Here is a 72,089-nt window from a genome sequence, read left to right on the forward strand (position 1 = left end):
ATCCTTCCGACAGAGATATATTCTTTCAGATTCAGTTCAGACACAGTTCAGAATGCAATCATTAATAGTTAAAAACAAACACCACAAAATTCTCTTCAATAATGCTGACTTCTGATTAAAGTATATATCATTTAGCGCACAAGTTTGGTCATTTGTTGCCAAATATTCAGTTTGTTTAAAGTCTAAATTTAAATATTAAACTGTTATATCATGGGAAATGGATTTTTCTTAAACTTTAAAAACCCAACATTTCCCAAGTCTAAAAAGACAGTCAAGATTCAAGATTTATTTAAACTAAGCTGCAAGAACAGTCTCCGGTTTGCTCATTTAAATAATCTCTTTCTTCTCACCACATGTATACGCAGTTATAGTACTAACATTACATTGTATAATGAGTTCATTTTTATACAAATTTTTCCATTTAAAATAAATTATTATTTACCTATAAGTAGTATAGTACACCATTGCTTGAATAAAATGTGCATAAAATATGCATGTGAAAAAGAAAACGTAATGTAATGAGCAAACAACAGTTTAAGACCAGAAAACTGTTTAAATGTAATTAACTAAATAATTGTTGCAAAATATATGTAAAGCAGGGCTGTACATAAATATGAGCATCATGTCAGTTTCAAAAAGGCATATGTTTACATTCTATAAGTCTGTTTGAGCTACTTTTACCCAACGATTTATACTCAGTTTCAGCTCAAGAGAAAGTCTTCCATCCTGTTCCCTCCAGTGTTTATTAATGCAGACAGACCACATCTTTCTCACTTTCAATCTGCAAGAATCTCACAAAGCATTTTGTTGCAAAGATGATGATAAAGAATTCAACATTTAGAAAATGTAGAAAACGAGAACTTAAAGACAGATGAGACAGAAGCTTTTACATAAGGACACATCCTAAAAACATCTGTCAAAATTAGACTGCACTACTCAACATGTAGAAACAGGTAAAAAGTCTACATGATGAAATAAAACATCTATATAATGAAATATTAAAAAAAGAGAGAGAGAGAGAGAGAAAGAAAGAGAGAGATTTTTCTTTAATCACATGACAATTTATCATGTCAGATGTAAATAGATAAACTCTCTTTGAAGCAAGTACTACTATAGACCCAATGGTACATACTCTTTCATCAACTCTCTCTCTTAGCCATCCTGCTGGAGTGATGTCTTCACTGTATGTCCTCTTCAAATTCATACCCACACGCACATAAGTATACCCGAACGCATAAAGGGACTGTAAGTGTACTCAAATGAGGCAGGGCAAGAATATATAGTATTGCACATAGAATAAAACTAATGGTCCATTTATACATCCTTGAGGCACACCAGCAAAAAAGCACTGAAAGAGACACTCTTTGCATTAATTGTACAGGGAGATCAAGCTTTTATTCAATTAAATACTAGAAACTGGTGTCTTTAGAAGAGCTTAGCAAAAAAAAAAAATAATTATTTAACATCTGTTTCATCACATAATTCCCATTCTGCCTTATGAAATAACCAATATGTCTTCAGTGTTGATCATTTTACTGTTCTAAAATGTACCAAATAGGCATTATAAAACAGTCAATTTCATGTTTTTAAGAGCCCTCCAAAAATAATCTGTACTGGTAAATACATGTTAAAATATTATGAAATATTTGTGGTTTACATTGCTTGCAAAACGTTTAGTCAGAATGTACGGCTACTTCCGAACAGCCTTCGTTTTTTTGCCTGGGGAATGATGCAGTCAAATAGTTTAAAACAGCAGGGGCAGTGGTAGATCATGCCAACCAGCCAAACTCTGACCCCTTGCTTTGAATGATCAGTTTTAAAAAAAGAGAGACAGAGAGCATCAAAAGTAGAGCAGAGCAGAGATGCATCAAATATAAATCGCCTATAATATGCTAATATTTTAGGTGTGTATATATGTATATTTGAAGAAGTGAAATGGGAGGAATGAATGTGTGTTTGTGAGGGTATTACTACCTGTGTGTGTTTGTGTATGTGTGTGTATACGTTGAAGGAGGGAGGGAGGGGGGGGTGCCCAACTCACATCTTCTGCATCTTGATTAACTCTCGCTCTGGGGAAAACTGCAAGTGAACCATTTTATTTACAGATTTTATATTTTTGTTCTCTCCCAGCTAATACTTTCTCCAATCAGCACCTCAGAGGGCAATAACAAAATAGCAAAATAAATAAATAAAATACTAAGAACGCTTATGTGGTGAAAAAAGCCTTTGAGTAAATTTTAGTGAGCCACAAGGGAATATGGCCTCCAGAGAATTTCAAAAACTGTGTGAGCGTGTGTGTACGCGAGTTTGCCTTTTCAAAGCATCCAAGAAGCCCATAAAAGTAATTACTCTCTCTGCAGAACAGAATGAGAACAGAAACGGTGTGTGTGAATTTCTGCTTTTCAAAAACACTGCTCCTGTGCAGGCAGGCACACACACCCCCACACACTTAGACAGAACAGAGTGCTGATCTTTAAACTTTTAGAATACCTGAAGGTGATAAGGCTTCATAATAGCTATAAACTGCAAATGTGTGTGAGAGAGGGAATAAAAGGAGGTAGCACACAGGAGAAAAAGCGAAACAGTAACATTTTAAGTTGTTAATCTAACTGTTGTAAATCTAAATGTCACTGGAATTTAATGTGATTTGTTAAGTTGTTTACATTTGAGTGTATAGTGCCTTGGACTACTGCACTTCCAACACGGTACAGTAAAATAATATTACAAATCTTTATTTTAAAAAAAGTATGCTGCGGAGCAACATTCACCCTATTATTTTATTTTATCACCCTATCAGTATATTGTGCACAGTATAAAATTTTCTATACAAATTATGTAAGGTATACTATGTTGCCAGCATATGCTCAATAGAAAATTGTATCACAAAATACAACATGCTTGAATTTACCTTCCATTTCCAGTGTGATACGTTAGCATAACTAACTAACTAAAAAAAAAAAAAAAAGATTTTTCGAATTTCCTTTTAGACTCAAGTGATCAGACTACTGCCAAGACATTTTTGAGCATACTGCATATACAGCTCACACACAATTAGCAAAAAGTAAGAAATATAAAATAGTACAGTATGCAGTTGGCTGTATTATGCTACTCAAAATATTATATTATTATATATAAATATTATTTATTTATTTTTTGCAAATGTTTGCAAAGATAAAAACTTATTGGACATTGCTTTCAAAATCCAAAAATAAAATAAAGTAAAATAATATGAGGGGAATGTGCAGTTTTAACAGGCATAATGCTTTAATACTATGATAAAAAAAAAATCACTCTTCTTCAAAAAGCTCAAGCCAACAACCACTCACTAAATGTCACTCCCCCACCCTCTCTCATATAATCCTCTTCTCTTCCTCTCTTTCAATCACAGCTTTCTTCTGAGTGACACTGAGTCAGCCTTCTGCTCATGGCTCAAGTCTTAACATTAACCCTAACACACTATTAGCGCTAACACATGCAATTTTTAAGTATTCAAAAACAGCTCCTAAAATTTCTCAACATTAAGACAATTCCAAAAGCATATACAGTATGTGCACTCACACCAGTACAAATATTCTCTGGGGGAAGAAGAATGTGTTAAATTCTCCACATCGGATACCTCACAGGCAACCAGTTTGTGTGTGTGTGTGTGTGTGTGTGTGTGTGTGTGTGTGTGTGTGTGTGTGTGTGTGTGTGTGTGTGTGTGTGTGAGACAGAGAGATGCTTTGACAGCAATCCATCTCTGCCTCTGACATCAGCAAATTTACCAGCTAGACCCTTAGAGACAAGCTTTAAATATTCCTAGGATCATACATATACACTGTGACACGCATGCATAAACTCTGGTGGTTCCTGTGCTTATATGGCTGATTATACAGGAGAGATCAAAAGAACACTCCGAGTTTAATCTCTGTCAAAGAGTGAAGAGGGTGTCTGTCGCTGTCAATCTCTCTCCCTCTCTCAGGCACGTCCTGTATGCAGCCTCCCATTACTTTTACATCCAGAACATTTCCAAATGCATCATGTCAACAAGGATAAAAATCATTATTTCCTGCATTAAAAAGTATCTAACCTACCCAATGGCTAACTTTCTTTCTCCGAGTTTGAACTTTCATAGCCAATAAAGGTTAAAGTAAAAAATCATAAAGTTAAAAGACAACTTTGAAAACAAGCAGCCATGCAATATAACTACTACCAATGTGAGTAAAAACACATCTCCTGTGTGATCACACATGTTGTATGATGGTAAATATACAGGAAGTCAATGTTACTTTGAGTGATTTCACTGTTCTAAGATAGATCTCTGCACCCGTAGAGTGATAAAAATAAATACATTTAAAAGTCAGAAATTGTCGTCGTGATGGTGAGTTTGATTCATTTAGTGAAAATCGTTCTTCTTTTTCATATGTATTATGCACTGCAGCAATTTATTTTCAAAAGCTTTCCTATCCAGAATGTCAATTTTAGCATGCCAGAAAACGTATTCCTTGTCAAAACAGAACGACTTCTTTATAGCTCGATACACTTAAAACTGAAAAGTCATGCTTTAACTGTCATGAGGCATGTGCTTTCGCAGGATCTTTCTCCATCTTCCAAAGATCAAGTTTTTTTTCTGTACCTATCTATCAAGACACCAAATACTGTTTTCCAGGATGCCACTTATGTCCCCAAAAAAAAAAAAAAAAAAAAAAAAATGAGACCTATAAATTGAATGTGGATACAATATCACTGATTATCTAGATAATTTAGAGTTGAGCATGTTGACATTTTTGTTGGTAAATTCTCAGAGCAAAGGAGGGAAGAACAAAGGACAGGAAATATCAGAACAAAAGTTATTAGAATTATTTCAGTCTCTCATAAGCAAGAACCACCAAAGTGGTCTTGGAAAATGTTGTAGATGAAGTAAATTAATTTAAATTACTTTTACATTCCATCAAAAGTTATATATTTTAATATTATTTCACTGAACTTAAATTGATCGATTTATTTTGAAATATTATGGAATAAAAGCTCTGTTTAATTTCCTTCTTGCATGCAATACAAAGAACATCAACATTTCTTAAGAGTTGTGTCCACTTTTCACTAAGATGACTGCATTGTCTAGGCCATTTTATCATTATTTGCACATCCTCATGTCTTTCTATACCTGAATGACTTTCGATCTTTTGTGAGAGGGGGCAAAAACACCACCACCACCAACAACAAAAATTTAATTCTGAATAATATTCATGTGGCATTTTTTATCTGACAGTTCAAACAAACCAGTACTGACAAGCTTCGATGACAATAAGTAGTCTAAATGAGACAGTGAGTAAAATTTTGATTCATGAATAAATCAGTCAGATTTGTGGACAAACTGTTCTTCACAAATTATGAACCTAGGAATGACTGGGAAGAATGTTCTGTGGTGACAAATCAAGATTTTGCCGTCTAAAAACCAGTAACCTATGAAGAGTGGGGCACTGCGAAACTACAAGAAAAAACAACATTGGCAAAATGCCACAGTGTGTGTGTCATCACGGTATTTGCAGTCGCCAAGTCACTTCTTGTTAATACTCAGGTGCAAATGAACCACAAGAAAGGTTGTGTCACCACGGAAACACAGGTGTAATTGAGGTGACCGTTGGAGGTTAATTAGCCCAATAAAGAAGCTGGTGATTTAGTGGGTGGGTTGAGAGGAGAAGACCTGATGTCAACTTTCTGGTTAGCAAGTTGGAATTTACCGTGTAGATTAAAACACGCACAAGCGCACTTACACGGCCATCTAATTTCACACACTGGCTATATTAGGAATTGAATGCTAGCATCCTGCTTACTACAGATTGTGCAGTACACAGTAGTGCCTAATAGTATGTGAAACAGAATGCATTATGCAAAAATAAACATCTTAAACATTAGTATTCTACATTGTTGTCACATGACCTCATCACACTGCAGTTTTATTCAGCAAGATGCATCTGTCAGTTATCATAGAAATGAAAATTAACATTGTATTTTTTATTCTAATTTAATGACTTATTTCTTGGCAGTTAGGGTATGGTCGCATGCTATTCTGAATCATTTATTGTTCTCAAAACTATTATTTGAAACCTTATTTTTTTGTGCTGGGTGAAAGCTCACTGAAAGAACCATAAAAAGCTACTCAAGTAGCATTACAGAGATTCTCTTGTGGTGCATTTTAGTGGATTCTTCATTATGATATGGCCTTTTCTGTGGGCAGGTGTGTTGAGGAAAGTTGGATCTAATCTCTGCAGGACACTGGCCCTCCAGGACCGAGTATGGTGACCCCTGAGCTAGGCCTATTTGTATACTCACGTATCCTATACAGGGTCACAGGTAGTGGTACTGGTAAGTAACTAACCCAGCATATCTCAGCAACTTTTCTACATGACAGCACACATGCTCTATACTCAACTAACTAATTAACTAACTAACGGTCTGAGCATTTTAATTGTCTTTCCTACCTGCCTGTCAACGTATGTATTTGCATACTCTGCGCAGACAGGATACTTCATCAGAGAGTTCACATATGCTATTGCAGACAGAGCGAGCATGGCAGACAAACATCAACAACCCAATCTTCCTTCCTGGTACTGTAGTACTTTTACTAACTGTACTATAAAGTTTTCTCACCAGTGAATGACACATGGTGTAGCCCAGCAGTTCCCAATTCCAGTCCTCCAGTCCTTCAGTGTCATCAGGCTAAAGTTAGAATTTTCCAAGATCTCCTACCGCACCTTTAAGTTTATGGTAAAATTTAAAAGTCAATTAAAACAGTTAAAAGTCACAGTGCTGTTCGACTAATATAAAAACTCAGAACGTTGCACAAACAAATTCAATGACTGATACTGTAATTGAATTGAATTGCAAAATCACGTAAATGAACTGAACTGAAATCATGACTGTTTTCAAACAGATTTCTTAAACATTACCTCTTCCATCCACTGGTCAGTCATAAGATACTCCCGCAGAAATTCATGCCATTAGTTAAGCAAATGTTGCTGTGCCAGGATACTCAAACAAACAAATTTTCTATTGTTTTTATTTATTAAAAGAAAAATGTAGCTGCTTCTGCATATTAAACTGGGATAAGACAAAGTAGCTATTTAAAAATTACACACTTCCCCTTTAAAAAAATGTCTTACATTTTCTGAAAATATAAATGTCACTGGTTTTCTTGAGATCATCTGGTAAATGGTCCTTAGTCTTTTTTTTTTATTTATTTAATTCATTATTTGACAGGGACAATAGACAGTCAGAAAAGTGCCCCAGAATTAGCTACAGAGCTAAATTTCATCTGCTGTCCATGGGCAGGAAAATACAAAAAACATCAATATAATACCATTTACAGTAAAATCCCCCCAAAATTTAACACATAAAAAATATGATCCCCCACATAGAAACTACAATCCAAATTTCTACAAAATATCCCCTATAAATACTACAAAGCACCATCCTACAAACAATTATAAAATTTTTTACATCTGACCAGTTTCATTAAAAATACAGAAATACTCAATGGTCACACACCTGACTCGTCTTTAACCATAATTTCAAATGTAGCTAAAATTGTGCTAAGGTAGAACACTGTATAATAGTAATTGGTAAATTATTCCAGTTATTAACAGCCCTTACAGAGAAAGCTGAACGACCAAAATCAGTAACTCTAAAATTCACTACTCAATCACCTCTAGACAAAGGTGTAGTTCTGTGTAGTGAAGTGCAAGTGCAAGCCCTAGATTGTGTTCAAGCACATCCTATTCTCCCATTTTTTTCCTGCACCCAGCATGAAAAACAATGTTTAACCTTGACTCTGCGATTCAAGACCTGTGTATGTATGTACAGTATGTGCGCATCTGTCTGTTACAATATGACACACAGACACGTGCTATAGCTGAAGTACATAAAAATATGCTATATTTTTGTAGTGTTCTATTCAACCATGCTACCCAAATGATCAAATATTTAAAAAAAAGGGGTTCTTTTTTTTGTACCCTGTAGAAATTATATTTAGATTGACCCTTAATTCTTAAGTTTTAACATTTTGTGAAAATTAAGCTTCTCCTTTTTCCTTTCACTGACTAAAAATGCGTATTTTAGACTCTATATCTGGTCTCCTATTAATGGAAATCACCTGCTAGAGCTCCAGGAGATGGTGAGAGAAAAGAAAGAAATGTAGAAAAAGAGCAGGTTATCTTTACCATAAAGCAAGCACAAAGCCTGAGGGAAAGACAAATGTTTATTACTAATTAAATAAATTTTTATCAGCAACACAAGAAATGTAACAGAGGGAGGCAAAGTATTCAATAGTGATAATGCTGTGTGTGAGAGAAACTGAACAAAACATCCAATCACAATCAAGAATGTGTATAAAATGTCCTAATGGTGTCCTTCAGCAAGAGCCAACCATAAACTGAAGGTAGATAGTACATCTCTCCTTTATTTGTCTTTTAAAAACACTATTAAACTGATCGCCTTGATTGACTGAACTACACAAGCTAAAAAAACATTAGTAATTATACTTAAGAGTGTTTCCAGGAAGGATTTAAAAAGAGATTTTTGCAGGATTTCTTATTAAAATTAATGCAATTTCAGCGTAATATGTTTTTTATAGGATTAGCTCTAAAAAAAAGAAGGAACTAATCCTCCATCGATATTGTTCTGTACCTTTTCTCCCTTCTTCCAAGTCAGAGAAGTACATAAAACAGGGCAGGGGGAAGAGAATGGAAAAGAGTATGAGTTTTTTTTTTTTGTCAGTTGAAGAGGGTCCGGATTGAGAGAGTGAATGAAATAAAAGCAGGCTGAGAGAAAGAAAAGCTACATGCAGAACAAGGCCACCTCTCATGCGTGCAGCGTCCTTCATGCAGTTTAAATGGGCTGGCCACTCATCCATACCAACACCAGAGTGAGAGTGAGCGAGAGAAAAGTTGAGGTAGCCGCATTTTTACACCAAAAAAAGGATTGCATTTTTGGTGAAAAGCAGACAACCTCTTCTATAGTGCCATGTTCTTGTTTTTTTCACCCTGTCATTTCAAGGGAAGTAGAGAAGAGGGAGCGATAGCAATGAGAGAGAGAGAGATAGAGAGAGCTGAGCCAGTTTACTGTATATGCTCAAGATGAATCCTATGATCCACCCAGCATGCATCACTGGAAACGTCAGCTTCCTCTAAACCATCATCTAATGCACGATGCCTTCAGTTTATCATCTTTAGAAGCTGAACATTTAGGGTTCTGTAATGCTGCCATATCACTTTATGAAATTACATGTGTTGAGGAGCATTTACAATGGCGTGTGGGGTTTTAATCTATTCCTGAGAGCATAATTATCCCCGCGGTTCTCACTCACTCTTATTTTCTTCGATAGGTGTTGAGGACTGCTTCTGACCCGACATATGAAATTATATTTACAGTAGATGATCTGCAAAATCACTTTATTCTGATCCCTCAGCAAGAATCTTAAAATGGTCATCTGCAGTAGCATAAATAAGTGGTGTGCAAAAGAGAATGAAATGCATTCAGATTGCAGATTATGGGACTCTGAGGCAATGATGTTGAAAAAAACTCTGACAGAAGCATTGTACACCAGTCACACCAAGGAAATGTCCCTATGAAATTAAGTGGTTTTTATAAATTATTATGAATAAAATATGAATAAATACATATATTGGATTATGATTGTGTCATTGTTTATGTAGTTGCAAAATGTAAACAGTGTTGTCACTCATGTCCGCGAGCCCTCCTGATGACGAAAATGACGTAATGCAGACGCGGACGGCCGAAGTATACTTTGGCCTTAAAAGTCTACCAAAAATATAAATTAAAAAGTTGTAGTCTTTCATTGTTGTTTTTACCATTTGAATTTTGTATTAGTTAAAATATTTGTCTTACTGAAACATGAATCAATATGTAATGGGGAAGTCGTGGCCTAATGGTTAGAGAGTCGGACTTGTAATCCGAAGGTTGCGGGTTCGAGTCTCCGGCCGGCAGGAATTGTAGGTGGGGGGAGTGAATGTACAGCGCTCTCTCCACCCTCAATACCACGGCTGAGGTGCCCTTGAGCAAGGCACCAAACCCACAACAGCATAAATGGCTGCCCACTGCTCCGGGTGTGTGTTCACGGTGTGTGTGTGTGTGTGTGTGTGGATTTGTTCACTACTCACTGCTGTGTGTGTGCACTTGGATGGGTTAAACGCAGAGCACCAATTTCGAGTATGGGTCACCATACTTGACAATACGTCACAACTTAACTTAACTTAATATTATTATAGAAAAGTAAATTAAAAGTATATATATATATATAAAATTTAAGTCAGAATTATTAAATTCGCAAACTTCTCTCACGAAATCTAAAATTAACCACCTGTGAAAGCATCCGAAATTTTGAATTATTTCTCTTCTGGGAAAACGCTCCAAAATATTGATGACGCAACTTGTTGGCAAGAGCGTATACAAATAAAAAAATGCTCTTAGATATAATACTTCCAATTGCAACTCTGGAAAACTGTGGCTTGACCAGGCCATGACACAAACTGAAAAAAACAATAAGTAAGATTTACTTAATTTTTATTTTGCAAGTTTTTGCACACATTAATTTAAAATAAAATTTAGGTATTGAATGAAGTAAAATATGCTTAATTAAGAGAAGTAGGTTTTAACTAAGAAATAAGTAAATTTAACATGGTCAGTTAGAGTTTGAGGAGTAATTTTTATTTATTTTAAGTCAAATCTGCAATACTTAAGTACATTTCACTCAGTCACGGTTTCTAAAATTTACTCAGACAATGTAGCACTGGAAAACAACCACACTATTAAAGCATATGTTTCACTCACAAACTGTCTTTTTACATTAATATGTCCTCTCTATAGAATTGTTACCCAAATAAACACAGAGACCTCAATACTTGGTACACCATACACAATGACTGTAACAATCAGTGAATAGTGTTTGAGTATGAATGGGTCGTTTTGAGTAGGAAATCAACTCCAGATGTCACAAAACAGTAAGCTACTAAACCTAACAACAAAAGCAACCATAAAACAGTGTAAATACAACTCGAAAACAGTAAAACATTTGACCTTTTTTAATTATTCGTGCCCCAGTGCATGATGGGAAATATGGAATCGTAACTTTGACATTTACTTAAAGAATCCTTGTAAACATAAAACCAAAACTTCCAAGTAAAATATACTTATAAGTTCAAACTTTAATTTCTACAAGCTTAAATTTAGTACTAATACAGAATTTACTTTTTAATTCTTGCCTGAACTAAATTATTTAAAGTAGAAATTACATTTGTTTTTATGTAGTATTTACTTCACAAAATCATTTTTATCAAGCTACTGGCTATTCATATAAAGAACAAGCCTGCCAATCGGTCTCACCCTACAGCAACTTCCTGCTTCAATAGAACAAACATCAACAAAAGAAGGAAAAAAGGGTTCATTAAACTATTTCATGCAGTCTTCAACAATAAAATTCACACAAACTTAAAGTCAAACTTAAATAAGACTTTATAAAATGTCAAGGGTAAAATGAAGAAATTCTGAGGTGGAGTCTCTCCAATCTAAAGCTCCACAGAGCTGAGAAGTCAGAGGTGTAGTGGGGTTTGTCAGAGATGAAAAATGAAAAGAAAAAAAAAATGATGGTGATATTCAGGTGCTGCTGTTAATGTGTACTTGTGTATTCACTGTGTGGCATGACACGCAGAGAAACTCAACACTCCAACTGCTTAGTGAAGAAAAAGCAAAGTTCGGTCTCACACGTACTGTTCAAAACACACTCTTGAAGATAATACAGTATGCCTGAAGACATCCACATCAGGACAGAGTTTTCCTCTGAAATGCGGTTATCGATGTGGGATTTTAGAATACTTTCAAATAATCCACAAAAAGAGTATTTTGAGAAACCTCAGAGCACTGCGCCTTAACACATTAAAACACTTGAAATATGATTGCAGGTACTTTTCTGGTTGTCATTATACCCACATTTATATTCACTGCAATCTGCTGAGCCTGTCTAATTAATTTCTAATTCATTTCAAACATGCTGAACATTATATTTGCATTCTGCAATCTGTGTCTTGCACTTTACATAATGACTCGCCCTATTATGTGTGTTTGAATGGAGCACTTCACATTTGATGTGGCTGCTGTCTTGCACCTGAACTTCCCTTCAGAAATCAATGCGATATTGAACAGTTATAGAGTACATCTATCTATCATCTGTCTTGGTCAAACAGGTCTGCACGATCCCCACATGCATTAGTTAGTGTGCTCTTCTCTGATATTCTCTGTGTGAGAGTTAACTGGTCAGACCTTCAAGGAAGCCTGGGGTTAACTACATGTGATATGACCTCCTTTTATTCTTTTATTCTTAAACAGAGTTACTGCTACAATCAATACAGTGTGCTCTGCCTGCATTTGTTCACATTGGGTTTATTACTGTGCGTACTAACACTACGCTCTTTATACCACAGGCCACCTACACCACCTCTTCATACTGTGGGATGAAAGGACTTCCTCTCTTTTTTTTTTCGCTTTCACTCTTCCATATTCAGCATCAGATCTTCTGGGCTACCAAAAGAGGATCTTTTCTGACTACATAAGGCATTTCTTTTTTGGGTCTCTGCTAAAATAATAATTTGATAATTCTTCAGTAAACGTCTTTGCTCAAGTGATACATCTTTGCTCCTGTTGTAGCTAAGCACAGTCATGATTGAAAAGTTTAATCATACAGTGACACCTAACACTACATGTAAAATGTATGAATGTCATTGCATTTGAACCAAAATATCACCAAGTGCCATTTGTTCTAAGTAATAATACCACAAGAACATTTATCAAGAAAATCACTTTAAAAAAGAGGTTGTTGTAAATTATAGAGCAATAGGTACTTTGAGGCTGTCAAAAGTTAGTAGAACATTCCCTTAAATATTCACCGAAGCACCACTTTTTTGTCATCTTGCCTGCCTTAAAGGCATAGTTCACCAAAAAAACCAAAAAAAAAACCTTCATGATTCACTCAGCATGTTGTTCAAAAACTGTAGCCAGGTTTCCATTACAGATTTGCGCAAAACTTTTGTTATTTTATAAATGGTGATAAAAAACAATGCTAAATGGTATTTAAACATTTTTTTCCTCTCGTGACAAGTCATGGCGACAGATGTTCATAGGTTGACACATATCACAGCCACCACACTAACCATTATTTTTAATCATGTTCAAGCGTGTATCTTTAGCAAAGCAGTGTGGAGAGCCCCTTCTGGGATGCTTCTAAAATGTGCCATGGCGTGCCTGATATAAACACAAGCTCAAGTGCCCGGCGATCAGCTCCAGTGGCTGTGTCGGTAAATAAGAGATTATCCAATCATTAATGGCGAGGAAAGCCCCTTACACTTGAGAGCAGAGGTTTTTTGGAGGTTATAGTACCTTAAAGAATGATCATGTGACTTATGTAGGCTATGCCAGGTGACCTGTAAATGTGAAAAAAAACATTTCCATTGCAGTTTTGCAAAATGTTCCTTTTTCAAATTGCCGGAAAAACCACCTCATGCGAGCGTAAAAACTGTTTTTTTTTTTTTGTTGTTGTTTTTTAGATATAAGGGAATTTTTGCTAAACGTATGGGTTTCCATTGGGCGTATTTTCGATTTGCAATTTCAATTACCCCAAAAAGGGTAATGGAATTGTGGCTTTAATATTTTGAGAAATGCCTTAGTGGATCAATGGTTACCAAATCTGTTCGGTTACCAACATTCTTCAAAAAAAAAATTCCTTTGAATTCTACAGAAAAAAAAGAATAACATGATGGTAAGTAAATGGTTAAAGCATTTTGATTTTTGGGTTAACCATCCCTTTAAAAAGGACTTACTTTGGGGCCACTTAGGTTTTGGTTTTCCTTTACTTACAGTACAGTATACTGTATTAATTAATATATGACATTGAACTATTTTCATATTACATTTCTTTACACAACTCATTGATATCTACAATTAAATAATTTGTGCTGTGACTTTAATCGCTGCTCTCATGTTGTCGACGAAATACATTCAATTTACAATGCTTGTCATAACTGGATGCTTCATCCGTTTAATTCAGTTGTGTATTAGAGAGTATTTCACATTATGACTGTACTTAGCAATAGGAGTAAATAAGGATAGGCCGCATAGAACGATGATCTATGAGTAAATTAAAGAGCCAGTCTCCACGGGCCAAAGATAAGAATCGTATTTCCATTAGGTCGATTGCAAAGAGTTCCAATAGCATGAAAAATGTGTTTCACGCACTCTTCCTTCCTCTCCCTCGCTCTGTCTTCCCTGCAGCGCACAGGATCTGGACACAAAAAGTGCATTGTTTCATCATAATGGAGGTGTTAAACTCGATGAATATGTTTGTTTTATGCACATGCATTAAATCCACCTCTGTGCCTACATGGGATAATTAAATGGTGAGGCACCTGGAACAAATACCGGACACAAAAGGACTCAAACTTCTTAACGACTTCAGCCAAAAGCTCTGTGTCTCTGGGTCACGCATGCTCGAATCGATCCATCCCCCTGCTGCTCCTGCGGCGCACCCCTGATCTTGTCCTAAGTTAGTGTAATTAATTAAAATCTGGAGAGGCGTTGACACTTGATGGATTGTTCCTTCTTGTTTGTTACAGCTGCGGCTATATTCGCAGAGTAGCGTTTCCCCCCTGAAGCGCCCTGCCTCATTCTATATATATTTATTGTCATGTCAGCATAGAAGACTCTTCAAGAGTCACTTCATTACATAACATTAGAAAAATGGACCAACACACAAAGAAGCTATTTCAGTACTGACCTCTCATAAACACAATGATTTTTATACATCTACAACTACCCTTAAAGTGAAGTGAAGTGACATACTGCCAAGTATGGTGACCCATACTCGGAATTCATGCTCTGCATTTAACCCATCCAACGTGCACACAACGTGCAGTTGGGGGTTCGGTGCCTTGCTCAAGGGCACCTCAGTCGTGGTATTGAGGGTGAAGAGAGCGCTGGACATTCACTCCACCCACCTACAATCCCTGCTGGCCCGAGACTCGAACCCGCAACCTTTGGGTTACGAGTCCGACTCTCTAACCATTAGGCCACAGCTTCCCCCAAGGAATAGTTTGCTGAAAATTCACTCACTGTCAAGCCGTCCAACACGTAGATGGGTTTGCTTCTTCATCAGAATAGATTTGGAGAAATGTAACATTACATCACTTGTTCATCAATGAATCCTTTGAAGTGAATGGGTGCCAGAATGAGAGTTCAAACAACTGATAAGAACACGACAATAATCCACAAGAAGTGTCCATCATTAAGGCATTTAACTTTAAACCACTTTGAGCTGTTTTAAAACATTGTCACTTGTAAATAATGCTTGAGCTGTGCATGTTTCTCCCCTGATTCAGACAAAACTACTTTTTCACTGGAGAATGAAATGGACTTTTATTTTAGCCTGAAACAGTATTAAGGTAAAAACGTCTTAATGATGGATTTGTTTCTTGCAAACACGCAACTTTTCACTTCACAAGATATTTACTGATGGACTGGAGTCATGCAGATTACTTGTGGATCATTGTGATGCTTTTTATCAGCTGTTTGGACTCTTATTCTGACGGCACCCATTCACCGCAAAAGGATCCATTGGTGAGCAGGTGATGTAATGCTAAATTTCTCCAAATCTGTTCAGATGAAGAACAGATGAATTAATTTTCAACCAATTTTCATTTAAAAGTGACTTATTCCTTTAAACCTATACATCACAGACTTGCTACATTGTTAGATTCACAGAAAAAAAGACCTTTTTAAATAACGAAGACCACTTGAAAGGGAAAGCGTAAAATCACCTGGTATAAACACTTACCATCTTTATCTAAAAGTAATAGAAGCATGTTGTAAGACAACAGCTGACCTTGAAGTAAATGTTAAACATTGGTTTCATCAATTATTGATCCACACTAATTAAATAAATTGTTGGATGTTCAGGGTCGCTCAGTAGGAATCACAATGGTGCAACAGTCATATTCAGAATCAAGAACACCCACACCCTCACCTCAAATCTCAACCCTGAACAAGCATGCATCCAAAAGAGGATTCGCTATTCATCAACATCTCACTTATGCTAAGCGAATTCACAGAGAACCCACTCCAAAAGCCAATTAACCCGCACATTCATGCAATCAGTGACAGCTATACAGATCCTACACCTTGGGCGAGAATGAAATCTGTAATGAAGTCTTACCCGGTCAAACACTCACTGGCTGTTGTGAGTGTAATAGCCCATTTAACAGAGAATTGGTCCGGCTTAGTGTCAGTAAACTTTGACTTCAATCTCATTGTTCTCACATCATATTTGAACAACACCGTTATTCCACGCTGAGTAGTGTGAGGTGGGATTTGGGAGGGATGAGTGAGGTTTAAATCTTTTAAAGAGTTTGATAGTCACCGCACAAAATCAAACACGCCAAGGCCCATCTCATTCCAGACATCGTTTTGCAGAATGATGTTGCCTAGAAAGAGAAAGTGAGACACAGATGAAAAGAGAACAATTATTGGTTGGTTGCCGGCAGAATCGGCAGATGCTCATCATGTCATATCTTGGCAAACATCATTTCATTTCTCAAAATGGCACGATATCATTACCTCTGTCCTCCTCTCTGACACAAACGCATGAGCGCTGATTTTAAGTAATAGATGTGTTTGTTTAGTGCGTGAGATCAAGGAGGAAGCGAAAGAGTGGTATAGTCCCACACCCATCATCCTCCTGCCATGACGTGCTGATTGATGAATGAAACACAAATCACTCCATCTGAAAAAAAGAAAGACAGCGTGAGAGACAGAGACATGCTGTCAACCAAATACAACCTACAAATCTTCAATTTCTTGCATCTAAGATCTTAAAGGCATAGTACACTCAAAATACTCATTTTTTTCTTCTTCTTCTCTTTCTTTCAAACAATGAAAGTCAATGGTGTCCAGTGTTTTGGACCCCAATGCCTTTCACTGTTTTGTTGTACAAAAACAAGTATCCTCAGTTGTGTTACAGAAAGAAAGTAAGTTACACCGGTTTGACATGAGCCCGAGTAAAGGATAACAGAATATTAATTTTTAGGTGAATTATGGCGTTAAAGCTATATGTATGCCTACTATTTATTATTCTCTCTGAAATATTTGTTTCTTGTTAGTCAGTTTGTGTCATTCTGCCACAAAGTGAACCTTGGGGGCTTGCTTTGAGTAGTGTGAGGGTTCGTTTGTGGATAAAAAAAAAAAAAGGATTTAAAATATTTGCATTTATAATGACTTTTGTCCAGGGCGGTGATGTATATAAATCATTGCTCATCCAGGAAACCATGTTTTCCTCTTGTTCTGTCTCTCTGTGGTCCCTAAATGTAAGATAATAAAAACAATTCCAACTCGGATCAATATTTCATGTCCATTTATTTATTTATTTATTTGATAAATAGCAATGTAATAGGTGGTATAGTAATTAAGGCATAGGCTACACCCCCAAAAATCCTTTTGGGTTTATATCAGTCAGGGTTTATTTAATGACTATCTGACTGTTGATTATTCATTACATATTTTCAGCAGATCACAATCCTAGATGGATTACTTTTGAAAGAAAAATCTCATTATTTCCATCAATGAGTTCCTCTATCTGTGTCTCTCTTAAAACTGTAGCTAATCATCTCCACGCTGCAAGAGTTACAGTGTTAATCATAAATGCTTATTTTACAGCTCCTCAAAATTACTTTCGCATTATAGCTTCTTACACATCTCCTTATAGCCCGGATAATCATCTCCAGCAGCATGACGGGGGGACATCAGAAGATTTAACAGACCGCTTGGAGGCGCTGTTGTTTGTTGAAATTCATCTGATGTCGAGAAACCGATGCATGTGAGTTTTCTAATGTGAGGCCAATCTCGAATTATAAAGGGCAACAAACAAACACCTTTCAGGTAAATAGAAGCTTTTTTGTAATACTACAATCTTTGTTGAGAGTTTCCTCTCAAAATCACTGAGAGAAAAGCACTGTCGGTTGTTTAGAACTGTCAGGGAATTAGACCATAACGCAAATCAGTAGCCTACAATATTATAACATGCATTATTCATTAAATTTGCCCTTGAGATGACAATTAAAACACATAATAATAGGCTATCCGTCTTGTCCCTGAAATCTCTTCTCACACAGACCGGTAGGTCGCTGCGTTTCCGCTAGAGGGCGTATAGTGCACACAGAAGAGACGTACAGCGCGAGAGCTTTCAACTCGTTGCGACACGAAGAGAACTTGGTAACCGCGTGACAAGAGCTTAACAGCACCCACACATTACCGTCTTAATAACGGAGGAAAGGAAGGGAGAGCATTCCGAATGAGAGTTTGTTTCTTGATATCAAACAATCAGTTTAGCCTGTCGCAGGCATATACAGCAGGCTTGAAAAAGAGATAAAACGGAAGGAAAGACGGAGAGAGATAAATCTTGTTACTGTTATTGAGGCTCGCTGGTAAACAATCAGATGACAGAATCTCATTAGATGCAAACGGACCGGCGCAGAAGCCACACTGGAAAAATTTTACATTTTCGTTTAAAAGCCTGCCTTCTTTGCAGGAAAAGAAGTGATTACGGGATGGTGTTTTGTCATTAAATTGTGTAGTTAATTCCAGTATACCCACCAATTTGAGCTATTAAAATCTGTTTGTTACTACAAAGTGTACTGATGATAACCCTAGTGCTATAATGGAAGGCCACGTCACTCAAAGACGGCTTGTAACCAATAATAAAAAAGACAAAGCGCAACAGTGTTACAATAACACTAAACAGCATCTCAGGGCGCTTAAATAATGCAATAAACACTAACTATATAACAAAGGTAGCTTATAAAGATGGTATTTGGCCAACAGTTATAATGAGATTCATACTTTATACTTAAAAGCATTTAATTTAGTGTATATATATATATATACACACACACACACACACACACACTTATGTAAATATAATTCATATCCTATACCACCTAAAATATTTTACTATATTTTATTCTAATAACACATGTAGCCTATTTTACCTACAAGTTTTTCACTGAAGCATTTTTACCACCCCCCCCCCCCCACCCCCGCCGACACACACTGAAATTACTATTTATTTATTTTTTTTACAGATTCCTCCACATACACGCGCTCGTGAACTGCATACTAAAGAGTACACTTTCCGTGCTTCAGATTCAAAACATTCCAATGTCATCATTAAGAATTTGCTTCTTAAATAAGTATCACATTCATCATATTGCTAACTACAGCCATATATTACACACGCGCGCGCGCGCGCACTTACATTTCTTATAATGACAAATGAATTGGAAAGGACTAGAAACTGACAGATAAAAAGGATTTCTGTCCACTGTGAATCGCGTTCTCCAGTGCTAATATTTACCTTGAATGCGACTGTTTGACTTTATAAGACATGTAAATCAATTCTCATTCTCCGTTTAAAGAGAGCTGGAGTGGGGATGTGAGGGCGCGTTGAGGAGGGAGGGAGCGTCTGATTGACGCTCACTGGGTCGAATCGGCTGAAGCAGCGCTGGCAGTCCGGGCCGTCCATTGGCTGCTGGTGGCAAGAGCTCTGCGCAAAACAACGCACTGATGCTCACTCTCCTTGCAGAATTCGGGAAGAGGGGACCTACGGATTTCTAAGCATCCCGCAGATATTATGGACTATTAGACAACTATATGTAGAAAATTGTTATTTGTCTGCAATAGCTCGCGTTCAGGATTTAATTTGAATTTGATTTCCCCACTCACTAAGCAAAAGAGTTTTGGAAAGATTTTGTTTCTCAGTAATAAGGATCGGGGCATCTGTAGGTTCTGCAATGTCTTGCTGTGACGCACGGACTACTAAATTCTGCTCTCCTTGAGACAGCATTAGATCAAATGGCTATAGATCTTGCGCATATGGCGACATGGTTTCCGGCTGACACGGGAGCTTTCTTGTTCGTTTGGGAAGTTGCACAGCGCATATGTTTTCTTGGACCAAAGCGATGGGTAATTCCTAAGCTGTGACTGGAGAAGAAACGGTGTCAAGACAGAGAGAGGGGATAAAGAGGAGTGCACTTGTTGTTTGGAGATGATTTTGATATTTCTCTTTTTCTCTATCTTGGATGGAGGGTTATCGCAGCTGCACTTCTCGGTACCGGAGGAGCAGGAGCGCGGGACGGTTGTGGGAAATATCGCCGAAGATCTGGGGCTGGACATCACCAAACTTTCCGCGCGCCGTTTCCAGACCGTGCCTAGCTCGCGCACGCCGTACCTGGAGGTCAACTTGGAGAACGGAGCGCTGGTGGTGAACGAGCGCATCGACAGAGAGCAGATATGTCGTCAGACCGTCCCGTGCCTCCTGCACCTCGAAGTGTTTTTGGAGAACCCACTCGAGCTGTTCCGCGTCGAGATCGAGGTCATGGATATTAACGACAATCCGCCGAGTTTCCCAGAGACTGACATCACCGTGGAGATCACCGAGAGCGCCACACCGGGCACCCGCTTCCCGGTGGAGAACGCCTTCGACCCTGACGTGGGGACTAATGCCTTGAACACATACGCCATCACCACTAACAACTACTTTTATTTGGACGTACAGACGCAAGGCGACGGCAACCGCTTCGCGGAGCTCGTGCTGGATAAACCCTTGGACCGAGAGCAGCAGGCGGTGCACAGGTACGTGCTCACCGCCGTGGACGGAGGGCAGCCGCAGAAGACCGGCACCGCACTACTAGTGGTTAAAGTGCTGGACTCCAACGACAACGCGCCCACATTCGATCAATCCGTTTACTCTGTGAGCTTGCGCGAGAACTCCCCAGTTGGCACGCTCGTTATTCAGCTCAACGCCACTGATATGGACGAGGGCCAGAACGGAGAGATTGTTTACTCTCTAAGTAGTCACAATCCTCCGCGCATTCGGGATCTGTTTAACATCGACTCACGTACCGGGAGGATTGAAGTGACCGGAGAGGTGGATTACGAGGAGAGCAGCACGCATCAGATCTACGTGCAGGCTAAAGACATGGGACCGAACGCCGTGCCCGCGCACTGCAAAGTTCTGGTCAAACTCATCGACGTGAACGACAACACGCCTGAGATTAGTTTCAGCACGGTCACGGAGTCGGTAAGTGAGCAGGCTGTCCCGGGCACGGTGATCGCTCTGCTGAGCGTCACGGACCGTGACTCCGGCGAGAACGGACAGATGACCTGCGAGCTGCACGGCGAGGTACCGTTCAAACTCAAGTCGTCTTTCAAAAACTATTACACGATCGTCACGGACGGTCCGCTGGACCGCGAGAAAGCGGAGTCTTACACGCTCACGGTGGTCGCCAAAGACAAGGGGGTGCCGTCTCTCTCCACAAGCAAGTCCATCAAAGTGCACGTCTCGGATGAAAACGACAACGCGCCGAGATTCATGCAGTCGGTTTACGACGTGTACGTGACGGAGAATAACGTCCCGGGCGCTTACATATACGCGGTGAGCGCCGTGGACCCTGATGTTGGACAGAACGCCTATGTAACTTACTCCATATTGGAGTGCGATATACAGGGTATGTCCATCTTAACCTACGTGTCAATCAACTCTGAGAACGGCTACTTGTACGCGCTGCGCTCTTTTGATTACGAGCAAATAAAAGAGTTCAGTTTTATGGTGCACGCCAAAGACTCCGGCGCGCCCGAGTTAACGGCCAACGCCACCGTTAATGTCATCATAGTGGACCAGAACGACAACGCACCCTCTATAATCGCACCTCTGGGCAAAAACGGCACCGCGAGGGAACATTTGCCCCGCTCAGCCGAGCCGGGATACCTGGTGACCCGTATTGTGGCCACGGATGCGGATGACGGTGAGAACGCGCGCCTGTCGTACAGCATCCTCCGAGGAAACGAGTTCGGGATGTTCCGGATGGACTGGAGAACCGGTGAGCTACGCACCGCGCGCCGGGTATCCAGCAAACGGGACCCGCCGCACCCGTACGACCTGTTGATCGAGGTGCGCGACCACGGGCAGCCACCGCTCTCGTCCTCTGCGAGCATCAACGTAATGCTGGTGGACAGCATAGTGGAGGGCCGGAGCGGCGACCGGGGGTCGGTCAAGTCCAAAGAGGGCTCGCTGGACCTCACGCTCATCCTCATCATCGCCCTCGGCTCCGTGTCCTTCATCTTCCTCCTCGCAATGATCGTGCTGGCGGTGCGCTGTCAGAAGGACAAGAAACTGAACATCTACACGTGCATGGCCGGAGACTCGTGCTGTCAGTGCTGCAGTCGCCAAGCGCGCGGGCGAAAGAAGAAGCTCAGTAAATCGGACATCATGCTCGTCCAGAGCACTAACGTGGCCAGTACCGCACAGGTGCCGGTGGAGGAGTCAGGCAGCTTCGGCTCGCATCACCAGAACCAGAACTACTGCTACCAGGTGTGCCTGACTCCGGAGTCCGCCAAAACCGACCTGATGTTCCTTAAACCGTGCAGCCCATCCCGGAGCACAGACACAGAGCACAACCCTTGCGGGGCAATCGTTACCGGATATGCGGATCAGCAACCAGATATAATCTCAAACGGGAGCATTTTATCCAGCGAGGTAAAAACACATTTTATTACCTACCAGGGCAACACTTCATCTTAATTCAGTATGGAATGCTTACACCATTAGCAAGCAATTGCCACATTAACATTACCATATTAAATCTTAAGATTTGTTTTAATCACTTCATATAGCTTTGTACTTTAATATATTCATATAAAAATGAAAAAAAGACTGCTAAGGCGTTAAGCAGTATAAATCATGTATATATACACACACACACACACACACATACACAAATGCAGTTTGTTTTCAGCCTTAGTGTTTCAATTTATTGCTATATTGAGAGTGTTAAAGTTTTAAGTGAAATCAAAAACTCAAACTGAGAATCAAAATTGAGTAGAAATGACAGAAATTCTTATGAGAAGTTCAGTGGATGGAATCATCTTTCTGTACATACCCTATATGCACCTTAAGAGGCTATTCAGTGGTGATCTTTCAGCTTCCTGTGTTTGTAATGTCAGATTGTAATCATCTGCTTGCTTATGACTCACATAGTGCTTTTAAAGGTAGCTTGGGGCTGTGGTGCTATTTTCAGGCGCTTTAATTACACTAAAGCACTTCAGGGTCAGGATGCAACCACATATTCAAGATTGGATGAAAACCAAATTTAAACATTTCAGAATCAATCAATGAAAATCCTATATCAATTGACCAATAATAGGAATATATGGGGGATGTGAATGTTGAGGGTGGTTACAAGCTGGTATAACATTTCTGCTCTGATACTAGCATCTTCCTTTTTGCCTCCGAGGCAAGCCATGTTTTCTTAAGTGAGCCCCACATCTGACAAGGTCTGCCTTACTATCCCCTGGCACTCTCTGAAAGGGTGTAGCCCTGGAGTCAAGTCTGAGGAGGGAGGGGGGAGTGTATTGGACGAGGGTTTAAGTATGCTAAGCACACAGTCGCTGGGTATCAGTGGAACAAAGGCGGTTCTATGGTTGATGTGCTCTAGTGCATGGACAGAGCAGAACAGAGGCTTGACCAGTGTTTTAATGACAAATGCAGAATATCAAATGATCTCGCTCATCATCATCATTATTATTATTACTATTTATTATTGTTGTTGCTGTCTTTTAGACCAAGCACCAGAGAACTGAGCTCAGCTACCTGGTGGATAGGCCCCGTCGTGTTAACAGGTGAGATTACTGAGTAATACAATGTATACACACACATGCATTGCATTTTCATGTTTTATGGAGAATTTCCATAGACATAATGATTTTTATACTGTACAGACTTTATATTCTATCCTAAACCTAACCCTCACAGAAAATGTCTGCCTTTTTACATTATATACTTTTTAAAAACATTTATTAATTTATCTTTTTATAAATTATTTACATTATCTTTATAGTGTTTTTACAAATGGAGATTTTGGGAGATTTAGTTCACTTCTGGGTACAAACTGGTTAAGTAGGTACACACACATTTACTTACAGTAGCTATATAAATGTGAACATTCCATAGACTCTTATGTCTTATACACATCTTTCTGTATTTTTTACAATTAACCAAAAAAAAACTCCCAAAAAAACGTTATTGTTATATACCATTTTTACAAATGAGGACGTCGCCAAAAGGGGACAGATTTTTTGTCATATTTAGCTCACTTCTAGTTATAAAATTGTCTCCAAAATACGTTTAAATAGAATAAACTCCTCACTGAGACAAAGAAAGAGAAGTATAAATGATGTGGTGCCTAGCCAAAATTACTAAATCTGACTCAGCATTGCACGTCATCGTAATGTTTGATACTACACAGCACAAGTCTGATACAGAATTTGATATTGAATTTAATCAGCAGTCTAAACTATGCCAAAAGTGTTAAATAACCAAAACAATCAATATTTCTAATGGGAAAAAGCAGTACAAAGCTCCAATTACCAAATGAGTACTAAACCATAAAATGTCCCTTATAGTTCAGCGTTTCAAGAGGCAGATATCGTCAGCTCTAAAGACAGCGGACATGGAGATAGTGAGCAGGGAGACAGCGACCATGATGCCACCAACCGGGGCCACACAGCAGGTGAGTTGATTACGAGTTTCTCACCTACTGTCGACCTCATGCTAGACTTGAAAGAAGCATAGAGGGGTGAAAGGCCCCTGGGGAATGAACTCTGAGGAGAAACATAGGCAGCGATAGACACTGGGAAATTGTTCGTATCTTGGTTTTGAAAGCAACGCGACAAGCCTTCAACCGATTCCAGCAGTGGATCAATATAGGGACTGCGTGGAAATTATACATCTGTCAACAGAGCTAAATGGATTTCAGTCAATGCCGCGAAGGAGTCTGGCTTGTCTGATGGACAGGCTTTCTGAAGCATTTAATGAGTATTTGAAAGCTTCCACGGTAACGAATCCAAACAGCTGCCCACCACCCCACCTACACCCCCCAAACACAATTATTTTTCCATTCATATTAAATGCCAATAGCGTTTGAGTCAAGCACGACGAAATGGCAATCGTTCGTTGGAGACAAATTTTATTTTATTTTGTGTATTCTTTATTTATTTATATTCAATTTGATTAGCTTTTTTGACTTTCAAGTTCTATATTTCATTGCTCCCTGTTTATTGATCAAGGTGGAGCCTTACGGTTTCGACTGGATAAGGCTTTGACCTTTCTCTCCAAAGAATCATGACATTCAGCCTTCGGTTTGGCAAACAGTTAGATGACGGGTTGCCAGATATTACGTATGCGCCACGCACAATGGAATACAAATTCTTGAAAAGAGCACGGATTCACAGTTTAGGTAACTACAGTATGAAAAAACTTCACAAGGCCTTTCTGGGAGGGAAAAAAAATAGCAGAAGGAGAAAGGCTGGAATGCAGAGGGATTGAGATTTTTTTTGAAAACTTATTAGAGCATCAAAGAGGTAAAATGAGAAGATGTGTGTGTGTCCTTTCCTTCCCTGCTCTCCTCTGGGTGTGTGTTGGCAAGCTCGCAGTTCCTGCATTCCCATTTCAGTGCCTGTCTCCGCATAGCCAATTATCACAGCAAGGTTAAGATGAAGGCCTGGGACACTGACAGGGGTAGAACCACTGCATTAACAACCACTTACATACACACACACTTGCTATCTCCTTCACACATCCCTACCTCACCTCCTTTTGTTCTTACAGCATCAATTTGGAGATATCAGACTAAATTAAGAGAATCCCGGCCAAAGGATAGAAGATAAAGACAAAGCAGCGTTTTAACCCTCATGTTTTGTAATGCACTCTACTGCTATAATAGAGATCCCAGTGATGAAACTCTGGTTATTTTCACCTTTCAAAACACATGAAAATTAGAATAAAAGGTGTATGTTCTGATGTAAGTAATGTGACATTTTAATGAAACATTTTAAAATAGTTGAAATTTTCTTCATAATTTTTGTAAGATTAGAAAGCCTTATATTTTAAAGTAATGTCTGTTGAGCTATTAAATGGCCCTTGGGGTCTCTCAGATGAGCATGAGGGTCAAGCTAGAAGAGCTGGGGTCAGAGAAAGGCCATTTTCCATGATTTAGACTGTTACATCTGCATTTGTTTGCAAAGAGACAGAGGCGTGACAAATTGCACAATTAGATTAACACGAGTGAGCGATAGATTGATGATTATCTATAAACGAGGGATGTGTGGTGATGACGTTAATCAAATCACTCCTGTCGCTGTAATTTAATGCTTTCAGATCCCAATCAGGCAACTCCATTTGCTCTGAAAGCATACACTCACACACACATACACACAGTTTATAGCTATAGTGAAGGCTAATGCTGGGGGAATAATTTAAAATTATGAATGGCTTGTAGCTACAGTTTCTAAGTAGTTCAACTAGTCAAGCTATCCTCTGGAAAAGGTAAATAAATAATAAGGTATTATCAGGGTGCAATATCTTTTTAAGTGTATATCAGATGATATAATTTATTTAGCAATTTATACAATAAAGATCTCAAAGTACAATTAAAATACAAAACAGCATACATTATTTTCTCATACAGTCGAAAATATAGTCATAATACCATTTATCTGTATTGTGTACCATCTACACAAAATAGAAAATACCATGCAACAACTAAAATGAATCAGAGAATATTTTAACTGATTCATTTATCCATCTAAACAGCTGTTTGCTCTTTGGATTATTGCTTCAGCTCGCTCAGTATGAAGTTCTGTGTTCAATACAATGTGACAAAAGCAGTCATGCAGTGTTTTGTCACACTACACTACTACTCATTAGAAAAAAGAAAACTTGCTACCATAAAAGATACATAATTAAGTAATTTCACATTACTGAAAAATAGTAAAGTTAGTAGAGTCACTCCCCAAGACTGGCAAAAGCAGTGACAATGTAGGTGAGTTCAATGGCTAGAAGTTGATTTTGAATTAAAACCCACCCTGATTGTTCTTCAAAACAAATTTACCAAAGTTTCCTCCCAACCCTATAGCAAAAACTCTCATCCTCAGCATGTGAGCTCAGGTCTTTGGTCAGCCCGACGACAGGTGTTCTGAAGGGAAATTCTGCTGATCAGGGCTTTGGCAGTGTTTTTCCTTTTCGTTCTGATACTTTTGCACACCATTGATAAAAGATGTGATGAGGTCTCCAGAAGAGAAAATGCAAGAGAAGCGGAAAGACACAAAAATAACACGAACACAGTGGGATGCGGAGCACTTCCTGATGGAGAACAGCTTAGTTAGTCAGTGTGTTTGTACTCAACGCAGCATCTCTTTTTCTCTAGATATCTGCAGCCCCAGAGTCCAGCATCTAGTCAGATCATTAATGTTTTCAATAAAGCTCCCAGCCGCCCTGAGGATATCTAATATCTAATCGAATACAGGTCTGCAATTATAGGATTTCATTGGCAATTACGTAGATATTTTTATTTCTTTATTTACTTATTGGCCATGAAGTGCAGGTGTTAATCTATGGCATACAACCTGCTACACTAGTCTTTGCGAGGATGTATTGTATTGCAGAATAATGGAATGGACCGTGCAAATGCAGTTTGCTGAACCATATCGCTGTTAGATTTTAAACGCAATTATTCTGACAGCTCAAATTTGTCTTGACAGCTACAAAAATCATAAAATCCTTGAGGTGCACTGCTTGCAATGCATAATGGATGCTGCATTGTCATGTTCTTTTATCCAAAGAGCACTAATGCTGAACTATCATCCCAAATTTCAGCATTTAACTCAAATTGAACCATTTAATGCCTGCATTCAAACTTTGTTTTCTAGATAATTTCAACCTTAATCCTCATTCGAATAGGACTTGTTTTCCCCGAGGATGGTCATTTTGTGTTTCACAGACATACTTTGTGATTTAAATCCCATCCAAATTGAAAATGTCTGTTTTTCTTCCACAACCATTGCTGTTAACTTAGGGTCCTCTGAGAAATCTAATCCAGTTTGTATAGAAGCAGCTGTGATTGCAATATATTACTTTTTCAGAATGTTTCTCTTTATTTTGTACCTTTAGTAATGATTTAGATTCACAATTCCATCATAAATATGCTTTTAACAGGTTGTACAGTAAATGAGAGTAAAAGCTACAGAAATCTCAATCCTGTTCAAATCAATACATTAAATCAAAGATGATTTGGGCAAGTATTTGTAACAGTATTTAAAACTTAAAAATACCTTTCAATTTGTTGCTTCGGTGTGCCAACATTTGCATATATATTCGCCATCACCCTGCAGTCTCCAAGAATTTGGATTCCGTTCTGCTAACCAGGATTCAAATCTATGTCAGGATATTATTCTACCAGTCACTAGCATTTCCTTCAGAACATGCCAATCCGGTAGTTTTCTTTTTCACAAAGCCTACAAAAGCAGACCTCAGTCAGATGAAATTATCTAAGGTCCTACATGTTCTACATGAGTCTCTGCGTGTGACTGTGATATCGATGTGAACATCATGCTGTGAGCTTCTGTCTGCTCGCTCGGTGGGGATATTTAAAGAACGCTGCTCTAATTACATTGAGTTTGATTGTATGCAGTCAGGTTTATCTGTGTACTTAATATTGATGAAGTCACAAAGGCCTTGAATGTCTGCTTTAACGAGATTTACGCCACTGTGTATATCCACATATCTCTGTCCATATATATCACCCTGCTATAATGGTGAAATAACAAAGTGGACAGGTTGTGGAAGTGATCTATGGATTTAACAACACATCTGAGCAGAGATGTGAGCTAAATGTGGGTTCAGATGTTTCGTCTGTAAGATTAGAAGTACTGAGGTGCGCGAAGGAAAGAAGAATCACATAAGAAATCTCTTTAACTTTGCTTATCCCTGACAGCAATGATACAGAGAGCAAATGGAGACTTTTGCTTAAGCTTCTCAGATCTCTCCTGAGAAAAATACGCTAGTAATCTCACATATGCCTCCTCTAGAGTTTCATAAGAGATCTCAGCAATGTCAAAAACTGTACCAAGACACCAAAGTCAGCAATCAAAAAAACAGAGATTTCAAGATGAACTAAAGTATCTTCATTTTATAGCTCTTTGTTAACTGTTAAGTTTTGATACTTAAAAAAGAGCAACTTATTTGCAATGAAAGAGTAGGGTTGGTGTATCATGTCCTACGTTTAGTGTGCATTTATGCCTGGAGGGTAAATAACTTGATAGGCACAATCCGGAAGGACATCACCAATTATCTTGCATTTTCTGTGCTGTCCAGTAAATGAAAGAGCCATTGCAAACAAGCTGCTTACTTTTTGCACAACATAACCAGACACTTTGATCACTAAATAATACTTCATCATCTATTGAGAGTCCCCTATAGCAATACTAATAAGCTCCATACTATGGGTCAGAGTAGCACTTTATGCATATATCTGCAGGTCCCAAAGCCACGCTAATAACATGCTTCCTGGTCACCTATGCAAATCATTACAACAGTTCTGCAATAATAAATCATTATTCCCTTGTGTGTTCATTTTGGCATCAATACACACAAACACGCACACACTCATAATGTGGTCAGCTTTATCAGAAGGGCGGATTTGTCCTTTGATCTCACTCAGAAGAGCTTCTGCCACGAGGAATTAGAGATTAGAGATTGGCCTGACATGCATCCACCCCCTCCCTCTCCTCCTCTGTTGGCCTTTGTCTTTACCTTTGTATCAAATTTCCCATATCAGCCTACAGACTGTTTCATCCTCACCTCTTTTTTTTTTTAAATTCCCTTCAAATTTCCTCTTTTAAATTGGTCTTCCTCATTGTACCTGTTCTGACCTTGTGAATCACTGTGCTCCTACTTCTTATATGGGTCATTCCTTTTATGGAACTCTGTAAATAAAAAAAAAGAATATACTTGTATTTTTAGAAGGAATTTAAGAAGCATATAGAAGACATACACACTGGTCAGGCCTAGGCACTTTTGTCAGATATAATTTGATTATTTATTACACAGCAGGATTGAAAGTCAGCCCTATCAGTGAGGGACTGAGAGTATTTTAATAAAAGAATATAGGGTATTTTAAACTAAAATAAGCTGATTAAATGGCACAAAACATCACATAATTCATCAATTGATTTTCTAATACTTGAAGAAGTTTGTGCTGCTGCTATCCAAAAATGAAGATAATATTTGTAACATCCAGGGTCTTTGTAATGGACTTTATGAACAAGTGCTTCCACATATATCCTCAGTAGCCACCGCAACTTCCAGTGCAGTGCAGCATATGGAATGTGTAAGAAACATTAAGCACAAAATTAAATCTCGAGGAAGTGTCATGTGACAGGACGTAGCAACATTGATACAATCCAGGTGGTATTTAAAGCTGCTGGATCTCATAACTAAAATGGTATGTTTCAATATAAAATATCACATTTCAAAATATGAAAGTCATGTAGCACTACGATTTTAGCGCATGTCACTTAAAACTAAAAACCAAATTAGCAGGATAGAATGTGATATTGTGTAAACGGACAAAAACTACAAAATAATTGACAAGTGATTACCAGTTAAAACAATGTTCCTATTAAGCATTAGTGCAGAACACCTAATGACATAGTAATAACTTATTTAATTGTGGTATAATGATAAAAGAGCTAATATGATTTCTGTCATTAATAAAAAATTAGGAGTTTAATATTTCATGTAATATATTAAGACAGGGCTTGCAGGTGCTGAATAATAGATCATACCATACCATACCATATTATGCTGCTCACCTTGACTGTGATTTTGCCCTCGATCATGTTTGGTTGGTCCTGGAACTACAGTTTTGTCAAATAAACACAGCCCAAACCCCATCCAAATTCAAACCTATGTCCAGGTTTATGCTTGATGCATCTGCACACCATTAGTGATATCAATGAGTGCTTGAAATTTAATATGCAGCAAACCAAACTTGAGGGAAGGCTGGCTGAGCAGATAGACCAGTGTTGGACTTTTTCAGGCCTTTTTTTGACTTCAAATAATTTTAAAAGCACAATGTTTCTGACTACACTGTGAAATGTCCTGTTACAGTTTGTCTGTTCACTTGTTCATTATAAAGAGCATTTATATACATAGTTTACTGAATAAAAATAATACTCTTTAGCAGAGAATTGTGCAATGTAGTGCACATGAGGTATAAATGCTGTGACGTGCACATGCATCTGTGATGGTTAATGCCGGCTCAAATGCATCATCAAACAAGGCTCAACTCTGATCCCTACTCCTACCTTTTCTCCTAGTCCAAACTTCCAAATCCCTAACCTTTGTTTTGAAGCTTAGCACACATTTTACTAGTGCTGTTCCTAGTCAGTACATTAAGATCCACAGTTAAGATACCTAACCATTAACTACCCCAAAAATCAGAGGGAAATTATACAAAGTTGTTAACGATGCTGCTAGCACAGGTACATGGGGTGGACTCAAAACTGCATCTCCCTCATGAGCACCTAACGGGGGAAAAGGATTTTACAAGATGGCAGTTTTAATGTGAACTGTATGAAAAATGTAAGATTTTTTGAAAAAAAAAAAATATATATATAGCAGGTCAACTCTTTAACATAAACATTAGTGGGGCACAAGCAGACCATACGAAAAAGTACAAATTAACATATATAAAATTCATATGAATTAACCACCAATTTGCCAAAACGTAATTACAAATTTCTGTACAAACATTTATGATTTTCTTAAAAAAAGTAAGCATGAAGGTTCACCCCATTTATTATTGTAACTGGGACATAAGCAAAATGTACAAATGAGAGTGTATGAATTCATACGAATTAGCCACAAATTCACCAATTAGTTACGAATTGCTGTACAAAATTTTATGCTTTTTAAAAAAAAAAGGAAGCATGAAAGTCCACCTCTATTAATAATTGTAACTGAATGAGATTGTACGAATTCATAAGAATTAGGCTCAAACGTAAATAGTTATGAATTTCCATGGGATTGTGATGTCGAGCACATAACCACTGAGCCTTAACTGCTATTTCTGTATTAATGGGGTCATCTTCTCCATCCAAATTCTGAATCGGTCTTCAAGCTCCCTGTATCACTGAACCTCATGCTGGGGTTGAATCCAGAGGCCTTTATTAGAGTTCAGTGTGACGCCACGCTGCTCTCTGCCCCTCTCTTTCATTTATTTCCCTTTCAAGCTCCCCTCTCGTTCTCTTCCTCTGAAACCGGCTAATTATCATGCTCTGTGTAGTCATTAGTCAGAAAGCAAGAGCGTGTATGCGTGAGCCTGTGTGTTTGGAGGACGGTTTCTCCCAGTGTTGTTAGTTTTGGTTGCGTTGCCTAGTGTTTGTACGAAGGACTTGAGAGACCGGAGGATGAGACACGGTGAAATTAACAGCATGAAAACATCACAGCAAATTCGTTTAATATAATATCGGTAGGTGGGACGGACGGGGAGAGGCAGAGAGGGAGAAACAAAGGTCTGGAGAGTTCACTGCTTTGTGTATATAACTATCCGTCTTTCAATGGGCCGCCTTCCAGTCAATTACCATGTTTTGCTGAAGCCTGACAATGACTGCAGTTGATTATAAAACGAGTAAAAAGCTCGCAATCTGTCTGGTTAAATAATCATCTCCATTCAAATATGAATAATTTCAGACTCCGCGCTCTGGATAATTCATAGTAATTTTTCCTTTGTGTTACTGTTGACATCGGATTGTTATGCAGAAGAGCAGCAGATAAAGTGAAAGCAGAAGATCTCGGTGCGAGGAAGCATGTAGCCTCCATAAAACATATTTTTTGCTAAATAGATCTCGGAACATGGACAGACGGACGTTGACTCTCCCACGCACATGCTAATTTAATTCATTTTAGACCATTTTGCATGGTCTTTTTTGCTTTTATATCAAAGATATTCTGAAACATTACAAAAACAGGGTTGCGAGCGGTGTTTACACGTATAAAACTCACCGGCATGTTGCTAGGGTGTTTGTTAGGGAGCTGTTTAGATGTTTTGGGTGAAAGATCATAATCATAATCGCCAATATATTCTGGTCCCTAGATATGGCTCAAATCTCTGTTTAAATGTAAATCTGTGGGATTTTTTGTTTTCACCATTTTATGGTCCAACAGTCCAAAAATTGTGTGTCCAAGTACTCATTTTAATAACAAAGAAAAGTAATACTATAATCCCTTAGTTTAAAGGAAATGTTCACCCAAAAATTCTAATTCTGTCATCATTTACTCACCTAAATGCCATTTAGATTCTGTGACTTACATTTTTCTAAACAAAAAAGAAAAGAAAAGAAAACTATTTTTATATTTTTTGTTCATTTCATGGATCGATCCCTTTCTATTGACAGAACAAATAAAGCCATACAGGTTTGGAACGATGTTTACATGAGTAAATAATGACAGAAATTTAATTTAATTTTTATCTATACTACAAATTTTCATTTCATTTTGAACTATACTTTTAAAGATAATAAATATAGTAACACCATTAGTTCTACATGATCTTTGAGTAACATTCCCTCTCATCTTTCCTCTGTCTTTCACAGGAGCTGATCTTTTTTCCAACTGCACTGAAGAGTGCAAGGCTCTGGGTCACTCCGACCGTTGCTGGATGCCCTCCTTCATGCCTGGCGACAGTCGCCAGGGCGCCGATTACCGTAGCAACCTACACGTCCCGGGAATGGATGCGGTGCCGGACACTGAGGTACAGGAGAGCGTGGTTCTGGGCGATGCGTGCAATCGGGCCGATGATAGATCATTCTCCACGTTTGGCAAAGACAAGTCACACCACGGCACGCTCACACGCCACGAGCTACACACACTCTTACCAAGCGCCCGAGCGCCTTACAAACCCAACTATATGTGTGAGTACTCGCTCAAAATGTACGATTTCTGAAACCCCCCAGATCTGATCCACTGCCGTCATCTCTTTTCTAAATCTAAGCCATGGCTCTGTTTATATAGAACTATTTATATTTCTAAAAAACTATGTAATCCCATTTCTCAAAACACCCTTTCTTGACCTATTCTCTTACTTTCCAATTTGTTTTCCCCTTTCCTTCAAAAGCAAAATGACAAAAACCAAAAACAATAAATGTATAATATATGGACATATCAATAAAGAACTTTTTTGAGTGAACGTGTGGAGTTGTGTCCAACATTTTGTCCTCTCCCTGCCCTCTAAATTCTCCCCAAAGCATCTGAAGACACAAATTTGGCTCATGAATGATGAATTTGCAACTAATTTGTCATCCAAACCTACATAACACATACTTTGTGCTGTGACTTTTCCTTAAGCTGAAATCTATCTTCATCACAATCATGTAAGACACATGGTTTGTGTATACAACATGTCTATATCTCATCACATGGTTCTGCATCTCCAATAATCACAATTTAGCACATTTTCCGCCATCATGTAGCATGCTTATGCCATAATAAACAAAAAACGCCTGGCATGCCATATAGAACGGCAGTCATTATTTTCCAGCTTTCATTTGCACCTTATAAAATCCCACATTATCTACCTGTTTTTCATCCATGTCTGTTCTAATCACATATGTCACAGCTCTACTGTAATCACACTTGTGACAGTCATAGCACCCTGCCTCCTCGCCTCTGATTATAGCATGCAAACAGTGGTAATGTACACTCACAGCCGCTGACACATCCAGCACTTTGTTACTGTATGTGCTTTAATGCATTATAACTATTACTGCACTAAAGCGAGGACAAGTGTACACTGTGTACACTGTGTGCTCTCCTGTGGGCAGAGACTAAGTGTGCATGTGCATGTGTTTGTATTCTTTGAGACGTGGATATGACGAACCTTATATCCACAAGCCCCGCCTCTAGGCTATTTGCGTAACTGCATCTTTCTTTTTATAACTGGGAATTTTGGGTTACACTCTCATAAGAAAATCTCAATACTGACGTTTATCAGCAACCACCAAAATGTCACTCTGGAAATGATTTTTTTTTACGGTGTTTCAAAGGGTTCTGTAAAGCCTTGATTAGTTTTTGATGTCAGATATGGCTTTTGATATTATTTGATCAGATTTTATTACATACAATTATTAATAAAATGTTAATAAAAATCTAAAATTGTATTTCATAAACTTAAATACAATTTTACATGATAGTAAATTTGATCATAATTAAATGAAAATTAAATTAAATGTAGATGAAATATTGAAGTTACTATTACATTTTATATGCTATATACTTCACGTTTGGCCATTTTGACCCAGATAGGATTTTCTTTTTCCTGAAAATGCTAGCCAATATTTTTTTGCACAAAACTTACGGACTTTGCTCACATAGTGTATAACAATTTCCCAATTTTTTTTTTTTTTTTGGCACATTTTTTTTTCCCTACTTTGTTTCACCTGTAGTGTTCCCAGTCAAAAATAGCAGGCCTTTTAATAACTTATAAATCTCTTGTTATGCTATATTATTTCCAAATACTGGATTCAGTCTTCTTCATTAACTTGTTTCCTTTCAATTAGCTTAATTATTCTGAGTTTATGCATCTCAGTTTTTGAGTGAATACTGCCAAAATTAACCACAAATCATTCTTTTTTTCTTTCAAAAACAGCATAAGCCCAGATCAATGAGACCTGGGAACAATCAGTTCCAAAAATAAATACAAAACCAGTGATAACAAAGAAAACAAGTTGACAAAAAAGAAAAAAAGAATCCAAGATTTGGTGAATATATAGCATATTAAAAGATTTATAAGCTATTTTTAGAAGCGATTTTGACCGGTAACACCAAATTAGGTAAAGAATTCTCAACACAGCACAAGTGATATAAAACACATTTTATGTGCTATATTTGACTGAACAATCTCACTCTCAATTGTCTGAACTATGAGTGATGTTTTTGTGGTGCATGGATAAATGCAGCTATACAGCGATGCTTTTCCTTGTGAGATCGGACTCAGTTTGGGAAAATAAATGTTTGGAATGTTTGGATTTTAACAATTCATGTGTTCTCCTGTTCTTTGCCCTATAGCACGCAAAAGGATTTCCTAGCACCTTCCGCGTGGACATTCCTGAAAAAGCGTGAGTTTGCACAATAACGCAACCGGCCAAAAGCATCAAGGGTTTCTTTTTTTAAACTTCCCTTCGTTTCTTTTTTTTTATTGAACTCAATCACGGACGGATCTGGTTGTTCCCAGCTCTGTCAGATGTCTGAAACAGATTAAATCAGATGCGATCTGATGACGTAAGGACCCTGAGAATTCTCAGCAGGACTGAGAAACCTCGCCAAATCTCCTCTGAAAAACTGGATGAGAAGAGGGAAGAACAGAGGGAGAAAGCTCAAAAAGAGGATTAGGAGTGATGGAGAGACAAAAGGAGAAAAATGGATAATCAATGGATACGGTTGTTTCCTCACTCTCTCCGCTCTATGATCAACGTGTCTCTGTTTACAGTCCACTGTAAACTATACCAACTGTCTGAGCCCTTTACCCGTTTCAAAACACACACACACACACGCATACACACTGTACAAAAGTACTGTACAAAGAGCAGCCCAAACTATGTGCATTATAAACTCAACTATCCGTTTTAGACTTGACTGTTTTCTATAGTCGTTTATTTTTTTCTTCTTAATCAGTGTGGTCAAGTGTTCTTCTGAAGTTACTATCTTTAGAAAAAGCGTGTATGCGTGGGACAAACAGATGGAAAAAGTAAAAAAAAAAAAAAAAAAAAAAAAATGAAAAAAAAAAAGATTCTGTCCTCTCATTGGCCTACAGATACTTCATCTGACATAGTGGTTATCTTCACCTGTGCAAGTGTGTACTGTTCTCTTTTAAAGCTTCAAATAACTATAAACCTACATATATATATATATATAAACACATATATATATATAATATATAAATATACTTTTTTCTGAACCTGTGTAGCCCATTGGATAGTTTCCTAAACACCATATTGCCATAAACCAATACAAAGTGCTGAAAAGACTTGCATTAAAATTGGGGCTTCGAATTGTGTGGCCTCTCTGTCTATAAGTGCAGAATTATTTCATGCTGTAGTCATTTGACATAATTCTTTCTCAAATGCACACAGATTACATACAATATACAGGTGAGACCGGGACTAGTTGTTAAATCTGTGTAAGTTTTAACTACAAAAACACTTTTGAACATTTACATGGTTAATTATCGCGCACGTCAAAATATATAGTTCATGATATATACAGAACAGACATTGAACTTTTGTGACAACATGCCCTACATACTGGTAACATACAAAATGTTTTTGTTTTCGCAATTTGCCCAAATATAAGTGTGACAACCAACTTGCTGAAGAACAAATTACTTATGTGTTGTTTTACTGTATTTACTTGTTTCCTCAACAGTTTTTTATTTTATTTTAATAAAAAATGCTATTAGAATTTTAATTTGGAGGACAGAATTTACAAAAATGTTCTAGGAATGAAACTAGGTGTCTGGAACCCACATATATGTTCACTGTTAACGAAAAAATGTTTTTGTGATTAGACTCAAAACTTAGTAACTGAGATCCAGTCTTTTGTGACAACTCACCCGGTCTCCTGTCTCTCTACATATAACACACATTAGATCACAGGCTCACAGTTTCATTCAAAGCAATCCAGAATATCTTTTTCTTCTTGGCCTGAAATGATAAGCACAAGTATGAAAGACTTTGATTGCGAATGTTTATTCAATCCTGCCACACTAACTGTGATTAGAGAGCTGTTTTGAACACTTCTCTGGCCTTTTCTCCAGTGTTCCTGATTGGCCATTAGGAGAAAAAACAAAAAAGAAAAAAACACCCATGCAGTTTTATGCCATGGATAAAATCAACATGTAAAAAACAAGGCTTTGAATTGAAAACTCCTGCATGACTACTCAGCAACAGAAAAAACATCAATCACTTTATTTACTAAGAGGACAAATATGGCAGAAATTACTTTTCTCTTGCACAAACAGACACAATGAGTCTTCACAATAACAGAATGACAGCTTTTAAGTAAAGATGAGGTCTCCATTTAGACCAGTATCCCTGTGGAGTTTAGTAAAGGTTTGTTTTGATTTATCTATTTTACACTATAGTACACACACACACACACACACACATGTATATATATATATATATATATGTACACATACACACATTCACACACACTCTACCAATCAAAAGTTTGGAATCAGTACGATTTATTTCTTTTTATTTCTTTATTTTTTAAAGAAGTCTCTGTTAAGCAGCCTTTACTCCAGTCTTTAGTGTTGCATGATCCTTCAGTAATCATTCTAATGCAAATTCAGCTCTGCCATCATAGGAATAAATTACATTTTAAAATATATTATAATAGAAAACAGTTATTTTCAATTGTAATAATATTTCACTATATATATATATATATATATATATATATATATATATATATTTTTTATAATATCAGACTGAAAGATCCAAAAAAGGTATCTGTTCTCTCAGAACATGTCTATGTTGTTTGGGGTTGCTATTATATCCTGAAGGGTCTCTGAACACACCATTGTCATTTTGAGAATGTAATGGTGACCAGTTGAAAACCGCTGGGTTCACTTTCAAAATTCTCCAAATACCAAGAACAAGATATCTGCTTTCTCTCAAGTCATACGACAGCCGAGAGGGTTGGGCAGGTTAAAGAGGGGGTCGGAACCATGAAATGTCAGACAGACACAGCACCCAGATAAAAACGAGGTCAAGAGATATCAGCGAAAGACTAAATGACCACAGACAAAGACATGCTATCAGCCAATCTGCCCCCTCCTCTGGGCCCGACTATCTCACACAGACACTGCCAGAGCTGGGGAAGATCATCCCAACAAGTAAGTGATTGTAAGAGGTCGGGCTCCTCTTATCTCCTTTCATTCTGGAGTTCATCACAAGACACACCACTAACCAGAAAGACTATCTTCAGTGTGAAAGCATGTGATGGAGAGAGAGGGGGAGGAATGTGAATGAGTGCAAAAAGCAAGCAAACATGAGCACACAAGAGGGATGAGGTTCACATTTGGCCTGTGAAATGTCCCATTTTCCTCTTTCTCCCCCACTTTATTGTCTATTAAAGTCAAAAGGTCCTCAAAAAGGTCATCAGTAAACACAAGCTATGGAGAACCATGTTTTTTTTTCTCAGCAAACAGAGCATTCTGTGGCATGATCACTTTACACTTTTTTTAATTACATGTCGAAGAAAACTTATACCAGTTAGAAATGTGATTTCTAAGAATTTCTTATTTTTTGGTAAAAATTTTCACTACTGTTTATCCCTATAACTGTGAGGTAACTGTACACTGTGGTTCAAAAGCTTGGGGTATTTTTTAAAATAAATTATTATTTTTTTCAGCAAGAATGCATTAAAGAATGCACTAAAGTGATCAAAATTAAAGTCATGTAAAGACATTTATAATGTTACAAAAAGGAAGAAAATACATGCTGTTCTTTGAAGCTTTCTACTCATCAAATGAACGAATAAATGATTGAAACAAACAAATAAATATATTAATAGTTTTCCATAAAAAATTAAGCAGCACAACTATTTTCAACATTGATAATAATTAGAAATGTTTCACGTTCAAGCATTAAATGAGCATATTAGCATGATTTCTGAGGAATTTCATCTTTGCCATCACAGGCATAAGTTATATATATAATATTAAAATTCATAAAATACATTTTTATTTGTAATAATATTTCAGAATATTATTATTTTACTGTATTTTTGGACAAATAAATGCAGCCATGTTGAGCATTAAATAATGCTTCCACATAAAAAAGCACAAAGTTTTAAATAGTTCAATCTCTTATTCATTTTATCAGTGTTTTTTTCTTTCTCCGTATGTCTCTGTATCTGTTTCTCGCTATTTTTAAATTCTTATCTTAGTAAGTAATGGTGACACACAAATGGCAGTGTTTTTTGAGAATGACCAGCCACCAGCAGCAGCAACTTTCCTAATACTCAATGCTTGTCTAAGTATATAGACACAAACACAAGACAAAGCAACTCGCAGACATGCACACACCTAAACAGCTAGCAGATATTCAGAAAATACAAACACAAATGCCCTGTGGCAAAGATTGATGTATTCAGCATTTAATGGTACAATCCCTAACAAGTATGAGTCACATAAACTCGACCCTGTTTTATTCTCCATTACAAACTTATTGACAGAAATGCAATGGTTTGTTACACAGGATCTCACATCAGCTAGCACAGCCAGGCTATGCACATATTTATAAAGCAATATCACATCATTCATTAGGCTGTACTGTAAGCAGAAAAGGCTCCTGCTGCTCCTTATCCACATCTACACTATTCAATAATGCCGCTCATCAGGAGCACCTTCTGAGGGAAATATGATATCAGCTTAGCCAGAGATGAATCGATCAGGCCGTAATGAACACCTGAGTGGACCTAATTTCTGTGGAGAATAAGTGAGCGAGAGAGAAATATGTTTGGACTTACATTACAGTACCTGCATAAAGAATGACTAAAGAACCACATTTGCATTTCTTGACGGAAATAACGGTGCTTACAAGGCAGCAAAGGTTAGCGGATAAAGGCAGGCGGGTCAAAGGCCATGGATCCAAAGATCAGTGCCAGTGCTGAACGCTTTATCGGTGTAAGTCCAAGAGATTTTAAAACTCTAATTTTAGTTGGTTACAAAAAACAAAAATACAAAATACATAATGCTGAAATTCTCTACATAACAGCTGCTGGAGAGTAGTGTGAAGTTGATGAAGAAATGTACTGTAAGAGATTTCAATACAATGTTTTCCTAGCATGCACTGTATTAATAATAGAAAATGTGCTATAGCAGCAAATTAATACAGACTTGTTTAAGAACTCCAGGAAAATGTTTCAGACGAAACTGGAGAATATACATTTTAGCAAAAACAACCCCTTGCAAGACCAAAGCCTTTGTAGTCACTGTAGACTAATTTTATATAGATTCATTATTTATTAAAACACAGCTTTCTGGAATACTGATTGGTCAAATATTTTTGCATAATGATTATTTTAACTATATATCTGTATAATTTACTTGCTATATTTTGCATGCTACTCTATGCTAGTTTTGTGTCTCGTATTGCTGTCTTCCCTCTTAATAAAATAATTTTGACTTAAATCAATATTTAATGTCCATTTATTTATTTATTAGGTAAGAAGCTGAATTAAAACAAAACTAAACTGAAAATAAAATGAAACAATATATTTTATTAACTAAAAGTTATATCCACACAAGTACCATTCAAAAGTCTGAAATATATTTGGAGATTTCTTTTTAAATCTTTTTGAATGAAGTCTTCTGTGCTCACCAAGACTGCATTTATGTATTCAAATATGCAGAATAAAAACAAATAGTAATATTGTAGATTATTATTATTTAAAATAACTGATTTCTATTTAAATATAATCTATAAATAAATAATAAATATTAAATATAATATATTTTAAATTGTTGATGGCGTAGTTGATTTTCAGAAGCCATTACTTCAGTCTTCAGTGTTGTTGTGGTACATTTTATAAATATTCTTAATGAATAAAACGTCAAAAAGAACAATTTATTTGAAGCAACAATGTAAAATTATAAATGTGTGAATATCAATTTAAAAAATATATTGATCCCAAGCTTTTGAATGATATATACCGTACATATACACACACTCTTACACCTTTATTGGATTTAATGGTATGGGTGGCCAAATTGTCATCATAATGTAAACTTTTCCAAAAATAACAATTTGTTTTCAAAGTTTTTGCAAACCTTGACAGGGCACATGAGGGACAGCGAGACAAAGAGCTATTCAGAAGAAAGACGAACCTTTGAACATTGTATTTTAGCCATCCCAAGAGAAAATACAAGCGGATCCATGATGCAGTGTCTGTCCAAGGACAAGAATAGCGAGCATGCAGCAGAAATAAGCCCTGTAGCAGCAGCAGTTCAGAAAGAGTGCCGACAGAGTCAGTCTGCGGCCCCACACATCAGCTAATTCACAGACCCACCTGGTGAGCGAGCGCACAGTTGACGAACACTGATTCTGACTCCACCTAGTCATACATGGTGTAAAAATCTGCTATACAGTCAAAATGGAATTACAAACTAGCCTACTGTGCTGTCAAATTAAAATACTATAATAGGCAGTGTGTTGTGGCTGACCGGAGATAAAGGGTAAAGGCTGTTGCTGCCCTGTGGATCTCTGAAATAAGAGATCTCTATTGTAAGACATCTGAAATCTCACCGGGACTAACCTGGTAAAGTTTATTTAAAAGTAAAAAGTGTGTTAGACGAAACCCTGAAGTTTAGTGTTGGACACTAGGGTCACAAGGTCAAATCCCAGTTGGAATCAACATTAAATTATACCTCCAAGCGATGACAGGAAAACGGCAGATAGAGCAAGAACTTGTCCACCTCATTCATTCTTTTGTATTAAGTAGTATTAATTACTGTTAAATAATATCAATTAGCAGTGTATATGAGCAATATCAAACATTTAGCAGTGCAATATGGCTGGATATCAGCACGGCTGTGATTCGGCCGCAGGTAATCGCATTATGCCGAGATGCAACCATATCGGACGGCTACGAGTGTGTTAGCCTAATGCGTTTTGTGACGAGTCGGCTGCCTCCCCCCTGTCCATCATCACCACCCCGTCCCGTATTCGCCGCCCTTCACCAGGCTCCCGACAGGAGTGGGTGTGTGAGAGAGGAGGGGCGCTGAAACAGCCAGGGCTGGCGGCGTGTGATGAGGCGCACCTGACGTGAATAGAGCCTCATCACCGCCACCGTTAAATGCCGAACGCGCCTCTCCTCGAGAGACCGGTCTCTCCCCCGTGCATGCACGCTGGTGTCCTCGTGGGTCCAGGAAGGGAGCGTCGAGGAGGAATGCCGCACCCGTTAGGCGGCTGACGGGCCAGGATGCCGGGCCGCCGAATCCCCCAGAAGCGCCGGGATTTCCGAAGATGGACGAAGCCGCGCAAGAGACGCCGCCGCCACTCGCTCCCGGCCCCGAGAGGGGAGCGCGTGCGGCCACCGGACTCCGCCCCTTCCCTGGACCCTTCCCTCCTGAACACTGCCCTCCTGCACAGCCCCGCAGCACGACGAGGACACCAGATCCATGTTTATTTTGGACACTTTTCCCCCTCTGGACACTTTATTTTGATATATTGTTTAATAAAAACCTCTCCGAGGCTTGACGCCACGCCCACTGTGTCTGTCGTTGTCTCCTCCCGCCACAGTGGTGGAGAATGCGGGCAGGCGGAGCCTAGACAGCGCAGTTGGGCAACATCTGATGACGTCGTCCCCTCTCGCTCGCAAAAAGCCGTGGAACCCGCATGGGGACAGAGGAACGACGGGGACAGCCTCCCAGCCACCGAAGGGGTAAGTGACGTTCTTTCTATTGGTCATTTACCCTGTGGCTGGTTGAGGCTGACAACTAATACCCGGTTTCTCTGTCCCGGTTCCGGCGCGGTGCGAGAGGGAGAGTTGCCCGGAGAGGAATTCCTGCCCCGCCCACTCCGACCGCTGGAGCCTGGTTGAGGAAGGTAGCACTCCCGCGTGGGCGGCGACCCTCGGACGGGGATGTCGCTTGGGGGGGGGAATGTGACGAGTCGGCTGCCTCCCCCCTGTCCATCATCACCACCCCGTCCCGTATTCGCCGCCCTTCACCAGGCTCCCGACAGGAGTGGGTGTGTGAGAGAGGAGGGGCGCTGAAACAGCCAGGGCTGGCGGCGTGTGATGAGGCGCACCTGACGTGAATAGAGCCTCATCACCGCCGCCGTTAAATGCCGAACGCGCCTCTCCTCGAGAGACCGGTCTCTCCCCCGTGCATGCACGCTGGTGTCCTCGTGGGTCCAGGAAGGGAGCGTCGAGGAGGAATGCCGCACCCGTTAGGCGGCTGACGGGCCAGGATGCCGGGCCGCCAAATCCCCCAGAAGCGCCGGGATTTCCGAAGATGGACGAAGCCGCGCAAGAGACGCCGCCGCCACTCGCTCCCGGCCCCGAGAGGGGAGCGCGTGCGGCCACCGGACTCCGCCCCTTCCCTGGACCCTTCCCTCCTGAACACTGCCCTCCTGCACAGCCCCGCAGCACGACGAGGACACCAGATCCCTGTTTATTTTGGACACTTTTCCCCCTCTGGACACTTTATTTTGATATATTGTTTAATAAAAACCTCTCCGAGGCTTGACGCCACGCCCACTGTGTCTGTCGTTGGCTCCTCCCGCCACAGTTTATACAACAGTTCGATGACACGACTGTGTAAATAGATAAGAAAAAGCAACGGAGTGTCTTTAAAAGCCCTCTTTTCTATTTCCTTTTGCCATGGGTTGAAATCTCAATTTGACAGTTTAACAGCTGAGCCTAAGCTTCCATTACTAATTCAAAAACATCATTTTAGAACTAGTAACGGAGAAACACTTCAGGAGTTGGAGTTGATTCATTAAAAGATTTTTGTATTAAAATGGTTAAAAGCTCACTGTATTATGAAGAGCATTATGAGAGAGAGATGGACTTAGCGAGTGAGATTACCTGCATCTGATACAGCATTGATTCTTCAGCTCAATCTCATATTCACAATAAAACATTCGTTTGAATGTCCGCTGAGGATAGCGATATCTTTTTTGTACTATACTTTCATTTGTTAAGGGTGATTTCAGATAACAGAGCTTCACAGTGAATTTGTTGGCTGTCTTACAACTTGTTGTTGAAAGTAAAAATAACTTTCTTGTTTACAACCCTGTTTCAGTCTCTTGCAATATAAAAGTCTTTTTTTGCAGTCTCTTGTTGCCATCTAATGGTGGAACAACTAAAATTACCATCACGAACACACACACACCATTTTCAAATACTATATACTATAAAAACATACTACTATTTTTTATATAAAATATTATTTACTGAATAATAACAACAACAACAGCCATTATAAAAGCTGTTAGGCAATTCAGTCAAAAGTACAAAGGCGGTGCTCTAATACAGGTCTACAGCATTAAAGTTGCATAAATTATAACGTGATGAGATTTTGCCTTCAGCCAAAACTATTTGCTCTGGAACAAATAATAGATTAATGAGACCAAAGGCTGCACATTAGATTTACCCAAAATGAATTATATCCCATGTTTAACCACTATAGAGACATCAGAGCCAGCGGCAAATTCCAGAAGAGCTGGCTGAGGTAAGTCTGCTCTTGGTGGGTACCAACCTATCAGCCTGCTGATAAACAAATTTATCACAACTGAATCAATTATGAATTGATAGTAAATATTTTAACTTGACTATCTTTGTCCCTAAAAATGTGAATATACTGTATGCATTATGTAGCAATAATTTACCAAAGCCTATTGAAGTAAAAGCTGCTTAAACCAGCTTATGCTTGTTTGCTGGTCTCCCAGCCTGGCCAGACACCCCAAAACTGTTAAGATTTTGTCCATGTTTTATCAGTTTATTCCAGACAGTAACAGTGTTATTTTAGTATAATTTATATTCTTAATATTTTTTGCTTAAATTATCTTTTATTTTAGTTTTCATTTCTATTTAAATTTAAGAAATGCTATGTTTTGTAATTTTCATTCGTTTTTTTTATATTTCTATATAGTTTTAATTAATTTTATTTCTATTTTAATTTATGCATGTCAACTTAAACTCATTTATTTTAGTTACTTGCCAAGCCAATATTATTTTTTTTTAAGTTTAGGTTTTTCATTTAAAATTTACATTCTATTTTATTTCAGTTAACAAAAGCAATTTTAATAGTTTCAGTTTACAGTCAGCCAGTAAAGAAGGTACAGCTGCAGTTCTAGTATAAATCCCCCTCAAATGAAATCATTGTCCTTGAGTGGACGAATCAGTTTGAGCCAAACAATGCAGAAACATTAGCAATCTTTACATTTTAATTAGAAATAGATATTTACCAGTCAAGATTAAGCATAACTTGACTCGTGAACCAAATAAATGAATAAAACAAACATAAACAGCCGAACAGTTTGTTAAATGCGCCTGACATCTGCAGCAGATGCTGAGACAGTCTGGCTGAACTTCTACTGATGTTTTCTCACTGTGAATGCTGAAGAAGGGACAGAAACTTCTTCAGTCTGCAACAATGCTCACATAAAGGTAGAAGATATACATATAATGATATCACATCGAAACAATATAAAACTTATAAACTTGGTTTATATAAAATGATTGCTTTTACCTATTGAGAACAAACATAGCGTTGTAATCATTCTGAAAACCAAAACTTTCAACTTGACGCAGTAATATCAGTTTTCACAACAATATTTTTGGATTATCTTTCCTTCTCCTTTTATTACTACTACAGTATAGTCGATAGACACACAACACACACAAGGAAAACAACTAAGCATTAGCTGAAAGAAAAGCATGAGGCACTTATAAACAAGAATAAAACACTGGCCATGCATTTCTGTGACACAAACACACAGAGGTGCATCTGTAAATGATCAGTGCGTGCAGAAAAATCGACAACAAGCTCTAATGAGCAGAAAGGTTGTTTGTGTGAGTTAATGTGTTATGAGTGTGTCTGACGGGTTTGGTTCATACCTGTCCTGTGTTTCTCCCAGGAAACAATTACTGGCCATATTACACGCACGCACACACACACACACACACACACACACACACACACACACACACACACACACACACACACACACACACACACACACACACACACACACACACACACACACACACACACAACCTATAGCAGAGAGACAAGAGAGATCTGTGAACAACATATGCACAAACAAAGCATACATACACTTAAGCATTCCACTCACACAAGCACTGTGATTTAGTCAAGACATGTAACAGAACCCAAACCTCAAAAAATGTAGCTAAACTGCTTAAATCATCTGGATTCAGTCAGATTTATTGAACTGAAAATGTTTGTGGCCTATCACTGCATTTACAAGTCACAACAATTCCAAAGAGTGGCGTTATTGTTAAAGGGGGTCATCGAATGGAAAAAATCACTTTTACATGTTGTTTGAACATAAATGTGTGTTGGCAGTGTTTGTACACATCTACCCTATAATGATAAAAATCCACCCAGTGTTTTTTTATCTCTACAAATAATATCCCCTTTCTCATATCAAGCCAATCAAGCTTAGTTCTGGCAGGTCACGTTAGTCAAGCTTGCATCAGCTGACACTCAGCTGATCCCCATCTACCTATAGGGATACGACACCTATCTAAGCATCCATATATAAGGTCGTCAGTATTATTAGCAGTTTTTGCATTGCTCAATAGCAAATTACCCTCCTCCATCCCCAGCTCCTCCTCTGTCAGTCAGGATCCAGCCTTCTGATTCTCTTTTGAATCAGACAGATTCAAAAATGTGTACATAAATTACTGATCTTTTTAATAAATCTGCAATTCTTTTATTGGTTCTGTTCTGTTTACCCTGGGGGGTTATCGCTGCTCTCCCTGCTCTCATCCATGCTAGGCTGCATGGATGCGCAGGGAGTTCTTGCCCAGAACAGAACCATTCCGCCAATCCAAACTATATGCTAATTGTCAATCATCTTTGACGATAGTGACCTGACAGAATTCTCAGATGCTTGTCTGTGTGACATCACACAGATCCAGGCTCTCCCACAATTGTTGATTGACACTGGCGTTTTACCTTAGACTCGCCCTGAGTGAGCTGTAGACAGTCCACCATTGTTTCGACACCCAGAGCAGGAGAGATTGAGGTGTTTTGTTGTTGGATGTAATAATGAACATAGAAGTTATTTACTCCTGATCTCTGCGCTCTCCGAACTACCTAAATGCATTTATGTTCGCGCAAATAATTTGTGATCCAGCCTCACCTACAGAAGAAGTGAGTATAAGGTTATTTTATGAATCTTTGCAAATCGCCTTACCTAATAACATGCTAGTTAGCAAGTTCTGTGGCTAAATATGGCTAAAGTAAACAGTCTCATGAGAACGGCTTGTCACCGCTTGTCAGAGGGGCGGGGCGAGCAGAGCTCATTAGCATTTAATGAAACATGCACTAAAACAGGTTGCTGTGTGCAGAGCTGTTTTTGGCAAGGTAAAAAGGGTGTTGTTTTACACTACCATTGAGAAATTTTAACCTAAGTATGTTATAGACTTTTCATTAAGACCCTAAAGAATCATATCAACTTGTGGAAAATGGGTATCCGATGACTCCTTTAAAGAATACAAAAATATAAACAATGTTTTTCCATTATCCATTCATTCATCCATCTATCCTAAACTGCTTGTCCTCTAGGGTCGCAAGGATGTTGGATGTTTCATTATCTGAAATAAAAATAAAAATAATTGGAAGAACTGAAACTTTTAATGTACACTGTATTAAAAAACTGTTGTAAATGGAACAAAGATTATTGAATTTTTTTTACTGTTTTAATTTGAATTTATTTATTAGGATTAACCCCTTGAGATGTACCATCTCGTTTTTGAGGGGGTCCCACAATGTTTCACAATCACAACATAGTAACAAACAAAAACAAAACACAAATTAACATTGTTACTTTTCTGCTATACTACGTTATAAAAATGTTTTTATTTCAAAATGTAAATAAAACACACGTGGAGCATGTTTTACAAGAAAATACTGTTTCAGTTTTTCGGCCTCAAAATTTTATGTTTTACTTTTTTGTAACTGTTTGTGAAATGTAATAGCAATTTCTGAGTGAAAATAGTTTCGAAACAATTTCTTTTCAGTGCATTCCATTTTTTTACTTAAAAATGTCACATTTGATTCAATCTGTTAATTGCAGTTTTTTTGTAACTGTAAACTTTAATACCAATTTTTGGGTGAACATTTTTTAAATACACTTTTTTCAGTGTACATCTCAATATTTGTGTATTTACTTTGAAAATATTTTTTATTGCTTTTTTAAATCTTTTTTTTTTTTTTGTCTAAATTTAAAAAGTATACTGCAAAAACTACTTATGGGCATTCCGCTTTTGAATTTGCTACCCCAAATGATTGGAATATGCTACAAACGTTATTGAAATTAGAGACAAATATTCCAGTATGTGCATTTAAAATGTATTGTAAATGTTTTAACTGAGATATGAAACCTTTTTTCTTTTTTTTCTTTTTTTTGTGAATTATGTATTGTGATATATGTTTGTATGTCTCAGGAGATATTATTTATCCTGCCAGGCTGTTATTGTAAATAAGAACTTGTTCTTAATTAACTTGACTGATGTGCTTTCTTGTTTGCTATAGTGAAATAAATTTTTTTTTAAATCATATTAACATTAAATTACTTCTTGCATCAACCAAAAAAGTATATTATTGTTAAATCGAAAACACAAATAACACAAAACTTAGAGCAACACTTTCATCATTATGACTCGTGATAATTTTAGTTTAGAGAATATTTTGTAAATGATTGAAATGTTATAATACATCTAATGCTTAAATAGCATCATGTAAAACACTTTGGTGTCACAAAAATACTACAATTAAAACAGAAAAGCTATTAAACACCAGAAAGTTATTTTTTATAATAATACTACAGTGTGTTCAAATCTTTAAAAAATGCGTTAGATCACTGAAATATAACTTTTAAAGAACATATAAACACGGTTAATGTTTCTGGAACTGAGTGTCCACAAAGCAAAAATGGCAGCATCCCACTTCACAGGCATTGTGTGTTCAAACACAGAAAAACATGTCACATGTGATATAAAATGCATACAAATATACAAACATTCCACACACACACACTATTTTTTATAACAGCATCCGTTCTGCATCCGTACTTGAGCAAAGTCCAACTGTTCTATTTTTTCAGTAAGTGTGACATCAACAGGAACTACATTTTCACACATGCATACACACACTCACACACAAAGAGAGAATAAACAAGAAACAACAGGGGAATAGAGAATGTGAGAGAATAAAAACTGGAAGTCTTGCCTTTGTATGAAATAATAAAACAAACTCCAACCTCCTCTGACAGCTTTCCACAACGATTACACAACAAACAAAGGAGATACAAGACTTGTCTCTCTATTTAAACCTAATCCACTCATGCACTACTCTCACACACACACAGCCCATCTCCCTCCGAAAGATGCATTGTATGAAGGCCTGCCTCCGACTGTTAGCCCGACCAAAGTGGAGATTGAAGAGAACAGCATATCTGTGTGAGATACAGCAATTTAGGATAACCGCTGCACTGATGTAGAAACTCACAATCTGTTGCACGCACTTAAATCATTTTATGCATATATTACTGTACATTTGCATAGGAAAGAGAATGCACATATACTGTCATAAAACAAACATTCCTTCACACAGATGCTTCAGACAGTTTCATGCAGCACAGACAGGGCTGGAGAAATATGCTAGCCTCATAAACACACATGAATTACACTTGCGTTTATCAGTACATTTATTTGCTTTCATGCAAAGCAATTTACAAAGTACATTTTATCACAAAGAGCACCCTGGGAATTAAACCCATGACTTTGGTGTCACTAGTGCCAGCTGAGTTGCAGCAGGATTTACATTTATGTGTTTAGCAGACACTTCATTCATTGTGACTTACAGTGCATTCAAGAGATAATACATTTTGTGTGTTCTCTGTGAACAGCACCTAAGACCTTGCTGCTGTTAGCATCATGCTCACTATATTTATAATATTTATATATTCATAACAATTTTGTTGCCAATATAATGCCTTGAACATGATGATGTAAATGCATTTTTAAATTTGGCAATTATGAAAATCTCTCTTATGATCTTGCGATTGTGCATTAGAACCTCAACAGCAAAAATGCAGATAAGGTCTGTAAGATTTATTTATTTATCTATTTAAAATAAATTAAAATAAATAAATGTATTCACCTAGGATAAGCACATTTAAAAAGAATTACATTTCAAGAAAGGGATATTATTTTAAACATTTTATTCATCAATTAAATTCTACTAAATTAAAAATAAATAAAATTTAAAACATAAAATGCATGAATGAATGAATAAATAAATAAATTAATTAATTAACGAAAAGCATTAAGCAGCACTACTGTTTTCAACACTGATATTAATAATAAATGTTTCTTGGGCACCAAAGTAACATATTCGAAATTCGACAAAAATTCGACATGTTTCGACAAAACAGTTCAAATCTGCATAAAAGGAAGTTGAAATGGCATGGTTGCATCAACAAATACGTTTTTATACCAGTTTTGCATTTGTTAACACTATCGGGTAGGTTTAGGGTTGAGTTTGGTGTAGGGCATATTTCAAACACGATAGAGCATTAACTTTTAGGGACAGACCCCAGATATTTGAATTCTGAACCGCCGCAGTACGTACCTGTAGCAACATAATAAAACACAGCAATACGTACCTATATCAACATAATAAAAACGTGCCAGGGTTCACGAATTTAACCTGTGTTTTAGCACCACTCAGTGGACATTTCTCTTTGAAACTGCGGCGAAACGTGCAGTAAGGTACGTAAAACGGTGTCGCACAGAAAGTGCACAGAGGTACGTATTTTTATGAGACCAGGTTGAAAAATTCTGCTAAAGAGATTTTTTTTTTTTAAACATAAAAATCGCTCTACTCCCTATTCTATTGACAACATCATTTCAACTCCAGCAATCAACAAAGCACAGCCCTCTGTGCGCGTTTACTGTAGCCTGAAGTTGATTTTTTAAGTAAATTCATTTTCCCACATGTCAGATGAAATTTTGCCCTGAGCCAAAGCAAACGCATGAGTTATTGCCTCATGCTTGCCAACCAAAAGCAACATGTAAAATTAATGCTAGAAACCATTTCGTGAGTGAGATCTCTGCAGGCCAATCAGAGATGACTGTATCAGTGAAGACTCATGGGTAATGACTGCTGGGGTACTTCCACTTACCCTGTCATTTGTTCACCCTCCTTTTATTTCCCGTCCCTCTGACCTCATACCAAAACCTCTGCAGGGTTTGTAATGCCTGAAAGGGTGAGAGAGACTGAGAGAGAGAACGAGGGTGTAAATAAACGAGTGGAGCACCTCATATTGCTCATTAGTGGTTAGCCAGAAGTAAGTTGCCGTGTCAGGTTAGGACAGGACTGTCTCATTAGGGATACAGAAACACAGCCAGGCCAATGACTGAGAGAGAGCGAGAGAGAAAGAGAGCAAGGACAAACAATTTAAACCTCCCAGAGGGTGAGACAAAGAGAGAGAGAGGGTGGGGGGTGGGGGGTAACAAGGACAAAGAATTTAAACCTCCCAAAGAGACAGAGAGCGAGAGAGAGAGAGAGAGAGAGAGAGAGAGAGAGACCCTTCACCTTTGTAATTATTATGCCAATAAACAAGTTTTCATTTAGGAGAGACACAAGTGTGTTATGTTTTTGTTGCTGCGTACCCACTTGGGTTATTATTTGTGTATTGCATCATACTACAAAATCGTTTTCTCTGTGTGTGCTTATGTTTCTGTTCTAAGTACTTTAATATTCTGTGTATGTGTGTTTGCAAACGTACGTCATGGTCTAAAAGTCTGAGTGGGAGAAAAAGAAGGGAGTCAATATAGATAATTATTTATTAATTGCATAAAATATAATTTAATATTTATCAAATAAACAACAATAATAATAATTATTATTATTATAACAGCAATAATAATAATAATACATTTTACTATTATTGTATTTTTATAACTATTCTGCTTAATTCTGTTTGATTTTATTATTATTATTATTATTATTATTAACATCATTATTATGAATAAGGATAAATGTTTCTAAATTACACAAAATGTAATTTAATATTTAATATAAAAAACAACAAAAACAACAATAATACTGTACATTATTATTATTATTATTATTAATAATAATAATGTATTTATTTATTTTACTTTTTTATTATTTTATTATAATTCTGTTTATGTGTGTTTTTCCTATATGTTTGTAGATGTAAATCATGGTCCAAAAGTCTGAGACCACTGGTGGTGGAAAAAGCCTGGTCATATATTTATAAATTGTATAAAATATATTATTATTGTTGTTGTTGTTGTACCTTGAGAATCAACACTTTGGGTAAACTTCTATATTGGTGAACAGAAACTACAACGAATATAATTTTTGCAATCCCATTTGCACCAATAGGAAAAATACAATCCACAAGCACTTTCCAGAAGAGGGGAAAAAATACTGAGAGACAGTCATTTAAAGATTTTAAATGTCTCAGACTTTTGAACCCCACTGTATATACAGCTTGTGACAGTCCCATTACGTGAGACAATATTCCTGCCACCCAAAATGACTGCTGGCCCCTGATCCGATTTATGGAACTTAATTTGCCGAATGAGGTCAACCTTGTTAGGGGGACTGATTTGACCGTCGCACCAGAAGGCCAGGAGTCCTCCTGATAGGCCAGATGCTCTCTGTCCCTTCACAACGTCTCTATAAACCAAACCCTAAGCCCTTTATCTTCACCTCAAAACATTTATACTGACCCGTGCCCCTCAGAACAGGATATCAGGGCCATGATTATAAAAGAACCGCAAAACACAGATACGCACCCAAAACAAACACCCACCCAGGAATGTTCCGGGGTTAAACACAGGTTAAGCTCTAGTGCATCTGTGGCATCTTGTGTGCAAAGAATTTACAATAATGCAATTACAGTGGAAGGCTATGGGTAATTAATGTGCATTTTTATCTAAAATTCAGAAAGGAAAACTAATTGATTTTCACACACTATTCTGATTCAAGGACTCTTATGTTCAGCATTAATTAACTAATAATGTAGCTGACAGAATTTACCACAAAGCATTTCTAAATGTATCAAAAGGCTGCGGTGTTAAACTAATCTCAAAAGTGTCACAACTATTAGAGTCTGAACGATCTGTATTCTGTTGCTGTGTGACTACAGATACATTTAGAACCTTGGTGGGACGATTAGGTGATTAATTCATTCATTAATCGATGACCTTCATACAAGCCTCATTAGTTATTGCTTTTTAAAAATCCTATTCAATCTAAAAGGTGAAAGATGGACTCTCTCTCCATGCAAATCACAGTGAAAGAGTGAAAATCGGAGTACATGTAGGTCTTGCTCCGCCGGTCTCACCCTCCCTCTAGGTGAAAGCAAACAAAATGTCTCATGCCAGCTCTATTAATCTCTGGGATGACTTCCATTTAGCAGGGTTAAGGCAAACTGGCTGCTGAATGAGCACTAGCCTTGCTCGTGCAGTCTGTTCTGTAATAGCTCTCAGATTGATAGATACGATTTAGCATATGATGTGTAGGTGGCCTATTTGCTGGGGCTTTAGGTCAATACTAGAAGCCACATATAAGCAAAGAACATGGGCAATTATGGCACTACAGAAAGCCGGTAGGAACTGCTGGAGGCAGTGAGTGTTGCTTCTCTTAAATTAATAATGTGAAATTGGTTGTCAGGTAACTTAATAACAGCCCCGAATGCTTTATTGAAACAACTGTGAGCCAAAGTCGAAAAACTTGGCAGAAGGTCAGAGACGTTTACGATTATGGAGTTACATTAGGAAGAATAATTAGTGCAATTTTGTTTCAACCGGGGGATGGAAATATGTTAAGATTATAAAAGGCAAAGTAAAGGAGCCTTCAAAGCTCATTAACCACACTAAAAAAGGGCCTGTAGGAGAGGAGAGTTCTGGAATAAAACAAGTCTTTCAACTTTGGGTCATAAATATATCACAATTCAACTGAAACAGAACAGAAAGTCGAACAGATAAATCTACAGATGTATCCGGTCTGGAATCTACATGCTAATTACAAATGTCATATGTTTTTAATAAAAGTCACTAATTCTTAAATCTGATTGAGTACTGCTTGTCACCCCACGGAAGAGAGGGGTAGGGTCAGCAGAGCTCATTAGCATTTAAAGCAACATGGACTAGAATGGCTTGGTAAAACAGAGCTGAAGGTTTTTTTTACACTACCATTGAGAAATTTTAACTGTAATAATTTTAACTTTCTGATTTCCTGTAGCTCAAATAGTAGAGCATGGCGCTAGCAACGCCAAGGTCATGGGTTCAATTCCTAGGGAAAGCAAGAGCTGCTAAAATGTTAAAACTGTAACTTGAATGCAATGTAAGTCGCTTTGGATAAAAGCGTCTGCTAAATGCATAAATGTAAATGTAAATGTACTTATTGTGTTCATATTGTAGTGCAAAACACTTTTGCTGCCACTGAGGTGGGATATGGGTAAGGTTAGGGACAGGTTAAGTGGTGTGGGTAGGTTTAAATGTGGGTTAAGGTGTAAGCAATGGGTCAATAGTGTAATTATAAATGTAATTACAGAAATTAATTACAGATGTAATTACATATAGGTATGTTTTTAAATAGAAGTACAATGTAAGAACAAGTATGTACACAATAAGTGCATTGTATCAAATGATTAATTTAAATGTAAGTACATCATAGTTAAGGCCAATATAAAGTGGGTCCGTATATATAAATACACACCCATGCCTGTATATATTTGAGAATTTGTTTTTACGTTTATATATTAAATATATTTCTATATAATATAAATTGTATGTAAACATTTTCAAAATATATACTGTATGTGTGTATTTATATATACGTAATAAATATACACAGTACACACACATATATTATGTAAACAAAAACTTTTATTTTGGATGCGATTATATTAATTGTTTGACAGCACTAATATATATATATACCCAGCAGGCACCGGACGTCAATATGACGTCAGATTGACGTTGGACCCCAACGTCGGAGAGACGTTGTATTTTGGTTGAAAGTGAAAATCGGGTTGACGTCAGAACCCAACGTCAGATTGACGTCAGAAACCAACGTCAGATTGACGTCAGAACCCAACGTCAGATTGACGTCAGAACCCAACGTCAGAATGACGTCAGAAACCAACGTTGGACAGACGTTGTATTTTGGTTGAAAATGAAAATCGGGTTGACGTCAGAACCCAACGTCATATTGACGTCAGAACCCAACGTCAGATTGACGTCAATCTCCAACGTTGGACAGACGTTGTATTTTGGTTGAAAATGAAAATCGGGTTGACGTCAGAACCCAACGTCAGATTGACGTCAATCTCCGACGTTGGACAGACGTTGCATTTTGGTTGAAAATGAAAATCGGATTGACGTCAGAACCCAACGTCTGGTTGATGTCAGAACCCAACGTCAGATTGACGTCAATCTCCGACGTTGTATTTTGGTTGAAAATGAAAATCGGGTTGACGTCAGAATCCAACGTCAGACTGATGTCAAAACCCAACGTCAAATTGACGTCAATCTCCGACGTTGGACAGACGTTGTATTTTGGTTGAAAATGAAAATCGGGTTGACGTCAGAACCCAACGTCAGATTGACGTCAGAACCCAACGTTGGACAGACGTTGTATTTTGGTTGAAAATGAAAATCAGGTTGACGTCGGAACCCAACGTCAGATTGATGTCAGAACCCAACGTCAGATTGACGTCAATCTCCGACGTTGGACAGACGTTGTATTTTGGTTGAAAATGAAAATCGGGTTGACGTCAGAACCCAACGTCAGATTGACGTCAGAACCCAACGTTGGACAGACGTTGTATTTTGGTTGAAAATGAAAATCGGGTTGACGTCCGAACCCAACGTCAGAACCCAACGTCAGATTGACGTCAGAACCCAACGTTGGACAGACGTTGTATTTTGGTTGAAAATGAAAATCGGGTTGACGTCAGAACCCAACGTCAGATTGACGTCAGAACCCAACGTTGGACAGACGTTGTATTTTGGTTGAAAATGAAAATCGGGTTGACGTCGGAACCCAACGTCAGATTGATGTCAGAACCGAACGTCAGATTGACGTCAATCTCCGACGTTGGACAGACGTTGTATTTTGGTTGAAAATGAAAATCGGGTTGACGTCAGAACCCAACGTCAGATTGACGTCAGAACCCAACGTTGGACAGACGTTGTATTTTGGTTGAAAATGAAAATCGGGTTGACGTCGGAAACCAACGTCAGAACCCAACGTCAGATTGACGTCAGAACCCAACGTTGGACAGACGTTGTATTTTGGTTGAAAATGAAAATCGGGTTGACGTCAGAACCCAACGTCAGAACCCAACGTCAGATTGACGTCAGAACCCAACGTTGGACAGACGTTGTATTTTAGTTGAAAATGAAAATCGGGTTGACGTCGGAACCCAATGTCAGATTGACGTCAAAACCCAACGTTGGACAGACGTTGTATTTTGGTTGAAAATGAAAATCGGGTTGACGTCAGAACCCAACGTCAGATTGACGTCAGAACCCAACGTTGGACAGACGTTGTATTTTGGTTGAAAATGAAAATCGGGTTGACGTCAAAACCCAACGTCAGGTTGACGTCAATCTCCGACGTTGGACAGACGTTGTATTTTGGTTGAAAATGAAAATCGGGTTGACGTCAGAACCCAACGTCAGATTGACGTCAGAATGAAAAATACAACATCTATCCAACATTAGAGGTTGACGTCAATCTTACATTAAGTTCTGATGTCAACCTGATTTTTTTCAGCCTCCAACAGTGGACTAACATTGCATTACATCCCTATCGAAACTGGCCATTACCACATTTGTTATCAACCTGTGAATACAAAAGGAAGAGGAGTTAAATGTCCAAATAATTAATTATACATAACACATTATGAACCGCTTGTTGTAGTTTGTGTTATGTTTGTCATATCTAATGTAGATGTCACATTGGTTCTACTGTGGTGCTAGATGGAAGATCATGGGCCCACCCAAATTGCTATGCTTTTATCTTCTGAAGACAAAACTGATATTGCACAATTTCGAAACCTAAAACCTTCCTGGTGTTAATGCTAAAAGGCAGTGAGGAAAAATCTCTAAACATTTACTTGGGTCTGTTGTATGTACACAAAAGTGAGAGAACAAACAACTGACTGAGCAAATTATGACTCTTATATGGTACCAAAAGCAATGTTTTTGGATATTTCACACTATGAGTTCAGTAACATCAGCAGTCTGTCATTATTTTGTAAGTTGGCAATATTAGCACATATTTGCAAACAAGGCTTGACATTAACATAGAATCATCCCATATTTAAGGCATATGAATGGTATTCCACATTACATCAATATGAGCGTGGTTTGTCCCATTTTTTATTTACTTCAGTTTTATGTTTGGCAACCGTTACTGCCAGTCATTTGACCGTTTCTTTATTTTTTTTTTAACAGTGTAAAACTGTTATTTTATGGATTTTTTACTGACCAATTAAATAAAGTGATAGCACTAAACCGTGTACAGAGGAACACTGTCCTTTCACAGATTTTCCTAGATTATTATGATCAAACGCATTCAATAAAGTGCTAAAAGTAAAATACTAGTCTATAGAGAAAGACTTCTTATTTTACAGGTTATTAAAAAACAAAAAATTATAGTGTTAAAGGATGCTGACAATTGTAAATTAAAAGTTTTATTTTGAAAGACAAAATACAAAGTCTCTACATATACTGTACAAAACTGAAAATGCAATCATTCAGTTTTTGAAGTAAAACAGTGCAAATTTGAAAGGAATTACATTTCAGATACATTTCAACATTTAAAATACTGTACCAATTAACAGAACAGTTTGATGAGAAGTTAATGAGTTGAATTAAATATTCTCAGCACAAGAAATACAAAATATCTACAAGTTTCAAACGACTATTAATTCTAAAGGCGGGATTACACTACATGACTTTTCAAATCTGAACAGATTTTTAAAACACTAGGCATCATACATACATTCAGGTCATCGACACAATTCTAACATTTTTGGCTCTATACTCCACCACAATGGATTTCAAATGAAACTGCAGACTGTCAGCTTTAATTTGAGGGTATTTACATCCAACTCAGGTGAACGGTGTAGGAATTACAACAGTTTGCATATGTGCCTCCCACTTGTTAAGGGACCAAAAGTAATGGGACAATTGGCTTCTCAGCTGTTCCATGGCCAGGTGTGTGTTACTCCCTCACTATCCCAATTACAATGAGCAGATAAAATGTCCAGAGTTCATTTCAAGTGTGCTATTTGCATTTGGAATCTGTTGCTGTCAACTGTCAAGATGAGATCCAAAGAGCTGTCACTATCAGTGAAGCAAGCCATCATTAGGCTGAAAAAACAAAACAAACCCATCAGAGAGATAGCAAAAACATTAGGCGTGGCCAAAACAACTGTTTGGAACATTCTTAAAAAGAAGGAACGCACCGGTGAGCTCAGCAGCACCAAAAGACCACGGAAAACAACTGTGGTGGATGACCGAAGAATTCTTTCCCTGGTGAAGAAAACACCCTTCACAACAGTTGGCCAGATCAAGAACACTCTCCAGGAGGTAGGTGTATGTGTGTCAAAGTCAACAATCAAGAGAAGACTTCACCAGAGTGAATACAGAGGGTTCACCACAAGATGTAAACCATTGGTGAGCCTCAAAAACAGAAAGGCCAGATTAGAGTTTGCCAAACGACATCTAAAAAAGCCTTCACAGTTCTGGAACAACATCCTATGGACAGATGAGACCAAGATCAACTTGGAAAGGAACTGCTCATGATCCTAAGCATACCTCCTCATCAGTGAAGCATGGTGGAAGTGTCATGGCGTGGGCATGTATGGCTGCCAGTGGAACTGGTTCTCTTGTATTTATTGATGATGTGACTGCTGACAAAAGCAGCAGGATGAATTCTGAAGTGTTTCGGGCAATATTATCTGCTCATATTCAGCCAAATGCTTCAGAACTCACTGGACGGCGCTTCACAGTGCAGATGGACAATGACCCAAAGCATACTGCAAAAGCAACCAAAGAGTTTTTGAAGGGAAAGAAGTGGACTGTTATGCAATGGCCAAGTCAATCACCTGACCTGAATCCGATTGAGCATGCATTTCACTTGCTGAAGACAAAACTGAAGGGAAAATGCCCCAAGAACAAGCAGGAACTGAAGACTGTTGCAGTAGAGGCCTGGCAGAGCATCACCAGGGATGAAACCCAGCGTCTGGTGATGTCTATGCATTCCAGACTTCAGGCTGTAATTGACTGCAAAGGATTTGCAACCAAGCATTAAAAAGTGAAAGTTTGATTTGATTATTATTCTGTCCCATTACTTTTGGTCCCTTAACAAGTGGGAGGCACATATGCAAACTGTTGTAATTCCTACACCGTTCACCTGATTTGGATGTAAATACCCTCAAATTAAAGCTGACAGTCTGCAGTTAAAGCACATTTTGTTCGTTTCATTTGAAATCCATTGTGGTGGTGTATAGAGCCAAAAATGTTAGAATTGTGTCGATGTCCCAATATTTATGGACCTGGCTGTATACGGACTTTGAAAATCGTGACAAAGGAAAACTGGGCATCATACACTACATGACCGAGGATCATACACTACCAGACTTTAAAGTTGTTCCGAGCACAACAAACTCACTCAGAAACATGAGCCTTGGAGACGCGTGACAAATGGAAACAATATGCGTTCTAAAATCGGCTGAAAATATCAAACATTTTTGATATCCTCCAACTGGATAGAATCGGAGTCTGAAGCTAAAAAACCGGAGTCTGTGACTATCATACACTATGCCATTTTCTGTTGAATCGGTCAACTAACAAATCTGCAGACTGGCTCTGACTTTCGGCAACTAGTGTCAACTTCTCCAGACTGTAAATTGGCGGAAAATCAGGACAAAAAACGTGTAGTGTATTCCAGGCCTAATTATATATGATGCCCAGCTTTCCTTTGTCATTATTTACAAAATCGGTAAGTGTATGATGCCTGGTGATTTAAAAAGCTGTTCAGATTTTTAAAAGTCGTGTAGTGTATTCCAGGCTTAAAGGGATACTCCACCCCAAAATGAAAATTGTTATTAATCACTTACCCCCATGTCGTTCCAAGCCTGTAAAAGCTTCATTCATCTTCGGAACACAATTTAAGATATTTTGGATGAAACCCGGGAGGCTTCTGTCTGTCCCATTGACTGCCAAGTAAATTACACTGTCAAGGTCCAGAAAAGTATGAAACACATTGTCAGAATATGTTATGTAATGTTATGAAGCGATGAGAATACTTTTATAGAAATACAACAAAAATAATGACTTTATTCAACAATTAGGCACCGTAACGTCTCCTCTGCATCAGCACAGCGCCATTTTGGAGATTATGCCCTGGACGCAAAACACATACACTGTTCTGTATCAGCCTTGACACAGGGATGCGCTGTTTGCGTTCAAATCAAAGCATAAATCAACGCAGAAGACGCATCCCTGTGTCGAGGCTGATACAGAAGAGTGTACACATTTTGTGTCCAGGGCATAATCTCCAAAATGGCGCTACGTTGACACAAACAGTATTCTTGTCGCTTCATAACATAATGATTGAACCACTGATGGCAGACGGAGTATTCTGGCGATGTGTTTCATACTTTTCTGGACCTTGACTGTGTAATGTACTTGGCAGTCAATGGGACATTGACAAGCCTCCCGGTTTTCATCCAAAATATCTTAAATTGTGTTCAGAAGATGAACAAAGCTTTTATGGGTTTGGAACGACATGGTGGTAATTGATTAATGACAAAATTTTCATTTTGGGGTGGAGTATCTCTTTAAAACTGTTTCATTATTCAGATGTAAATTTGTGTAAGCACATTTCCTGAAGAGGAATTCTTGAGAAGCAATTGAAAAAATTTGGGTTAGTATCATAATTTTTTTCTTTTAAAAAGATTGTGCAGGGAACTGTACTTTAGCTTGTATTATCCCAATCAGGTTTATAGTGTTTTTATCAATATTCGATTGACCCTTTTGGGCTCCAATATAGCTCTGATAATATATGTGGAAAAAAAATTACATTGCATTTTAATCCTGAATACTAGCTACACAAGTGTAATAAAAAGTAAAATCAAAACATACAAATAAAGGTCCATGATTCTGCACCAGAAGTGACAGACACAGTAGATAAAGAGCAGTCCTCCAAATCTGAAGTAATCAGCTGGATCCTTGCTGCATCTGGGGGTTAAATAAATAAAAAAAAATATATAAAAAAAAAAAGACAACAGATTTATTGAAAAGTCCTTAAAAAGGAGGATTCCATTTATGTACCTTTTCTTTAAACAACATTTGACATTATGAGATATTCTGACTAATTTATTTATTTAGCTGTGACCTAATGGTTAGAGAGGCAGACTCGTAGCCTGAAGGTCATGGGTTCGAGTCTCAGTCCTGGCAGGAAACCCACTAGTGTAAACAGGGCTTGAGTTACCCTTGAGCAAGTTACAAGTTAACCCTACTTGTAATTGTAAATACATTTACATTTAGCAGACACTTTTATCCAAAGCGGCTTACATTGCATTCAAGTTACAGTTTTTACATTTTATCAGCTCTTGCTTTCCCTGGGAATCGAACCCATGATCTTGGCGTTGCTAGCGCCATGCTCTACTATTTGAGCTACAGGAAATACAAATAAAGAAATGAGTATTCACAACAAATAACAACTTTTCCCAGATGTAAAAAAATGGCAATTAGTACACTAAAAAAAAAAATAATAATATTTTATCAATTGCTAAAATGCTAATACCTGTATATTTATAACTAATAAAATTATTAATCTGTTTACACTGCTTTTCTATCACACGTTGGTGATGTCTAACAAATGTACTTGAGGAGATCATTAAATTACTCAAGTATCTTCATACTTCATCCACCTTATTCCTAAACGCAGAAGTAAGCCTGGGCGAGACTTCAAGTTCATTAGCCTTAAATAACAATAACAACATGCAGTAAATAGTAAAACTGTTTGTATTACAAACCAGTGTGTTCATAATTAAGATAATACACTAAAATAATATGGTATGACAAACCAATTTGCAATATCAAGCACCTAAACGAGCAGTTCTGTACAGCTAAAAAAGTAAAAATATCTGGAAGCAAGACCCATAAAATCTATAAATGGGCCATTTTTATGTGAAGAATAAGGTGGATATGATGAAAATGATGTCATCATTTACTCACTTATGTCTTTTCCAACCTGCATAACTGACTTTTTTTTCTGTGGAACACAAAAGAAGATTAAAAAAGACATGAGGGTTAGAAAATGATGAGGGAGTTTTGATTTTGAGTGAGCTAAACTCAAGAATTAAGTCTGAATCAGAGTGGTGCCTTGGTGCAGAGTTTGCCTGCTTTGCCCATGTTCACATTTCAGCACATATAACGGCACATGATCATTAAAGCATTATGAATACTCACTTTTACAGAAGATCATATGGCAGAAGATTTTCAATCCCAAAACCTCTGGACCATGAGAGGGAAAACACACACACACACACACAAATATTTAACAGGTTTAATAAAACAATAGTAATTGTTGACTTACTGACAGAGACAGACAGGCTTACAAAAAGTTTGGCTAACTTACTCACCAGCTTTATACAAACACTTAGCAGTAAGTTGGATCCGAAAGCATGGTTTGTATAGTATTCTTCAGGTGCTTTCATGATCTCTCTGTTGAACACATGTCAGTTGTTCATGTTCCAGAGTGAGACATTTTATTTTACAATAAAATAACAATATCGTTATTTTTACTATTTCATTCTGTTATTAAAAATAAGATCAGCAAAAGGCGGCCTTCAGTACTTAACTCATATTAAGGTCAAGCTCCCGCTATTTATTCTGTCATTCATGTATATCTATCCATTACATAAACCTCCAGAACTTGTAGTACTAACGCTACGCGGATATATTTACATTTCGCGATATAAAAACAACAACAACGAGTCACTTTTAATCATGCCCAAGACATCGTCACACAGCCTTATCTGGACAGTATTAAAACATAATCACAAAACACAGTAACAGATTATGTCATCGCGATTATCATATCACTTTAACAGTAACAAAAAAACAATTATAAGAGGTACTTACCTTCTGTGTTTCCATTATGTGTCCATAGCCATTGTGTCTGTGTTCTCAATCGACACCGCATAACTCAAAATCGGTCAAAATAATAACTCATCTGTCAGATATGAGACAATCATGTGAAAGCCATTCCTAGAGCACTGAACGGAGCAGGACTGCAGATAAACAGAGCTGCTGTAACGACTGAGCTCAATATTCAAATCTGAGCGGGAGGAGGCGTGCCCTGCTGTCATTGGTTAATCTGAATGTCATCCAGGAATCTGACCAATCACGAACAAAGCAACATAGAGAGACGTCAAACAACATTGTAACTGTAGAAAAAAAAATGTTTTAAACAAAAGATAGCAAATATGTATTGATTTTTATTTTTTAGGCTGTTACATGTAAGTAATTGGTAAAATTGTGTTTTCACTTATGCTCAAAACCAGGGTCAGGTACATCTGTGCCATTCACTATTCACCTATAATTTCCATATGAATTTATAGTTAAAATAGGGTTAGGTTTAGGAGTACAGAGAAGGTGTTTACATGTCTGGCTATACTTGTAAATTACAGTTACATTCACATGACCAATGATGACCCTTTTGAACTTTAACAAATCCCTTGCCTCAACTGTATAACCACTCTTATGCCTAAATGCAGCTGTGCCTACAACTGTGGCATTTTCTATATCTGACCCTTTGCTGTAAGTGTTACACCACCTGTTGGTTTAGGTTTATTCCTTTGTCCACAGTAACACTTACTACAAACACTATCATAATTGCAACATTTGTCTACACTGACTGCAGTGGCAATGCTGTTACAGCATTTGTGGTATGGGAAAATGTAAACTGTAAATGTTGATGTGCGACTAATTCAACAATAATTGAGGCCTTTGATAATGAATGTACTCTTATTAATTTCATCACTGTATTGCTTGCAACAGCAAATTACTCCGTGGTTATGCAGTCACCTCACAGCAAGGTGTTTCCATAACGCAGACATGCACATTTGACAAATTGAGGATTCTAAATTTTCCATATTTGAAAGTATGTTTTCTACACATTGCATGGAATGTATGCATTCCAGTCCTCTCAGACCCTTTTCTCTATGCTCTTGTTTTTTTCTCATTTCAAATTTCTCAGTAGATATAGGGTTTCTCTCACACAAATAACAAATGCATACTCTGATCAGATAGCAAACCAATATTTTTCGATGTCTGTATGACGTGTTTGTGAAGTCAATGTTTTTTTGTTTGTTTTTGTTTGAGCTTTTAAAGATTATGCATACTTTTCTCTGTTCACAATTTCCATTGCAAAGCTATTTGGATTAGCTGGTGTGTGAGCAGAGGCATGAAAGTTTCAACCTGGAGAGTAGTGCAGCTTTAAAAAACAGACTATGCATATTTTGATGTAATGAAATAAGTCAGCTATATTTGTGTTCAGAATTGCAGAGTTTAAATGTAAAAACACCTAAATATAAAACTGATATGATGTGCTTTAAAGTTACAAAGAAAAATGCTAAACAGCTATGGACATAAACCTTTAATGAGCTACATATTACAGATTATTTGTATGAATTTACATTAATTTATATGCAATTTAAGACAACAGAAAAAAATAGAGTATAAATAATACAACCATTTTCCTGTCTTAAAAAAATTGTGATTAATAACATTATAGCTACTTAAAATAACATTTGTTAATTTATAGAAGTTGTTCTAAAGAATTTTGCTAATAATTTAAAATAACAGAAAAATACTGTAAAAACAGCATTAAATGTACAGTTCTCTTGTGAAATTTTTATTTTATTTTTTTAACTCATGACTATATCAGTATTTGACGTCAATATGACATCGGCTTAAGACGTTGGCTCGACGTTGGATTTTGGTTTGTTAATGCGACAACCTAAACCTAACAAAAGATCAACATCTAATGATGTAAGAATTTGACGTTGTGTGTACATTACCATTATAACATCTACGTGACGTTGGGTTTTGGTCGCCATACCTAACAACTGAATGTCAGTAACTGACATGAATATGACGTTGGCTTGAGATGTTGACTCGACTTTGGATTTTAGTTAGTTAATACCGCAACCTGAAAATAACAAAAGACCAACGTCTAATGATGTTAGCGTTTGACACTGAGTGGGCATTACCAATATGACGTCTAGGAGACGTTGGGTTTTGGTTGCCATACCTGACGACTGTATATGAGTATTTGACGTCAATATGAACGTGGCTTAAGATGTTGGCTTGACGTTGGATTTTGGTTATTTTATGCCACAACCTAATACTAACTATAGATCAACGTCAAACGATGTTATAATTTGACGTTGTGTGGACATTACCATTATGACGTCTAGTCGACGTTGGGTTTTGGTTGCCATACCTGACGACTGTATATCAGTATTTGACGTCAATATGATGTTGGCTTAAGACATTGGCTCGACGTTGGAATTTGGTTAGTTAATGCCACAACCTAAAAACAAAGTCAAATGATGTTAGAATCTGACGTTGTGTGGACGTTACCATTATGACGTCTAGTCGACGTTGGGTTTTGGTTGCCATACCCGACGACTGTATATCAGTATTTGACGTCAATATGACGTTGGCTTTAGACGTTGGCTCGACGTTGGATTTTGGTTGCCATACCTGACGACTGTTTATCAGTATTTGACGTCAATATGACGTTGGCTTAAGACGTTGGCTCGACGTTGGATTTTGGTTAGTTAATGCCACAACCTAAAAACAACGTCAAATGATGTTAGACTCTGACGTTGTGTGGACGTTACCATTATGACGTCTAGCCGACGTTGGGTTTTGGTTGCCATACCTGACCACTGTATATCAGTATTTGACGTCAATATGACGTTGGCTTTAGACGTTGGCTCGACGTTGGATTTTGGTTAGTCAATGCCACAACCTAAAAACAACGTCAAATGATGTTAGAATCTGATGTTGTGTGGACGTTACCATTATGACGTCTAGGCGACGTTGGGTTTTGGTTGCCATACCCGACGACTGTATATCAGTATTTGACGTCAATATGACGTTGGCTTTAGACGTTGGCTCGACGTTGGATTTTGGTTAGTTAATGCCACAACCTAAAAACAACGTCAAATGATGTTAGAATCTGACGTTGTGTGGACGTTACCATTATGACGTCTAGGCGACGTTGGGTTTTGGTTGCCATACCCGACGACTGTATATCAGTATTTGACGTCAATATGACGTTGGCTTAAGACGTTGGCTCGACGTTGGATTTTGGTTAGTTAATGCCACAACCTAAAAACAACGTCAAATGATGTTAGAATCTGACGTTGTGTGGACGTTACCATTATGACGTCTATGCGATGTTGGGTTTTGGTTGCCACACCTGACCACTGTATATCAGTATTTGACGTCAATATGACGTTGGCTTAAGACGTTGGCTCGACGTTGGATTTTGGTTAGTTAATGCCACAACCTAAAAACAACGTCAAACGATGTTAGAATCTGACGTTGTGTGGACGTTACCATTATGACGTCTAGGCGACGTTGGGTTTTGGTTGCCATACCCGACGACTGTATATCAGTATTTGACGTCAATATGACATTGGCTTAAGACGTTGGCTCGACGTTGGATTTTGGTTAGTTAATGCCACAACCTAAAAACAACGTCAAATGATGTTAGAATCTGACGTTGTGTGGACGTTACCATTATGACGTCTATGCGACGTTGGGTTTTGGTTGCCACACCTGACCACTGTATATCAGTATTTGACGTCAATATGACGTTGGCTTAAGACGTTGGCTCGATGTTGGATTTTGGTTAGTTAATGCCACAACCTAAAAACAACGTCAAATGATGTTAGAATCTGACGTTGTGTGGACGTTACCATTAGGACGTCTAGCCTACGTTGGGTTTTGGTTGCCATACCCGACGACTGTATATCAGTATTTGACGTCAATATGACGTTGGCTTTAGACGTTGGCTCGACGTTGGATTTTGGTTAGTTAATGCCACAACCTAAAAACAATGTCAAATTATGTTAGAATCTGACGTTGTGTGGACGTTACCATTATGACGTCTAGCCTACGTTGGGTTTTGGTTGCCATACCTGACGACTGTATATCAGTATTTGACGTCAATATGACGTTGGCTTAAGACGTTGGCTCGACGTTGGATTTTGGTTAGTTAATGTCACAACCTAAAAACAACGTCAAATGATGTTAGAATCTGATGTTGTGTGGACGTTACCATTATGACGTCTAGGCGACGTTGGGTTTTGGTTGCCATACCCGACGACTGTATATCAGTATTTGACGTCAATATGACGTTGGCTTTAGACGTTGGCTCGACGTTGGCTCGACGTTGGATTTTGGTTAGTTAATGCCACAACCTAAAAACAACGTCAAATGATGTTAGAATCTGACGTTGTGTGGACGTTACCATTATGACGTCTAGGCGACGTTGGGTTTTGGTTGCCATACCCGACGACTGTATATCAGTATTTGACGTCAATATGACGTTGGCTTTAGACGTTGGCTCGACGTTGGATTTTGGTTAGTTAATGCCACAACCTAAAAACAACGTCAAATGATGTTAGAATCTGACGTTGTGTGGACGTTACCATTATGACGTCTAGGCGACGTTGGGTTTTGGTTGCCTTACCCGACGACTGTATATCAGTATTTGACGTCAATATGACGTTGGCTTAAGACGTTGGCTCGACGTTGGATTTTGGTTAGTTAATGCCACAAGCTAAAAACAACGTCAAATAATGTTAGAATCTGACGTTGTGTGGACGTTACCATTATGACGTCTAGGCGACGTTGGGTTTTGGTTGCCATACCCGACGACTGTATATCAGTATTTGACGTCAATATGACGTTGGCTTTAGACGTTGGCTCGACGTTGGATTTTGGTTGCCATACCTGACGACTGTTTATCAGTATTTGACGTCAATATGACGTTGGCTTAAGACGTTGGCTCGACGTTGGATTTTGGTTAGTTAATGCCACAACCTAAAAACAACGTCAAATGATGTTAGACTCTGACGTTGTGTGGACGTTACCATTATGACGTCTAGCCGACGTTGGGTTTTGGTTGCCATACCTGACCACTGTATATCAGTATTTGACGTCAATATGACGTTGGCTTTAGACGTTGGCTCGACGTTGGATTTTGGTTAGTCAATGCCACAACCTAAAAACAACGTCAAATGATGTTAGAATCTGATGTTGTGTGGACGTTACCATTATGACGTCTAGGCGACGTTGGGTTTTGGTTGCCATACCCGACGACTGTATATCAGTATTTGACGTCAATATGACGTTGGCTTTAGACGTTGGCTCGACGTTGGATTTTGGTTAGTTAATGCCACAACCTAAAAACAACGTCAAATGATGTTAGAATCTGACGTTGTGTGGACGTTACCATTATGACGTCTAGGCGACGTTGGGTTTTGGTTGCCTTACCCGACGACTGTATATCAGTATTTGACGTCAATATGACGTTGGCTTAAGACGTTGGCTCGACGTTGGATTTTGGTTAGTTAATGCCACAAGCTAAAAACAACGTCAAATAATGTTAGAATCTGACGTTGTGTGGACGTTACCATTATGACGTCTAGGCGACGTTGGGTTTTGGTTGCCATACCCGACGACTGTATATCAGTATTTGACGTCAATATGACGTTGGCTTTAGACGTTGGCTCGACGTTGGATTTTGGTTGCCATACCTGACGACTGTTTATCAGTATTTGACGTCAATATGACGTTGGCTTAAGACGTTGGCTCGACGTTGGATTTTGGTTAGTTAATGCCACAACCTAAAAACAACGTCAAATGATGTTAGACTCTGACGTTGTGTGGACGTTACCATTATGACGTCTAGCCGACGTTGGGTTTTGGTTGCCATACCTGACCACTGTATATCAGTATTTGACGTCAATATGACGTTGGCTTTAGACGTTGGCTCGACGTTGGATTTTGGTTAGTCAATGCCACAACCTAAAAACAACGTCAAATGATGTTAGAATCTGATGTTGTGTGGACGTTACCATTATGACGTCTAGGCGACGTTGGGTTTTGGTTGCCATACCCGACGACTGTATATCAGTATTTGACGTCAATATGACGTTGGCTTTAGACGTTGGCTCGACGTTGGATTTTGGTTAGTTAATGCCACAACCTAAAAACAACGTCAAATGATGTTAGAATCTGACGTTGTGTGGACGTTACCATTATGACGTCTAGGCGACGTTGGGTTTTGGTTGCCATACCCGACGACTGTATATCAGTATTTGACGTCAATATGACGTTGGCTTAAGACGTTGGCTCGACGTTGGATTTTGGTTAGTTAATGCCACAACCTAAAAACAACGTCAAATGATGTTAGAATCTGACGTTGTGTGGACGTTACCATTATGACGTCTATGCGACGTTGGGTTTTGGTTGCCACACCTGACCACTGTATATCAGTATTTGACGTCAATATGACGTTGGCTTAAGACGTTGGCTCGACGTTGGATTTTGGTTAGTTAATGCCACAACCTAAAAACAACGTCAAACGATGTTAGAATCTGACGTTGTGTGGACGTTACCATTATGACGTCTAGGCGACGTTGGGTTTTGGTTGCCATACCCGACGACTGTATATCAGTATTTGACGTCAATATGACGTTGGCTTAAGACGTTGGCTCGACGTTGGATTTTGGTTAGTTAATGCCACAACCTAAAAACAACGTCAAATGATGTTAGAATCTGACGTTGTGTGGACGTTACCATTATGACGTCTATGCGACGTTGGGTTTTGGTTGCCACACCTGACCACTGTATATCAGTATTTGACGTCAATATGACGTTGGCTTAAGACGTTGGCTCGATGTTGGATTTTGGTTAGTTAATGCCACAACCTAAAAACAACGTCAAATGATGTTAGAATCTGACGTTGTGTGGACGTTACCATTAGGACGTCTAGCCTACGTTGGGTTTTGGTTGCCATACCCGACGACTGTATATCAGTATTTGACGTCAATATGACGTTGGCTTTAGACGTTGGCTCGACGTTGGATTTTGGTTAGTTAATGCCACAACCTAAAAACAATGTCAAATTATGTTAGAATCTGACGTTGTGTGGACGTTACCATTATGACGTCTAGCCTACGTTGGGTTTTGGTTGCCATACCTGACCACTGTATATCAGTATTTGACGTCAATATGACGTTGGCTTTAGACGTTGGCTCGACGTTGGATTTTGGTTAGTTAATGCCACAACCTAAAAACAACGTCAAATGATGTTAGAATCTGACGTTGTGTGGACGTTACCATTATGACGTCTAGGCGACGTTGGGTTTTGGTTGCCATACCCGACGACTGTATATCAGTATTTGACGTCAATATGACGTTGGCTTTAGACGTTGGCTCGACGTTGGATTTTGGTTAGTTAATGCCACAACCTAAAAACAACGTCAAATGATGTTAGAATCTGACGTTGTGTGGACGTTACCATTATGACGTCTAGGCGACGTTGGGTTGAGGTTGCCATACCCGACGACTGTATATCAGTATTTGACGTCAATATGACGTTGGCTTTAGACGTTGGCTCGACGTTGGATTTTGGTTAGTTAATGCCACAACCTAAAAACAACGTCAAATGATGTTAGAATCTGACGTTGTGTGGACGTTACCATTATGACGTCTAGGCGACGTTGGGTTTTGGTTGCCATACCCGACGACTGTATATCAGTATTTGACGTCAATATGACGTTGGCTTAAGACGTTGGCTCGACGTTGGATTTTGGTTAGTTAATGCCACAACCTAAAAACAACGTCAAATGATGTTAGAATCTGACGTTGTGTGGACGTTACCATTATGACGTCTAGGCGACGTTGGGTTTTGGTTGCCTTACCCGACGACTGTATATCAGTATTTGACGTCAATATGACGTTGGCTTAAGACGTTGGCTCGACGTTGGATTTTGGTTAGTTAATGCCACAAGCTAAAAACAACGTCAAATAATGTTAGAATCTGACGTTGTGTGGACGTTACCATTATGACGTCTAGGCGACGTTGGGTTTTGGTTGCCATACCCGACGACTGTATATCAGTATTTGACGTCAATATGACGTTGGCTTAAGACGTTGGCTCGACGTTGGATTT

At 38.1% G+C, this 72,089-nt stretch overlaps 1 protein-coding gene across 3 annotated transcripts; it reads left to right on the forward strand.

Annotated features, from left to right (window-relative positions):
* Window positions 1-19,655: 19,655 nt before the first annotated feature.
* LOC306872118 (protocadherin-10-like) lies at window positions 19,656-36,723 on the forward strand. 3 transcript variants are annotated; one of them, XM_079420524.1, is made up of 6 exons: window positions 19,660-22,624; window positions 23,708-23,766; window positions 24,550-24,656; window positions 33,580-33,737; window positions 36,050-36,099; window positions 36,216-36,723. In XM_079420524.1, exons 1-6 carry the CDS (start codon window positions 20,135-20,137, stop codon window positions 36,256-36,258), a joined length of 2,907 nt encoding a protein of 968 aa, XP_079276650.1. In that variant the 5' UTR covers window positions 19,660-20,134; the 3' UTR covers window positions 36,259-36,723. The 3 variants fall into 3 exon arrangements, with proteins under 3 accessions (XP_079276648.1, XP_079276650.1, XP_079276649.1); XM_079420523.1 differs by having other exon boundaries at window positions 20,015-22,624; window positions 33,580-33,897; window positions 36,216-36,271; XM_079420522.1 differs by lacking the exons at window positions 36,050-36,099; window positions 36,216-36,723 and having other exon boundaries at window positions 19,656-22,624; window positions 33,580-34,170.
* The last annotated feature ends 35,366 nt before the right edge of the window (window positions 36,724-72,089 follow it).

This window comes from Barbus barbus (assembly GCF_936440315.1).
Source record: "Barbus barbus genome assembly, chromosome: 7".
Taxonomy (NCBI): Eukaryota; Metazoa; Chordata; class Actinopteri; order Cypriniformes; family Cyprinidae; genus Barbus; species Barbus barbus.

Coding starts and splice junctions, on each gene's coding strand:
- LOC306872118 (XM_079420522.1), top strand. CDS start 20,135: ATGATTTTGATATTTCTCTTTTTCTCTATCTTGGATGGAGGGTTATCG. Junction 22,625..23,707: donor GGAGCATTTTATCCAGCGAG/GTAAAAACACAT, acceptor GCTGTCTTTTAG/ACCAAGCACCAGAGAACTGA. Junction 23,767..24,549: donor AGGCCCCGTCGTGTTAACAG/GTGAGATTACTG, acceptor TGTCCCTTATAG/TTCAGCGTTTCAAGAGGCAG.